The 72,089-nt window shown below is 38.4% G+C and overlaps 1 protein-coding gene across 1 annotated transcript; it reads right to left on the reverse strand.

Annotated features, from left to right (window-relative positions):
* Nucleotides 1-21,736: 21,736 nt before the first annotated feature.
* Nucleotides 21,737-38,203, reverse strand: gpr26 (G protein-coupled receptor 26). Its single transcript, XM_055171349.2, has 3 exons — nt 37,266-38,203; nt 35,389-35,502; nt 21,737-25,442 (listed from the first exon to the last, which is right to left on the reverse strand). The coding sequence occupies exons 1-3, from the start codon at nt 37,934-37,936 to the stop codon at nt 25,151-25,153; spliced, it is 1,077 nt and encodes a 358-aa protein (XP_055027324.1). The 5' UTR covers nt 37,937-38,203; the 3' UTR covers nt 21,737-25,150.
* Nucleotides 38,204-72,089: the final 33,886 nt, after the last annotated feature.

Here is a 72,089-nt window from a genome sequence, read left to right on the forward strand (position 1 = left end):
AATGTCCCGGTGCATTTCTCCATTCATCCTGCCTTCAATAATACACTCAAAAAAAAATTCATTGGATGAACATGATTTTATCATGCCACCTATATTCCATCTAAACAAACCAAGTCAAGTCAACGAACCTTCATGATGTTATTTGAACACAGTATACATGTGTTGGTTAAACATAATATTGGTATTTGCATTCAACGCATTTACATCTTGTTTAATTTATATGATTTTTCTTAGTCGGTTTAGTTAAATCAATTTGAGTTTATTCTACATTGGTCAAATACTTCAGTAGAACAAAATTCCACCTTGACATATCAACTCGTATAGATTTTGTCAGTTATAGTAATGTCAGTGTTGTTGGATGAACTTGTGTCAATCTTGCTGGTTTTATTAGTGTTGTTTTCATTCCTAGGACAAGAATGTAAAAAAAAAACGTGCAAATCCATTTTACATTTTTATTTATGCAACAGTGCTTTTTATAAAACATTTTGTCTGAAGTACACATGCAGCCAATTGTAGCATTGTGCTACTAAACTGGGAACAATTTACCATACAAGATTGCAATACTGGTCACATCAATACAGGCAGTACAGCTGTTAAAACAATGAAATGTAAAAAAATTTAAAAACACTGGTATGAGATCGGTATTAGCAGATTCAAAGGTGCATTTGAGGTCTGCTGGGTAAGTTAGGTTCAGACAGTACATTAGTCCAAATAACAAAGCACAGGCGTCCATAATATTTCCTAACTCACGGAGGACCTCCACACCTTCGATCAGGACACCAATGTCCTCTGGCTTATCTTCAGGCTCCGCACCCTCCTTCTGTATGACATACACCCCCATCACAGGTTGCTCCATGGAAGCACTGGCCTCGAGGTTTGTGTTCTGCGGGATGTAATGGATAAAATGTTTTATGTGTGCTTGAAGCTATTACATCATTTCAGCTATGCACATAATAGATTAAAATGGTCAGTCCAAACTTGCATACGTAAGCAACAAGGTACGAGAGGCTGTGCTGTATCGTGAATAAGTAACGGCCGAAGGCGACGCAACCCCTTCAGCCGTTACTTATTCACGATACAGGACTTGCCTCAAGTAACTTATTGCTTTTATCAAACGGTTACCACACAATAAAGTAAAACAAAATATTAGTGCAACTTACATGAAGTTAAATCAATAAAAAGCATTCCTTCTGCTAGAAAAAATAGTCTCTGACCTTGAACAAAAATGTGTTCCAATCACTGATCTATATAAATGACTGGATTGCGCATAGAACACTTGACGTTACTGCGTGAGGTGAAGCCAGCGCAGAGTTCGAGCCGCCATCTTGGTATACCCAACCGGCAAAGAGCGTCATTGACTTCCATTCAAAATCATGATCAAAATTTACCCCCTTTACAGCGTATCAGTTACACAAGGTTAATTTTTACGATATGTGTACGTTAATTATTTGTTCATTCTGGTGTTATTTGCAATGTTTATGTTTTAATCGGGCAGGATAATGGATTTACAAAAAAACGTTAAGGTGAGTGTGTCTGTTGCATTTGTTAATGACACGGGTATAAATAAAGTTTTTTTTGACATTCAGCTACACGGTCAGCGTTATTTCTCTAAATAAGTTTAGGTAACTTGTAAGTTTAGATAACATAATTACAAAACTAGCAAATTATTGCATGCACATACGGTACAAAGCATGATTATTTATTTAGATTTCAGAATGAGCATGTTTATTGTCATTTATACTAAATATGCTGCGGTCTGTCTGCTGATCTGATACTGTAATGAAGATGAATGTATAATAACTGTTTAAAACGCAAAATGTACAACTTTCAGTAAATAACTATTTACATGCTTTGAACGTTTGTGTTGTAATAATGTACAGGGTAACTTCACATATAAAAACGAAGACGAGTAAAGTGATGTTTTATCATTAAAATCTGACAATGTCCATTGATTTAATAGAACGTTTGGATATACCAACATGGCGGCGCGGTGGCTTCACAAGTGTGACGTCATGCGCAATCCAGTCATTTATATAGATCAGTGGTTCCAATGTGTAATATGCATGGAAGCTCAAATAAAAACAACAAATCGATATGTGTGGTTGCTAAGGGTGTTGTTAAGGGTGCAGTGATAAACAGAACCGTTGGGGGAAGCGGTCATAGCAGTGTTTTATCGTGAATAAAGCACACCTATTGACCAATCAGAATCAAGGATTGGAACTAACCGTTTTATAAACACTAATAAAACACACCTACGAATATTATAATTTATACTATATCTGTTCTGAAAAAAAAGCACCTTAAGTCAGTGGTTTTCAAACCCTGGGTCGCGACACTCTGGTGGGTCGCGGAAATTAAAAACTGGGTCGCCAGAAAGATTTCAGAAAAATTTTACTAAAATAATTTATTCAATTTTATTATAAAAACAATAATAATAACAACATACTTGAATAAAAGCACAGTAAAAAATATCTTTTAAATACACGAAACAAAAAAGTACTCCACCACTGTGTCACATGACCCATGTGCTTGCGCAGCTTACTGTATTAAATTGCGTGCGGGGTCACAGCCATTTTCCCCCTTGAAATGATGCAAGGGGAAATAAAAACTCCTAAATAAAAATAAAAATGTGTTTGGTCTGATTTTAACAAATATATATTTTAAATGTATTTGATTGGTTTGTCGATAGTGAGTGCGCCACTGCTTGGTTGAGTTTTGACGTGAGACTTACACGTTGTGGTTCTGCTGTAATCTTTGAACTCTTTTCGCTGCTAAAACAACAAAAACAGTCAACATTTCGTCTAAAATGTAAGTGACTAAATATGAATTACTTGTTTAGTGAACTGTCATATGAAATCTGTAAATTTTCAATCGTGATGTGATGCTGCTTAACTGTATCATGTTATTAAAAAATCCACATTTTTACCGCAGTATGTTAAACCCGCTTTGTTAACACAGTGTAAACTCACTTTGTGTTTGCTGTGCTTATTTGCTTAACTTAACGTTATTACATTATGCACTTTCGGTCGCTATTGACACTAAAGGATGCAGAATCATTATCGTGTTATTGGCGTTTTAATATTACTTGTCCATGATAAGCGGACAAGTGTTGATGTAGAGCCCTGCGACGTGTTTTTAGACTGCTTTGGTAGGTACAGGCTAGGTCCAATCTTTACGACCCCTCCGTTGTATTGCGTGTGTCAGTTCCTCTTCGTTTTTTTGTCCATTATCATAATTAATGATATTATGCATTGCAGTGAGGTTGATCTCATTTGTGCCCCTCTGAAAAAATGAAAAGCCCCTCCGTGAATTTGTGTCTGGCGTCGGGTCTGCTCATTAGGTAAGTTATATGTACATACAGACGCGCGCGTGCACGTTTCACCGGTATCACTCCATTCTGACGGCGGTCGGCCCCGCCCTGCTTTATGCTACTGCAAGAGTGTGTGTGGGGGGGTAGAGTGTGGGTCGCATAATCTTTATTTTTTTAAATTAGGGTCGCTCCTAAAAAAGTTTGAAAACCACTGCCTTAAGTGATGTTTTATTAACATAGTTCAGGAGGTGCATGTCAAATAAACCACTTAAGTACCACCAGCTGTCCACAATCAGTAATCTGAAACAATTTTATATTAATAAAAAAAAGAAAGAGGCTTGTTTATCAACAAGGGCATATGGTTACATTTAAATGATTTCAAATTGACTTAATTTTTCACCACTCATTTGCTGTTTTGAGAAACGGAAGAAACGGTATTTTATAATACTGAACGCAAGCTTACCAAGCAGGACCCAAATGCAACACTAAGTACGGTGTGCCAAATATCTTCTCTGTCTCTTTAGCCGCAGACTATTCTATGTCTCCGTGTTGGAATCCTTTCCATTAAAATAAAGCCACACGAAAGACCATTTAGAGGCTGTTTACACTTGGCATTAACATACGTTTTCGTTGATCGAATCACAAGTGGACGATGTTAATGCCAGGTGTAAACGGTGTTCAAACGTTTTGAGCTCGTCCATTTTCAACCACATTCAGAGGTTGTCAAAACCTTTCGATTGGATTGCTTTTGTAGTGCAAACTAATATGTGGTTGGATGTGTTCGAACAGCCACCTGAGACCGCCTTCTCTCCGCCCATTTATCTAATCTGAGGTACTGAACACATTGTTTTTTGTCTTCTCTGACACATGGTGTACGGCGCTATTTTTATCCTTTCATTGATAAAACTAAAGCATCTGATCTCAGCAGTTTCATCTTATTTCATCAATTGCGCTGAAAATTCAGAGAAAGCCTTAACATATACATGTACAAAACATTGTGCAGCATGTTTACTTACAACACAAGCAGCAGACTCCGACATATTAGTTTGTGTCCATATAAACTCATCATTACTCCCGCTTGCGTTTAAATGACAATAGAGAGACTTGCCCACACCCTCACAGTATTCAGGACAGAAGCGGTCGAAAGTTAAATACCAGGTGTAAACGTAATGTGTCTCTTTTGTCCACTTCTGATCCAATCGATGAAAACACATCTGAAAACAATGATGAGTTTATATGGACGTGAACTAATATTATGTCAGAGTCCGCTGCTTGTGTTGTTAGTAAACATGCTGCACAGTGTTTTGTACATGTATATGTTAGAGCTTTCTCTGAATTTTCAGCGCAATTGACGAAATAAGATCGCGCATCTTTCACACGCTTTCAAAACTACGGAGATCAGTCGCTTTACTTTTATTAATGAAAGGCTAAAAATAGCGCTGGTCACTGTGTGTTCACGCCAGAAGTCAGAAAAGACGTAAAACATTGTGCTCAGTACCTCAGATTAGATAAATGGGCGGAGAGAAGGCGTTCAACCATATGTGCGTTTACACTACAAAAGCAATCCGATCGAAAGAGGTTTCGACTACCTCTGAATGTGGTCGAAAGTGGACAAGCAAAAAACTTTTTGAACACTGTTTACACCCGGCATTAACGTCGTCCACTTGTGATCCGATCAATGAAAACGCATGTTAATGCCAAGTGTAAACAGCCTCAAAGAGTGACAAATTAAAGGGGTCTGAATACTTTCCGTACCCACTAGGGGTGGCACGCCCTCGGTTCGTATCACGGTTTTATGGTCAGGGTTCTCGGTTCAGTGCGGTTCTTTTTGTTATTTTTTCATTTAATTTTTTAACACTTCAGAAATGTATTATCTTATTAATGTCTTAATTATCCATATTTTAGTATAACAGTATTAAAAAGTTATATTATGTAATCATGCACAAACTGAATTTGACTTTAAGCACATTATTGGGACCATCTCTGAGGAAAGCCAGATGAGATTGTGATACAGCAAGAGGGAAGACATTGATGATTTCAACATGCTTTTTATTTATTTAGCAAAACAATAGACTGTGTATTGCCATCTACATGAACTTATGTGCCTTTTTAGCACACAAAGATAACACTGAGAGGCTGCTTAAATATATGTGGACGAGAGAGAAACATAACGTTTACACCTGTAGTATTTAAATCCGTCTCTTTTGTCCACTTTTGACAACTTCTGTCCTGATTAATTTGAGGGGCAATTTATGAAATAAGGTCGCGCAACTTTCACACGCTAGCAAATGAAACTATGCGGAAATCAGCCGCTTTCGTTTTATCAATGAAAGGCTAAAAATAGCACTGTTCACCGTATGTTCCCGGCAGAAGTCAGAAAAGACGTAAAACAATTGTGTTCAGTACCTCAGATTAGATAATGGGCGGAGAGAAGGCTGTCGCGTGTGGCTGTTCAAACACATTCAACCCATAGACTGGAGTTCTATCTATTGTTTTATTTCCGCTGTTATCATAGGTAACATGTTTCCACACACCAAACTTATACGACGCTGGCGCATGCAGACTTCCTTCCCACTTGCCATTTCTACACGTAACATGACCTGCAGCACTCACTATCCACACCAGTCACCTCTTCTTTCCCGCGATTCGCCAAAAGGGAAACACGCTATCTGAGGTCACACACAGGGCACGAGGCTACATACATTGCACATGTCATGAACCGTCGAACCGGTTCGAACACACGCTCCGAACTGAGACAAACCGGGTCGAACACACGCTCCGAACTGAGACAAGCGAACCGAACGGTTCGGATTTTTTTCATGAACCGTGCCACCCCTAGTATACACTGTAACCGTGTTTAAGCAAACTAAGATTACCTGCTGTATGTTAACTGACATTAAGAGTCAGACCCTAGGCTGTTGCATCAAAATCTCAACCGAACTCCTATACACATTTAAATTGATTTTTTTAACTGATTCACAATCCATATTTACATTCCTACAAGCAAGTAAATGTCCTCTTTCCAACTTCTTTGCCAAACATACATAACTCACCTTATAATCCTTCACAAGTTTCTCGTTGTCTTCTTTCAAGTAGATGCCCAAGGACTTGAGGACACATGCTCATCTCGTTTGAATTGTGTCGTCCTGAGGGGGGAAAGGAAACTCTTTTAGGCAATATACTTTAATTTTCAGAGTATTCTTAAAAGGCAACATATGGTGCTTTGCGATTTCTACCCAAAAAGGTTTACGATGTGATATTATTATTTACATTAAGATCTCAGCTGACGTAATATAATAGCTGCACACTAGAGGTAGAAAGTACTACTGCAGGTAACACTTTTAGTAGGCATAACAGGTACAGTATCTCCCCCACTTTAATTATTTTTAAACTTTAAAAAGGAATATGAATTAAATTATAAAATTGTACCTCCCTCAATATTTTAGATGTGGGTCCATGTTTTATTTTTTTAATGCAATTTATTTTATAAGATGGGTAATTTTATTTAGGTAAAATTTGTATGGTACCTTTAATTGAGTAGAATATTTTAGTATTCTTTCCAGCTGTGCTGTACCCTCTGTTGTAAAGAACACTGTATAATTATATATAAAAAAAGAGTATATAAGCATAAATCAACACATTTTCCGACAAACCTTGGAAGTCTCCGCCATGACATTTCTTATTTTTCTTCCAGCTGCTCCACCTTTGCATTCAAATATCTCCATCAGACATGGAGAGTACTGGTCAAAAGCAGCACAGAATGTAGAAAGTAGAGGTAAAGTTGATATGCGATGGAACTCCCTATCGATCTGGAAAACATTAATGCACGTCACTAACCCTGTCAGAACATAACAGATTAAAAAACCTAAGCACACACAGAACAATCACCTCTTTCGCAGTGACCAGAGCTGGCCATCTGCTTTTGAAGTCTGCAATCAAAGGCTCTCCTTTAAGGATTTCTTGCTTCCTGTATGAGAAAGTCTTCTCCATTTTCAACTTCACGATATGCTCATTGTTCCTCTTCTTGATTTCTGTCTTATGTTGGAAATAGGTGCATGCATATTATATAAATGACACGAACATGTAGTGAATCAGAAGTTAAACAGTGTTGTATAGTGTTGCATGACTCGTACTCCTCCTCAATTTTTTCGTACGTTATCAGAAAGAATCGGTAAAGCTAATCTTTCTTTTATAAATCTGATTAAACTAAATACTCTTCGGAGATATAAAGGATGTAATACTACTCTATATGTACTTCAGATTAACATCAGAAATAGCGAGTGTTATGTGAGCTTTAATGTTGTTTTAATGTTATAAAAGCAGTTACGGATGTTTTACAAAATGCATAATGTTTGCACAAATTAAATGTGGAACACTTTCTGTTTTACTACCAAAATATGTAAAATCCATTTATTAATACAGTTAAACGTTTCCACGACATCTCACGAGGTCTGGGTAAACGTTTCAACATATATATTCAGAACATGATGCATACCGTGATAGCTTAGCCTTGAAAACCGCTTCGAATCGGTATGGTAGTGTGGGTTAATTGTGCATTGAGGGCACTGCATTTTGCCAGTGTTAAGACATGGGACAGTCTTGTGCACTTACTTCATGTCACGTGCACGCGCTCTCCAGTTACCAAGACCGCAAGTGTGGGTATTTGGACGCAACCTTACTCGAGTCGTTGATATGCGCATTAAAAAATGAAACCGTGTATTTGCGCCTGCACGGCAGATTAACAACACTGGACCGTATACGGCACGGCCGTAGAACACTCGCGGCGAACTCAAAGAAGTAAACACAATTGTTTCATCTTTGTGTCGGTGCTTTCCCTAGGGTCTACATTACAGTTCAAGATTTTTAAACTTGCAAATAATTAAGCAAATAACGATCTTTTTACCGCAAGCGCGTATCTACAATTCACATCTCAAAACAAAACCTCCGCACTTGTCAATCACCTCTCTCGAACAACCACTCAAATTCCAGCAAAACCCAGTGAGGGCGGTACTTAACTCACACGAACCAATAGAATAATAAAACACCTAACTTGTTGGTTATATGCCACGTTTTCCACCTGTACATTTCAATCAAACTTGTAATATGCACGAACTAAATAAAACCGTATAAATTCAGATAAACAATGATTAAAAAGATATATTAACAATACATTAACTTACCATGTATTTCATGAGGTACATCTCTCAAAGCATAGGGACAGAACTTGTTCGAAATGGACTTAAGTTACCTGTAGAAATAAAGAAATAAAAGAATTGAAACAAATACATTTCGGATTAATTTTTGGTTACAAAAAGATAAACACTTTTAAAATGTTAAAACATAAGCAATATTTATGTTGCAAATAAGCATTATATACTCGTAGTTACACATAAGAGACGTTACTCAACTTTGTGCAGAAAATCTTTATTTTATGAAAAAACAACCCAATATTATATCAACCCAAATAGAGATAATGAATTCCACAACTTACCAGTGAAAATGTAATATCAAGGAAATTAAAAAACACAGATTATATTGTAACGTTAGGTCTAGAGAAAACAATTGCACTGAGAAACGTTTCACAAGGGCCAATGACTATTATCACTGACCAAGTTAAATTAAATTAACGATATTTAAATATATGTATTACTTACACGTGGATGGAGGATGGGAAACATGCAGCTTGATAGTCATCCGTGTCTGCTGTATCTGACTCCTGAATCACGTTAGTTCAAAGTCAGCCTCACGTCCACGCTTCAAGGGAGCAGCTGTGCAATGCATTCTGGTAGTTTCACGAGAAGCGGAGCATCGATTCGCCCGCTCATTCTCATGTTAGTTGAATTAGTTGAATCAAACTACCTGTATTCAAATGAGTAGCGGCCGTCTCGTTTCCCGCCTTTCAAAATCTGACGAAAATCTTTCAAACTGACCTTTGTGGATCTGAAATGATGACAGATTCAGCAACTGCATAGCCTATTTCTCGCTTAAAATGTCTTCAAAAAAACGTTTCGATGAACCATTTTCGTAAAATACGAGATTGTACACTCCGAACGAGCCGCCATTATGCTTTTGAAATTCAGGAGAGTACCTAGACCCACGTGACGCGTTCGTCCAATCAGCTGCCGGTCAATGACGTAGTACAGACGGTCGTTGTTTTGATTAATCCACTTCTCATTGCATTGATCTGTATGTTAATAATTCATCTGAATTTACTTTTAATCACGTTTTACAGACAAGAATGAATCATTTAAAGAAGATAAACCCCATTCATTCATGTAATTTAAGCAAACTCCTAATTAGCTAATCCAACACATGCCCAAGTTTATTTTTTGAGTGTATGTCTGCCAGTACCCCTTGCTGAAAAGCAGCCTCAAACCATGATGCTTTAACCCCCAAACTTAATTGTTGGTATGGTGTCCGTGGGGTTGTGGGCAGTGCCATTTCTTCTCCAAACATGGTGTGTAGAATGACTGCCAAAAAGTTCAATTCCCCCTATATCTATTCCCATCAAAATGCTTTTCAACGATAAGATTATGAAGATCCTGAGAGAGTTCTTTGCTTTTACCCATCATGAAGTTTTTCCTGTGTGCCTCCTGGGTAATGAGAAGCCTTTAAAGGCCATCAGTTAGGAATAAAGTAGCTGATTTCAATTAGTACTGATAGGGGGCAGGGTTTCTCTCTCAATGCTGACAGATTTTAGGTGATCTCCTGGCTTTCTATGCCGTTATGCACCTTGTTCTCTTCATGTGTTTAATACTTATTCCCTGTGTCATTTCACTTTATTTATTATGACTCAACTTGTATTCTTAAATGTTCTGATTTCTTTGTATGAATTCAATATTTGGCTTGATGGCTACATCTGGTGGAAATTTTGTGTCAATAGCCCACTTAGAAATCCCCTTACTGATAAAAATGCTGATGTGTCAAATACTTATTTTCCCCGCTGTAACTGTGGTATGCAACATTACGTGTAAATAAGAGCAACCTCACAAGCACATTATAAATATAAAGTTAGTGATTAGGACTTGCAAGCCATGATTTAGATTCTGATACGTGCTTACTGTGTTGTATACAGTATTTTAGTCACGTCGGGTTTGAAGTTTTGTTGCTACTTTACCATGCGGATTGTCATTTATGTGTATCATCTTTAGCACTAGAACCTTTTGTGGCTCGAACATAAATGTGTTTGACTGCTATTTTTACACATAAAGGTTTTCAAAACAATTCCCCACATGTAATGATGGGGAATGAAGCTATCCAATCATAGCATTGGACATTTACGACCAGGTCTTCAGTGCGGCCCGCCCATCAAAACGATCGCCTATGGCAGATTCAGAGCGACTCTGGGCAGATCCAATAGTTTTAAACTTCAACAGAGGACCCTCCTTAATGGAAGTAACGCTTTGCAATGGAGCGTGGCCAGACTCTCTGTACAAATAAAATGAATGTACGAGAGTCTGGTTGGACCAGGCTAAGGAAACAGTACAAAACAATAAAAACAGCAGCTCACTCAACTGTGAGTCTTTTTGGTATCTTATGCCTAAAAAATGTCAAGGGGGTTGTGTGATTCTTTGGTTCGTAACTTCTTATTCTGAAAGTTTGGGCACTACATTCTGTTAATCTGGGCCTGGTGCAGGGCTGAGCCTGGTCAGTACTTGGATGGGAGGCCACCTGGGAAAACCAGGTTGCTGCTGGTAGAGGTGTTAGTGAGACCAGCAGGGGGTGCTCACCCTGTGGTCTGTGTGGGTCCTAACACCCCAGTATAGTGACGGGGACACTATACTGTCAAAAAAAGCACCTTCCTTCTGATGAGACGTTAAACCGAAGTCCTGACTCTCTGTGGTCATTAAAAATCCCAGGATGTCCTTTGAAAAAGAGTAGGGGTGTGCCCCGGCATCCTGGCCAAACTTGCCCATTGGCCTACCAATCATCCCTCATACTAATTGGCTATATCACTCTGTCTCCTCTCCACTAATAAGCTGGTGTGTGGTGGGCGTTCTGGCGCAATATGGCTGCCGTGCCGTCGCATCATCCAGGTGGATGCTGCACATTGGTGGTGGTTGAGGAGATTCCCACATTCATATGTAAAGCGCTGGGAGCACTGAGAAAAGCGCTATATAAATGTAATGAATTATTATTATTAATTGTAATAAAACAAAATGTTACTGATGTCTTACCCCTTCAAACCTGAATTTTCAGGTTTTTAATCAGTGCACCTTATTTTGATTGGTTGATAAGCATTTTTATTGGTTTGAACCACAAAACATGTGATGTCCACATGTGCAGGGTATGCAGGGGTTAAACTTAATTTTTATTGGGTGAGCAAGAGTAAAGTTTGGGTTGGCCCAGCCTATGCCCATGCCCATGTCCATGCCTATGCCTAGATCTGGCCCTGGTTCATTCTCTAATAAACCCTTCTGAAGGCACAAAACATGAACCGTGAACTTTGTATAACAGGATTGCAGATGATCTGCAGGAGGCAGTGTCTTTCACATCATGCTTTGTAAAAATGTGAAAAATGCAATCCACAGACCTGCAAGTGCAAATTAGTACGGGAATGTTCAGGAAAAAAAGGGAAAACACATTATGGTCCAAGTTTTGGCTCCTTTCCACTGGTCTTTTGGGTTGCTATGGAAACAATGAGCACTAATTGCTTAGATGCTGGGGATATCTTTTGAACAACCTATCAAGTGTCTGTGTGGGGAGGGTGCGTTCCCGTGCATTCCAGTGTCATAATGACAATATTACCCTGCTATTTTAAGTAAAAATAAGTAATAACAGAAGGAGGTAAATTTTGTGACAAAGTAAGTGATGCAGAGAAACTAGTTAATTGTTTTCCTGTGTAATGTACATTGTGGTAAATACTGTTATTAAAAAACAAGTTCAAAAACCCGCTATTCAAGCAGGTGAGTTCTGTTGTTAAGTGTATTGCTAAATATAGACTTTTGCTATGAAAACTTTGCTAGCTGAAGAGGATCATTTTTCAAATCATTAAATGATATACTGGTCACAGACTAAGTGGGAGGGAAACCTAATAAAACAACAAAATTGGAAAGTGTGTTATATGATGCGCATGAACAGACGACACAGTTTCTCTATCTGTATTTTGCAGAGCATCAATAGAATTTTACATCTTTTCTTCATGTGAGGATTTAGTATTCTGTCTCTTTCTGTTTCGAGCTCGAGTCTGCGCTGCATTTGGGTTAAAAAAGTAGTTACTAAAAAAGGCCTTTTGGATGGATTGTGCATTCATCAACATTCATCTAATCTACAGCAGGGCATGCACAGCTACCAGAAAATAAGCATGGGAGTACTAATGGACGTTTGATTATCCATTCAAATGTGTGATGAAGCACAGAAAAATACCCAAATAAATAAATAATTTAAGCTGTATCAGCCTTGCTTAGTCACTCTGCCAATTATAGTTTTATAGTCTTCATGACAATGCTGTAAATCAGTGGTTTTCAGTTGATTGGTTGTTAACCAAATTTGGTTGGAGGTCCGCTTGAATGTAGCAGAAAATAAAAATGAAAATGAATGCAACTAACCATTAAGCAGGAGAAAACCAAGATATTTACCACATTTTTATTGATGAAATCACATGTTAATAAAATATTAAAGCTTTAATGACACACACTGTTTCTGATGATCTCATGTTAATTTTGAATACCTATAGAGAGTTTTTGCATCCTTTATGTCATGAAAGAGTCTTTAGTTTTATCAGATTTATAAAGACAGATCAGCTCTACCGAAAAACACAACTACTGCTGGAGGAGAAAGTCACGAGCAAGCAAAACATAACACAAAACACAGACATTTGATGCAATTTTACTTACCGCCTGCGAAACATAAGTCCCCCGGTTGGGACCACCCCATTTCAATGTAATGCAGCGTTACACAAAGACACATGCACAACTTCACTCCTACCCCGAATAAACAAACCATATCCATTGTTACCATAATGCTGGGTTGTTTGGGAAGCTAAACAAGCTTATATTTCACTCACAAACAACATAACACTCCTTCTATGATGTTGATTTCGTGTCAGCTCTTGGTTTGTGTGTGCGGGCACTATTCCGGTTAAAGTGTCCATATAAGAACTTCCACTTTACCGGGGGGCTCTGTTATCATAGATATGTATAAAGGCTAGATGTGTTATGGCGGAGTCTCTAACATCATCACCTAGCGGCCATCTTACCAAAGGGCATCATTCATTTGTAGCATTGTGTTTTAATGATGCATGTACTTTTAAATGACCATAACTTGCTCAATTTTCTACCAATTTCAAACGGTTTGGTTTTTCACAAACGTTATTAATGTGGCTATAATCCTGGATGCTTTAACATGTTTCATTATTTTTTTTTTTGTATAAGTATGCAGTGTCATATGTACATCTTTGACGTTTATAACAAACCAAACCAGTTGAAAATCTGTAGAAAATTAAGCAAGTTATGGTCATTTAAAAGTACCCGCACCATTAAAACTCAATGCTACGAGTGAGCGAGCTGCCTGTGGTAAAGATGGCCGCCAAATAGGGACGTTCCACTCAATTGGCCAGCAGCGCGTGCGAGACATCTAGCCTTTATACATGTCTGTTATGCAACAGATTCAGAAGTCGAAAAAAAAACTTTAGGAAACCTGTAGGAAAGAGAAGTTTGTTTGACTCAGAAATACTCTGTCACACGTCAAACTGCTTTTTTGAAACTTTGCCAATGTTTAATATGAGCAAAACTCTTTAACTGTGTTAAGAAGTCATGAAATACCATTAGACCTGCTCTTTAATGGCACTTTTCCATTGCATAGTACCCCACGGTTTAGTTTAGTTTAGTTTGGGTCGGGTCAGCTCACCTCACTTTGGAGTGGTTAGCTTTTCCATCGAGTTTAGTATCACTTCGCAGTGGGAGGTATTATAGGCGTGTCGATTTGCGTTGCCTACTGCTGTGACATCAAACAAGTGAGAGCGTTGTTGTTCATTCCCATACATTTATTTATTTCTAAGTCTGCCACAAAATTAAAATTGACTAGGCCACAACAAATAGATGTTTGCACATCGCGTTTATAACTACCTCTGTCTCACATGACAGTTTCTGTTCAAACACCCGACCTGTGGCGTCAGTCGACAGCGCTCCGCTGAGCCTCATTGAAGTAGCATATATAATGTGGACGTGCACGTCGCGAATGTGCCGCCACAAACTGCAAGTCTGGAAAAAACTGTTATGGTGTCCCGAATTCTCAACCTGTGGATGTTTTTCATTGCTAAAACGGTGTTTGGAAACTTATAGCAGAGCAAAGATATCGACATGTTTGCTCGAGACAGCGCAAGCTAGCTGTAAGCTAAAGCTAATATGACGCTGATGACGATTCTCTCAGACCAATCAGTGATCTACAGTGTTTTTGCGTCACATTTGGTATCAGCTCCGGTCGCTTGGAACTCCAACCGAGGTGATACGAAAAAAGTATTGGGTACTGCATCCAATGGAAAAGCTCCCAAAAGTAATCTGACCCAAACTAAACCAAACCGTGGGGTACTATGCAATGGAAAAGCGCCATAAGGGTGTTCCTTGTAATATATTGTAGTTTTGTACATTTAATTTGTACTGGGTTTGGTGCCCATTGATATCCAATGTCAAATTTAGATGCTAAAGCAAGAGAAGCATTGGTCTAAATAATTTTCACAATTTTGGGTTATACATTAAAACCTTAATACAGGTTTTGAAGCCCATGCACAGGTATCTTTGTCATGGTGTCTTTCCTCGTGTCTGTCACAGCCTCCTCACATTGATTATATCCATGGATTTACCTCCATTAGCCCAAATAGACGTTTGACTGTTTTTATTAAGAAGAAGCTTACAAGTACTACTCCATCAGTGCATGCGCAGGTGTTTGTTTGTCTTTGCATTGATCTTAATGTTTTTTTTTCAGGCAGAGACATTGTTTTGAAGCCACGCAGGAGCTATCTAAAGTGCTTGTCTTTGTCAGTTATGTTTCTCATTTTCAAGGTCCAATTAAATTTGGCAAATAACAATAGAGGAGACTGACAGTCCGGGAACAAAGAATAAAAACATTATCTTCTGAAAGCTTCAGTAAGGGATATGTAAAAGCAATGAGTAAAAGTAGAACTCCTTACATGTCACGTATGATTTAAAAAACAGCTTAACCCCAGAAAAAGCAATCTTGTCTCTGGTAAGACGGTTGATTATGGCATCAGAATGGATGCACGTCATTTCAGCTTGACCCAAAACAGCACTGAATAATCTCAGACGCCCCCGAGGGGCTGCTCTCTCATGTGAAAACATGTGTTGTAGTGCGTAGGACCACTATGAGGATGTGTAGCTTATGATTGGAAAGCAGAGAAGAAATCGACAGCATTGTGTGAAGTTCTGTCTTCTTTTTCTAGGTTTAATCTCTCCTTTCTCTCATCTTCTCTCTTTCTCTCTATCTGGTAGCTCAGTTTTTTTAATTGGGCTCACTGCGTGTGTCCCCAGAGAGGTCTGTGCTGTGTGGGTGTGTTAGAGTGTTGAATAATAGTAATTTAGCAAATTGGGCTTGTGTATGTGAAAGCTTTAAAGTGTTTGTACTTGTATGTGCTTAAGTGACAGTTTATATAGGTTTTTAAGTACAGGGCAACTGATTTTACGATAACAACGATGGGAAAACATACAAAATTAGGAGTTAACCAAGATTTAAGTTACAAGTGAAAAAAGTGATTTAGTGATAATTGCCAGTTGATTAATATCAATTAGAGCCCGACCGATATGCGTTTTTTCGGGCCGATGCCAATACAGACATTAGGGAGTAAAAAAAGACAGATAACGATATATCGGCCGATATTATATTACAATACACAAATACTACAGTACTGTACATAGAATGCACTATATACATTACCAGAATATACTGTATATAAATAAATACAATGCAATGCAATGATCACTCACAAATGTGGTGATCAAACACTTATATTGACGTGACAAAGATATGTACTATAGGCAAGAAGTTAACAATAAACTTTATTATCCAAAATGAGTCTGATAGCAGTGCACTAAACAGTAAACTTGACTTATTAAATAATTTTAAAACACAAACAGAACAAAATACATAAAACTTTCATCATTTGCAGTTTTGACAAGAATAACGTTATATTGCACTTGTATTGAAAAGGGAAACTTATGAAGTCATTGTTTATTAGCTTTACAGTAAGTTTTGTACTTCACAAATAGTTAGCAACTCACGGTATGCTTGACTGACAACATATTGATGTAGGCTAATGTTTAATGTAGTGCACAATGTTTTTATAACACAAACCCACAGTGTTTGGCGCAAACTTTAGACTTTTATAAAACTGAAGCGTCTTCTCTCCACCTCTTTAATTTAGCGAGGGTGTAAAGTTGCGCGATCTTATTAAATCAATTGCTCTGAAATGAGCATGTTCAGTAACAACACAAGCAGCTGTAATCTCATATAACGTTACCATTATATAAGTGCACAGCTGCGCGTAGTTTAAATGTGTCATTTCTCCGTCTTGTGTCATTTCTCCCGCTTGTGTTTTAATAACTCGCAAGTCGACAAAAGAGACTGCATGAATCGCGAAAACTTAACGGAAGACCTGGTGCGATTTTCACAGCCCACGATGTAAGTAGGCATTTTTGACGATACCGAATAATACGCAACTCAATCTGCTCTAATGACTTTTCTGACCCCGACATGCGCAGTGCGAACAGCCTGTGACGTGAACCGTGAAGGGGTCTATAGGGCGCACTCTGCTGGACAAACAAGTACTTACATCTTTCAAAAGAATTTAATGTGTTCTGTAAGAAACGTTCATATCGGCTGCATATGCGGCTTATTCGCTGATACAGATATATCTGCGACATACTCATATCGGCCGATAAAATCGGCAAAATGATAAATCGGTCGGGCTCTAATATCAATACAGGGCTTGCAAAATTTCAAGGTCAAGGGTTACTGACCATATTGTTTGCTTTGTTATTCTTGTTGTTGTTTTGGTGCTGAAAAAATCTGGATTTCCATACAAGCCAACTGTCCCTGCTGTTCTCCACACTGGGTCTACTTACCATTTAATAGTGGTTTCAATGGGTCACAAAACTCACAATTTGGATCATATCATGTTTTTCCAATCAGAGACTGGATAATTTTTAGATCAGAAAAATAGGGGCTACTGTCACATGCCCTAATGTCACAAATCAGATATTTTTTACTGATTATGTTCACTTAAAGATAATAAATAATTGTTTTTTAATTGAATACAAGATTGTTTTGTGTTTATCTGTAAGGTAAAGACATGAGATGTGTGTATTGCAACGTATGATGCAATGTGCGCATTGTTGGAAATGCAACTATCCGTGTTTCTAAATATGTGCTTCTGTACATGACATAGCTTGCGAGTAACTGTTATGCAATCTTTATCACATTTAAGCAGGCTGTGGTAGATTTCACTTCCTATGTGAGGATATAATGACCAACAAGACAAAAGAGAAATGTTCGCAACAGATCCGGAGCATTAATGACAAATCAGTACAGCCCGCTCCCTGTACAGTTTGAGCGATCACAAATGGAAAGTGAAACTAAAAAGTAAGCATGCATTTAAATCATAGACTGTAAAGATGGACGTAGTGTCCGTGATATCACCTATAGGTTTCTGAAGATCGTTTTTGAAGCCTATAGTAGGTGGTGCCTGCCTCCATCTTGGCCGTGCGTCACCACGCATCACCCCCGGATATCCGAAAATGGGTAAAAAGGCAGGACATGGGTGAAGCAGAGGTGGCTGGTTGCTAAAACCACTCCTGCCTAGCTAACGTCACTCAAGTGGACACGCCCTTAATTATGCAGAACTTTAAGGCTCAATATAATTGAAACAGACGAGTTACAAAAAACATCCCCCCAAAGTTGTCATGAAGGGCAAAATTAGCTATACAGACCAAAAAAATAAATAAATATAATTTGTACCAGGCTGTAAACATATTTTGTTTCTGCTCTAATGTCGGGCATTTTATAGCCTGACGTTGTCATACTCAATTCTAGTCAGAATTTCAGTCTGATACCGCTCCATTGAGCTATAATTATGAGGCGTGTCTCAACCGAAAAATGCCTCTGCACTCAATTGGATAGACCTATGACCAATCAGAGCAACGTATGTTGAAATTACGTCTTTGCAGCTTTACCGAACTGCTAGTTATTTCGGTACAAGGACACACACTACAAGTCTAGAGTTAGCGAACGTACATCAACACCTACTATGTTTACAACATTTCATTTATATCACATTAAGTCATACAGTAAGACTATCTCTTACCATTTGTACATTAGTTGAACTTCATCCACAACGATACCCATTACGTTTGCTTGAAAAATATCGGAGCCTAGCATGTCCCTCCACGATTCCGGGCTTTCAACAAGAAGCTGGCATGACCGCTAATTATATCCATCTCGTCGTGCACACCGATTTGCATCGCCGTGATACCCATTTCAGTTGCTTCTTTAACTTGATCCTTCATAAGTGCGACAACTTTTGCAGAATCCCGTAGGAAGGATGGCAAAAACATCAACAAATGCCTTGCTCGCGTTTCTCTGTTCCTCTTTTAAAATCAATGCTCTGTCGATATCTTTTAGAACAGACTCAATGTCAGAATCCACACATCTGAATTCTACCGCGGCAGCCATTTCGTTGTAAACAGATTCAACACACGCGCTCTTTGGTGACATGGTTGATTTACGTTACTGATCATCTGTCCATCATCGTATAAAGCCTGCCCTGACAATTTGATTGGTCGACCAGCTTTGGGTCGAGCATAGTAGCTCCTCAACGGTGAATCTCCAGACCGATCTTCCTGTTTCTCAAAATGTTGTGGGCGGGGCTAAGATCGGCTGGCACCCAGGCTAGGCATTTTAACATGGGGGTCCATGGGAATTGACTCCCTTTTGGAGCTCTAGCGGCCGGTCGATGAATTGCAATTTAAGTGACTTCCGTTTTGGCTTCATCAGAGAGATCAGAAGGTTGCCCCTTGATTCAAACGCAACTTCGATGCATAGAAAATAATTACCCAAACAAATCTGTAAGGGAATGCAAAAGCATTAAAATATATTTTTCCTATACCTAGACAGCCCAGCGAGCAGGACAGAGATATAATTTGGTAGCTCGACTAAGTACAATAGCACCGGGATGTCAGGCTAGCGATTTTGCGAGCCCTGCAAGATCATATTTCCTTTTGTGACACCATGTAATTTTTCAACCTTCATAATAAATTTTCAAGACCCTTGTGGTAGTACATCGACTTTAAATAGGTTGAATGACATGTCTACCATAGCATGACGGGGTCTGTATCACTTTTACTCGTATTTTAAAACTTAGGGTTTCTGGTAGTAACCAGAGCACCAAAAAAACTACAAAATTCGACTGCTTTAAGGCATACGTCACTTCCTCCACACAATTTGTTTTTAACGTGAATTTTGCTGGAGGCTACTTAAGGAGTGTAGAGAGCAACTTATAGTATGTGACTCCGTGGCACAGTTTTAGTGTCACGGACCTATAACACGGGCGACCCAGGTTCGATTACCCTTTTAAGGCAATTTTTTTATATAAACTCTTGATTCATACATCAATGCGATCTTCTTTATAAATGACAGCGATTATCTTGCTTATAGTTCGCTGTATTCAGATGCTGTGTCCACGTATTTACCTTTCTTTTACTGTGTCTATGGTATTTACATTACAATCCAGGATGCTACAGCAGTCAAACTTGCTCACAGTGTAAAACCAAACCCTATTCATTCACCAATCAGATCCGAGCGTTTCTCTCTTCTCTCTTCCTCATTTGCTGAATTTCGCTGACACTCGCGTGACGTATTACAAAGCGGCAGACCTAAACACGGTTTACTTGGATTTGGAGCTACAATTTTCACACAAAAGAGGAAAAACGAGTGCCATTGCGGAAAATCCTGGTGGCGAGGGAGAGAGAGAGACGATGCAAAAATATTTCTTTCGAAAAAGGCAAGGAAATATTTCTGGTCGTTTCTCAATTGGAAGGCTGCAGCCTCCGGAGGTCAAATATGCAGGCTGCATACGTCATGAAACCTGGTTTATTAAGGTAAACTGAGCATTACATTCGCAAGTCATAAGCATACTGCAACAATTTACGATTAACTAAGTATAATAGTCAACTTTATAATTGTTAATATTGTGAAATAAGAGAGTCTTGATGACGTATGCAGCTTAGAAATATGACATCCGGAGGCTGCAACCTTCAGATTGAGAAATGGCTTCTGCCACGACGAGTTCTTCATCAGAAAGTTGTAACATGACTGCGTTTCTCCCTATTGTCTCAAAATGTTGATCGTTTAGCGTTTTAAATGTTTAGTTTTTAGTTTAGTTTTAAGGTTGGCCAGTTCCTTTCCTTTGCGGCAGTGCTGCGGCGCTTGTGGCCTCTAGGGGTGCTAGGCGTGAAAAATACATGTCTAGCAACCCCTAGTGGCCAAAAAGTTCCATGGTGTGCCTTTAAATACAGGCAGAAATACCATTTTTATTTTACCTACACGTTTTTGTTGGCAGCATAGCAAGCAAGACGTCTAACTAAGTTGAGTGGACACCAATAGAAATATGTATTATGGATGAGAACATATGAGACTTGCTTGTTGAATAAGCTATTTTTAATATACTTTTTAAATAGGTTTTATGGAAAGTATAATGCAGTTTGTTATGTCCTTTTGTTCTGGTGATGGTATCAGGTCTTTTTGTTTAGTGTTGGTAATGCACTGAGAAATTGGTATGACAATCTCAGCAGTAAAAACTTACATTAACAATAAAATTGAATAATGCAATACTGTAGATAAGAAGGGGAATTCCTGAGTTAAAACTTTTTATCTGTGTGGGGGCTGTTGTGACTGAATTCTGATGAAATGTTCTTCTCCTCCTGTTTGCTTTGGGTGAGGGGGTGGTGATGAGGGAGGCTGCAATAATTACCCAGAATTCTTTAGTTGTCTCATTTTTTGCGGTTCTGAAGCTTTGTAATATCTGCCTTCACGCTTTCTACTCTTCTTGTTATCTTCCTTTTTCTTTTCTTCTGAACCTGCAATTACAGCTTTCTCTATGGTGTGCTCTCTGAGCTGGAGCACAAGAGCAAAGTGCAAAACTGTGTTCACTTTAGTTAATCAGAGGAGAGATGAAATCTGTCTTAAACCATTTTAGCCATCCATTATTTCTGTCGTTCTCTCTTTTTTCCTTCTTTTATCTCTGTATAGGGAATGTAACACGCAAAAGAAATTTCTACCCATTTCACAGAGGAAAATTTGGAAGGCAAGAACTTTAAAATACACATTATTTACAGTGTAAAATGTCATTCTGTAGAGTTAGTTTTTTTGTCTTTATAACCTCACAGATTTATTACAAGTGAGAGTACTCAACAAAAGTGCTATTTTCTAACCCACTGCATTTATTGTCAATAGTCACAAATATATTTACGTAGCAAAATTTGAAACTGCATTTTTCTGTTTAACAAAAATAGACATGTTATTTCCTAAGGCTTTACATTTGCACACACACAACATTAGATGAAACTGGTATTTTTACACACGTAAAGTGTAATAATGGTCCCAATCCCAAGTTTGCAAAGAAAACAATGCGCACACATACTCAAATACAAACTTCATAAATATAAACAATACATAATACTATACAGTGACATTCAGTTATAAATTACCCTGTATAAATTATTAACTGTTTAAAAATACAAAAATGTTTATGCATATATACTTGGACAAACAACAGCATTATGAAATAGTAATGTAACTCAACTAAACAATTGTGACCCTGGACCACAAAACCAGTTGCAAGTCACATGGGTCAAAATAAAAAAAAATAAAAATCATTATTATATTATGTAAAGATCATGTTCCACGAAGATATTTTGTAAATTTCCTACGGTAAATATATAAAACCATTTTATTTCTGTGAGTGGATGCAGCAAAAACGCAAATAAAATTGGCCAGAAACTTGCCAAACTCGTTGGTCTTTGGAGATTTTCCATTAAATTTTCCCATTCAATCCACAAATGTCAGTACAGAGGTAAGCCAATAGACTTAAACAAAATTTTAATTAATATGCGTTGCTAAGGACTTAATTTGGACTTTGAACTGCAATCTTCTCAATATAACCCACAGATTACAGATTTTCAAATCAATGTATATCTGCCAAATATTGTCCTATCCTAACAAACATCAATGAAAAGCTTATTTGTTTAGCTTACAGATGTATAAATCTTCATTTTAAAAATATTGATGACTGGCTTTGTGGTCCAGAGTCACAATTAGGAAAAGAAAATGGTCACTTTTTTTACTTTCCTGGGGGGTCACGAACAGGGGACCAATAATTCAGGAAACCTGTATGACGGCACTTAGGGACTCGCACATTGTTTTTTTTAACATAATTTTCTGGGGTAAGAAATAAATGAAGCTTTTTACTCCCAATAAAAACTTATATTAATTGTTTACAGTTGTAGTTTAAAACCTTCCCTATTGGTTTATACAACACAATTCCTTGACAATTCCCAGCTGAAACATGCTTCCAGATGTGTTTGTGATAGAAAACAGCCTATAAAATGTAATCTAACGAGGTTTTGTTTTACAATAAAACAAATTAAAGGCACTGTAAGAACAGATCTGCCCATTTGCTTTTGGGCTTAACAACTAAACCCTGAAGATACAATACATGCTACAGAAATCAAAGCTACATGCCGTTGAGCTCCACAAAACATCATCTAAAACATCTGTAGTTCTCTGAAACACGTACAATAGAGGCAAACTGATATTTTCTCACATATTACGATGTGATATCATTTAAAGTAAAGCATATATTGTTGTCAGTCATTTCTCCATATATTAATACCACAGTACTCACCTACTTGTATTTCTAAACAGCACTTATAACTTTACACCATAACATAAGTTACAAGTCAGCATACAATAAAAATAGGCCTTACTAAATCTCTTTAAATGATGCTACAGTAACTAGCAGCTCTAACATTGCAGCTTTACAGTAGTTTGACTTGAATGAAAACAGAGTGAAAAAGAATAAAAGGAGAGAAAGAAAAGAAATGAAAGACTGACAGACTGAAAAAGAATGAAAGAAGGACATGCCGAAAAAGAATAAAAGATGGACATAGCGAAAAAGAAAGAAAGACAGACGGAGCGAAGAAGAATGAAAGACGGACAGAGCGAAAAAGAATGAAAGAAGGACATAGTGAAAAAGAACGAAAGACGGATAGAGCGAAGAAGAATAAAAGACGGACAGAGCAAAAAAGAATAAAAGAATGAAAGATGGACAGAGAGAAAAGCATGAAAGATGGACAGAGAGAAAAGCATGAAAGAAGGACAGATCGAAAAAGAATGAAAGTAGGACAGAGAGAAAGAAATGAAAGACTGACAGACTGAAAAAGAATGAAAGACGGACAGAGCAAAAAAAGAATAAAAGAATGAAAGATGGACAGAGACAGAGAGAAAAGGATGAAAGAAGGACAAAGCAAAAAAGAATGAAAGAAGGACAGATTGAAAAAGAATGAAAGAAGGACAGATCAAAAAAGAATGAAAGAAGGACAGATCGAAAAAGAATAAAAGAAGGACAGGTCGAAAAAGAATGAAAGAAGGACAGATAAAAAAAGAATGAAAGATGGACAGATCGAAAAAGAATAAAAGATGGGCATAGTGAAAAAGAATGAAAGAAGGACAGAGTGAAAAAGAATAAAAGAATGAAAGATGGACAGAGAGAAAAGCATGAAAGATGGACAGAGAGAAAAGCATGAAAGAAGGACAGATCAAAAAGAATGAAAGAAGGACAGAGAGAAAAGAAATGAAAGACTGACAGACTGAAAAAGAATGAAAGAAGGACAGACTGAAAAAGAATAAAAGATGGACATAGCGAAAAAGAAAGAAAGAAGGACAGAAAGAAAAGCATGAAAGGACAAAGCAAAAAAGAATGAAAGAAGGACATAGTGAAATAAAATGAAAGACGGACAGAGCAAAAAAGAATAAAAGAATGAAAGATGGACAGAGACAGAGAGAAAAGGATGAAAGAAGGACAAAGCAAAAAAGAATGAAAGAAGGACAGATTGAAAAAGAATGAAAGAAGGACAGATCAAAAAAGAATGAAAGAAGGACAGATCGAAAAAGAATAAAAGAAGGACAGGTCGAAAAAGAATGAAAGAAGGACAGATAAAAAAAGAATGAAAGATGGACAGATCGAAAAAGAATAAAAGATGGGCATAGTGAAAAAGAATGAAAGAAGGACAGAGTGAAAAAGGATTAAAGACGGACAGAGTGAAAAAGAATGAAAGATGGTTAGAGCGAAGAAGAATGAAAGACAAACAGACTGAAAAAGAATGAAAGAAGGACAGAGAGAAAAGAAATGAAAGACGGACAGAGCGAAAAAGAATGAAAGACAGACCGATAAAAATGAAAGACGGACAAAGCGAAAAAGAATAAAAGACAGAGCAAAAAAGAATGAAAGAAGAATAGAGCGAAAAAGAATAAAAGATGAACAGAGCGAAAAGAATGAAGGACAGAGCGACAAATAATGAAAGACGGACAAAGCGAAAAAGAAAAAATGACAGACAGAGCAAAAATGAATGAAAAGGGACAAATCGAAGAAGAAAGAAATAGAATTGTTTTGCTACTAAAATCTCCTTTGCTACAGTTAAAATCTTGATTTATTTTTAAGTTTAGAAATGCAGAGCCTGGCACCCCGCTGGCTCAATTGCTCTCATTGTTCTCTCTCTTTACACAGTAAAAGCTCTACCTTTGTGATTGTTCATCTCTATAGCAACAAGCAGGTCTTCAGTCAGTAGGTCTGGTTTCACCTTCCTCATCTTTTATAATTTCCTTGGACCATCTAATTTTCCTGATCTCGTCAGTCTTTCCAATCTTTCCATTTTCGTGCTGATGCCCAGATGCGTTCAGGGAACTGCGCTGCATCAGCCGATTGACGATGTCACTGCAGGTTTTGCGGTACTGGTGTCGTAGAAGAGAGTAGACGAAAGGGTCGCATGCAGCTTTGCTGTATGCCAGACTCTTACTCAGCACACCCCAATATGGATTAAATGGCTCAGTCACAAATAGCTCCACAATCCTAAGGGCAACACAGACACAAAATATCATGAGCAAGACATGACAGTTAGACCCGATGATTTATCAAATTTAGGCTTTGCATATACTTCGTTTATACATAAATACATTATGTATAGATAGATAATATATTGTTGATACATTAATGGTTTTAACTTTTGCAGTTGTACACTAAGGGGCCAATCATACCAAACGGGTTTTAAACGCGTGGAAATGCAAGGCGCGTCGCACTGCCTTTTTGGTCACTTTTTAAAAAAAGAGCAGTGCGATTCGCCTTTTTATTTGCTAGGCAACCACCGACGCAGCTGTCCGCGTCTGATCGCGTCTTTGCATTGACTTTGTATGTAATCTACTCGCGCAATTCGTTGAACTCACATCTGGTGTGAACCCACAGTAAGAATGTTGTTTTTTAGCCCATATAAAATATGGATAAATCCGACTGCTGATTTAAATAACCATGAACATGTCCATATTTGACACAACCAAGACATGAAACAACTCAGCATAGGTTAATTTAAAGGGTCGTGCCTGTCCATATTTTGGGTTGAAACCTCCAGCATGTTTAGATGATATTTAAAATTCTAAGATCATTGCAATTGCATTCAATAAAAATGCAGCACGCTCTTTTATAAATATAATAGGCTGTTTAAGATCTAGGAACGGCTATGTAATGTAGTCCAATGCAGTTTTAGCAATGCATTAACAGGCGTCATATCGAACGCGTTTCTTATGTATTTGGTATTTCATTATTTAAAGCATGTCCGCGATGTCTGAATTCAAGCAAACCTTATCATCACTTGCTGCTTTTAGTAGATTGCGTTGGCCATTACAGAAATCAACTGTTGCGCCTGTGTTATTTAATTTGCGCTTTTTTAGTAAATAACCCGCAGATATTATCACTCCCATTGGCGCTTTTTTGGAATTGTGCTCTCATGCTAATTTGCCCGTTTTAGTAAATCTGGCCCTAAGTGCAAATAGCATAGATGCTATTTACACGAAGGAAAAAAATATAGAGATATTTTTTGTTTACACAAAGTGTTAATATCAGCATTTTCTTAATGATTTGCTATTTACAGTAAGTGAAAAAGTTTTATTTTAAGATTATAAAATTTGTAATAAGTGTAAGTATTAATTAGATGCTCATGCTAACTTTATTGGCAGATATGATTTGCACCTGCAGTATTTTTGTAGATTAATAGGATGCAATAATAACATAGACTGTAATTTATTAAATTTATTAAAATCACTAAATGAATTCTGCATTATTGGGAAAATAAAAACCCTCCCTACACCGACCTCTAACCATAGCGAATAAATACTTTTATTCTTAAAGGATTAGTCCATTTTCTTAAAAGAAAAAATCCAGATAATTTACTCACCACCATGTCATCCAAAATGTTGATGTCTTTCTTTGTTCAGTCGAGAAGAAATTAGGTTTTTTGAGGAAAACCTTGCAGGATTTTTTTTTCATTTTAATGCACTTTAATGGACGCCAACACTTAACAGTTTTTTTCAACGGAGTTTCAAAGGACTATAAACGATCCCAAATGAGGCAAAAGGGTCTTATCTAGCGAAACGATTGTCATTTTTGAAAAGAAAAATAAAAAATATGCACTTTTAAACCACAACTTTTTGACTAGGTCCGGTCCAGCGCGACCTAACGTAAATGCGTAGTGACGTAGGGAGGTCACGTGTTACATATATAAAACGCACATTTGCGGACCATTGTAAACAATAAACAATGACACAAAGACATTAATTAGTATCATTCCACATACAACAACGTCGGAACGGTCCTCTTTCAACACACTTGTAAACACTGGGGCGGAGTTTCGCGTTCATCCTCTGTGACCTCTTGACGTCATGACGTTTCGTGAGGTCACGCTGACGCTTTCAGGACCGGAGGAATATGAGAAGTTGTAGTTTAAAAGTGCATATATTTTTATAGTCAAAAATGACAATCGTTTCGCTGGATCCTTGTGCCTCGTTTGGGAGCGTTTGTAGTCCTTTGATACTCCGTTGAAAAAAAACTGTTACGTGTTGTGTTAAGTGTTGGGGTCCATTAAAGTCCATTAAAATGAGAAAAATCAAATGCAATGTTTTCCTCAAAAAACATAATTTCTTCTGGACTGAACAAAGACAGACATCAACATTTTGGATGACATGGTGGTGAGTAAATTATCTGGATTTTTCTTTTAAGAAAATGGACTATTCCTTTAATAAACACTCGTTAGGCACTTTATTTCCACTTTTTAAACATTTTCTTCAGAGATGCAGCAACTTGCAATTTTCTTGACCGATTCCAATTTTTCTGTAGGTGTGACCTGCCGATAACGATTCCCATTTTCTTTCCAAGAATTGACATATAAAGAGCATATATGCTACAAAAAATAAATATTTTCATCATAAAAAATTATGAAACATTGCACCCAAACTGCATTAAATTACAGAATCTTCTTTTCATCTGAAATAGGGTGACCCCCCCAAACAAACTAAACGTGGGACGTTACACTGAAAGATTACCTAAAACTGTGATATAAGGTATAATAATATAATGGAATAAAAACGTGCCTTTTGCCTTTTAGCTCATTACAAAACATACTGCACAGATAGATTTTGAGGACCGAGACTGCAGGTAACTGACTGCACACTGCAGAAAAAAAAACTAAAACTGATAAAAATGCGGGACATTTTCCTAATATGCGACGTGTGGGACAAAGGTTCAAAAGGTTCAAAATGCTGTGCAGTACAAAACAGTTTGAACAGATCTCAAAATAAAGTGATCTTAAACTCAGTCAGGCTCACTGACATCATGTCATCAGTTGTAAAAATTGCTTCGAGATCAGCTTGTAACTGGCTGAGTGTGGATATTACACAAAAAAATCCTAATCGCTATTGTGTATTTGGGCTGAGGAATATCAATGTGCCATTTGCATTGAAGACATGTTGGACATGTCCCCCCTCTTTGAAATAAAGATTATTCTGTCCCCCGCACTTTTCTACTCTGGCTCTGGCTAGAGGGGATACAGCTATGCTAAATCTTGCAAAATGTTGAGTTTAGGGTTGAGGTTTGAGGGAAGTATTAGAATAACAGAAGAGTGGTTCTGGCTAGATAGGATACAGGTATGGCCTAAATCCTGTGAAATGTTGGGTCTGGGGTTAGGATTAGGATGATCCGGCGAATAGTGTTCATCCAGCGAGACTTCAGATTTTGTCTGTAGTTGTATCCCTTCTAGCCTTTTACTCACGGCCACCATTCCTGCCCATGTTTTTTGTTTGTTACTTAGATTTGAGTATAGTAACATATAACCAATCATAAGTGAGCGTTATAAGGCAAATCATCGTTTGCGCGTCTGGTTGAATTTCAAAGTTCAAAGGACGGGTGCGGGAACAGTGTAGACTTGTCTGTCCCTGTGTCGTCTCAAATTAGGGATGACAAAATATGCAATTTCCCATATTCGATGATCATTTAAATTAACAATCAATCAATCGAATAATCGTTAACAGTAATAGTGCAATAAGCCATTACAGCAGTGACATATAGCCAATGACATAAAAGTGTGCGTAAAAATGCCAGCTTCCTCACGCGAATAAATTTTTTTTATTTTGTCTAAATAACATGCTAGTGAGATTGTAAAATGAGTCAATGTAGTTGGTGTTTTGATAAAAATCATCAATTGAATCTCGTAATGAAATATAATGACTAATAGACACAGTAAACTCCGCCTCATAACGGGCACTCCGCACAGTCGGGTGAAAGTCCGTGCGTCCATGACAAAATAAGTTTTCATTATCATCAAGTGTTATTTTTCTAGTTGTTCACCTTGCTTTCTGAGTCGTTGATACATCACTTGTTGTAATTATATCCAAGAAGCACACAAAGGGCACTTTTCCCGTCGTCACCTCAGCTTTGGACCTGCGGCGTACTTTCAGCAAAGATGCTTATTATGAAGACTTCAACCTTCCATTAGAAAATCCGTTTAGCGTGTAGCGCCTCAGCCAGTAATGATGATGATGATCAATGATATATGTTGTGGGCGTTCAGAGTGTAACGACAGTCAGTTACAGTTTACATTTAACAGTTTCTTGCCAGAATGTAAGTTTTACATTTTAATCTGTTTATTAAAAACGGCTTCTGGTCTCCTTCCCTGTGTAAAGCAGCGTTAGCAGCGTTGCTATGCTAATCTTGCAGGCTTCCCTGAAGATGGTCTTTGCTTTCAGTATCCTAACTGTGTTTAGATTTTCGGCATCGGAACCTCTCAGATCCACTGCGGATGCCATTTCGTTGCGTTAGCAGCCAGCCTCGTCTCGAATGAGGATATAAAGCCCAAGTGAGTGTTTGGCATCAAGCATCGTTGTGATCATGGCTGGTTTAACTTCTTCGCGCTTGTTTAATTTTTTCACCAGCTGTGTATGTGCTTTGCGCAGGCGCCGGACACACGTGCTTGCTTTGTCGACAATCATTAATTTTTATCGATTTAAGATCGATTAATCGATTTAAGATCGATTAATTTTTATCGATTTAAGATCGATTAATTGTTAACATCCCTATCTCAAATGCAGTGCATGTGTTGGCACAAATGATAATTTTACATGTTTTTAGGTATTGTCAACTAATTTATTCACACGCTGTTTGAAAATTATATGTGCGGCCATCTGACGCGTGTTGCCGTAATGCTGCATCTCAAGCCTTCAGAGGTGTTAGCACGCTAAATGCACTTAAACTGACATACTTACTCAAACCTACAAATTAGAGATCGACTGATATTGATTTTTTTTTACCGATATGGATACCAAATATTTGGCTGCTTATGTGCCAGCCGATATGCTGCACCGACTTTTATTTACTGTTATACTACTGTTTTTGACACAATTACTACAACACTACTGAACTGAACAAACCCTTATAATAATAACAATCACTCCCTCTTTGCATACAATGTAATAAATAGGGGGATCTGGAAGAGTGAAGAATAATATTAATTTAATGAATAATATCAGTGGAATAATACATTGTCAGGAAAGTAACAAACAAAACAGGCTGTTGACAAAGCCCTGTTTATCTATGCATTTACTCATGCATTAACTGTATCAAACTGAGATAGCTCGCGGAGCTAATTAATATCCACAGACATTTATTCAGATGTTTTTAGCAAAATATTGTTTATCTAGTAAATGTTAATATAACTTAGTGTAAATCTTGTTAAAAGTTAGCTATAACGTGGGGCTGTGCTTCAGCCTTCAACCCAGTAAGTGAACAGCAATATGAGCGTGATTTTAACGAGGCTACTAATAAGCATAAATTAAAAAAATTATAATAATAATTCAGCATTCTTAATTCCACCAAGCATTCATTCATGACAGTTTTATTCATGTAAAGTTACGTCGTTATTGGGACAGGATTTGATAGATCAGTTTAGTGACTCTGTGAGTTTGTCTCCGTTTCTTAGACAAGCTGCATACATGGCATATTAGGCATTTTATAACACATCTCATTTGTGCATTAATGTCTGTTATATTTAATAAGTTAATTACTTAAAGGACAAGTTCGGTATTTTACACTTAAAGCCCTGCTTTCGGATGAAATAGAACGGTTTTGACTGAAATTTGGACATATGATTCCGGCCCGAGAATTTTCGGGTGTTTGTTGTATCAGCCCTCACCTCTACAACGGCTGCATAGGTGCACTGGAACAATCCTTCCTAAAATGCATTAAACTTTCGTTTACAAAGACGTGAAACTCACCGAGTGGTCAGGGGTGTTCACTGATATGCTCACACAAAAATGGCTGCAAAAGATGCTTTCCAACAGGTTTTATTGTAGTTTTTGTCCAACTCCATTGACTTGTATTAGATGTTCTGTAAGGTACGGTATTACTCCGCTGCCGGGAACGTTGTTTGTATTCTTGCAATTTGCAAAGGTGGATTATCGCCACCAACTGGGCTGGAGTGTCTATTATTCAACCTCTCAACGGAAGAATGTACGGGTGTGAGGCGTTTGGAAAAATAGGTCCACAAGTTTACAACGAATGCTAAAACACCTGTTGTCCAAATTTCAGTCAAAACCGTTCTATTTCATCATAAACAATCTGAAAACAGGTCTTTAAGTGTAAAATACCAAACTTGTCCTTTAAAACAAAGTAAGTATACTCAAAGTGCTTTTGATGAAGTTGCGTCACTCTGCCGTCATATTTGTTGTGCATGCTGTTGTTGTTGTTGTTAGCTCCTCAGATGCTGTGATGCTGTGCAATTCAATATCACAAAACCGATATCCGATAATTGGCAAATGCTTAAATATCGGGAAATAGATATATTGGTCGATCTCTACTAAAAATGCTGTTATTTTCCTCGTAAACATACTCCGTTTTAAGTAAATGTATGCAATAAGAAAATTCTACTGATCTACTGAACCCACTGATCTGTATAAATGACTGGATTGCGCATATGCATCCCTGCCCTTCCCTCACTTTTAAAATTCCGGCTACGCCTCCGTTAGGGTTGTGCCGATAGACCAGGGCTATTCAAATCTTACCCTGGAGGGCCAGAGCACTGCATAGTTTAGCTCCAACCCTAATCAAATTTACCCACCTGTGATTGTCTAGTGATCATGAAGACCTTGATTAGCTTGCTCAGATGTGTTTGATCAGGGTTGGAGCTAAACTATGCAGTACTCTGGCCCTCCAGGGTAAGATTTGAATAGCCCTGCGATAGACCATACTATCGTGTATCGACGATCTTCAGACATATCGCCAATGGCAGCTTTCATGGCGATAGTCATGACGATAGTTGGTGAATGGTTATTATTATCATCACAGTTTTACATTAACATCCATATTGCATGCTTTTCCTCGCATGAGGGTTTGTGGGCTTCACTTTATGCGGAGAGCTTATAACAGTGCCGGCCCGAGCATCTTAGGGTCCCTAAGCAAAAGTTGTTTGGGGGCCCCCATCACCAATTTTTTTATTAAAAAATAAAGAAATGACAAACATTTATTAAAAGAAAAAGAGGTGCACAATAAGTAAGGGCTAAAATTAGCATTAGGTACAGAAATCAAATTAAATGAATCATAACATCATGTGTGTCCAGAAAGCTTCTTACTTTAGCGCCTTTTTGTGGGTTAAATGGTTTAAAATCACTTGAAGAGTTAACATTTGCAACCCCTTTAAACACGTGAAATGATCAACTTTCCCTATTTAAATTTGCATATTAATCCGCAATGTCATTTTCTTCTTTCTCTTTTCGGCACCAGAGGGATACATACTTTTCTGTGACATGGCTTATCATTTATTACAGTTACGCGCACTTGCTCCCTGGCGCGAATTGTCAATGCACGCGAGGTGTCTATATTGCGCATCAAATCTCAAACGCTAGCTAGTTGTCTGCAAATCAGATTTTTTTGTCTTGAATTATTCATTTATTCATTCGTATTCATTCATTCATATTCATTCATTTATATTACTTGTTTAAGTTATTTAATTGTAAAAAAAAAAACTATTGGGGGCCCCTTTGGTGGCCATGGGCCCCAAGCGGCTGCTAAGTTCGCTTATGCCTCAGGCCGGCCCTGGCTTATAAATAGAGAATTCCTTCTTGCACGTACCTGCACTTAATGTGCGCGCCTTGGACTCCTTCTAGCACTAAATCCAGCTGCGCTTCTCTCCATCTCAAGTGCACGCACTCTCGTATCTGTCCGAAGTCTAAACATAAACTAAAGTAGTAATTCTTATGTATTTGTTCAGTTTAATGTGTTTCATGCGAGCTGAGGCAAACTTTACTTTTTGTTTAAAATATAACCCGCTGCAAATTGGCGCCTCTCTCATTCTCGCGTACGTGCAGAGAGCTGCGCTCTGTCCGAAGTCAGATCACTAGGTGGTATTAATCCTGTTTATGATATGCATTTCAATGAGTTGTATCAACACGTCCCTCGTGTTTAAAATATTATTGTGTTTAAAATATGATCGCGTTCCGCTGGACCAATATGTTTAAAAAGGCACCTCTGAGAGCACCACTGCTTGACACATGTAGCCTTCTGCAACAGCATTAAAAAAATGCATTGAATTGCTTGTATGTGCGCACACGTGTGTGTGTGTGTGTGTGCGCGCAGATGCATGTTTTCACAGTTCTTAAGTAATCATGGTTAGGGTTTTAATGATGCACTTGCATTAATGGCATCAGTTTTAGAAAGTTGCGGTCATGACGGTGTTGCTCTTGTTCTTTTTTGCCCACCAATCAAGGGACTTGTTATAATGAGTAAAAAATTTACAAATAAAAGAATGAGTAAACTACTGCCCCGCCCCCCGATACTATCGTGTATCGCCGATCTCACAGGCTAACGATAGAACGATCTCAAAAATTGGGGCATATCGCCCAACACTAGCCTCCGTCAGTGTGGATGTCTAAAACCCAAGACCATTTCAATTCATTTCCGTACATGCTGAATGGCATGTGTATTTAAAAGTCTTATTTGGGGATGGTTTGGGTCGCTGTCAAACTGACCAGATTTTTCCAGATACGAAATTAAGTTAATGCTGCTATTGGATAACGGGTCGGGTGCTGCTTCTACTGCGAGTGTGCGTGTGGCTGTCACATTATTGCTTGCGCCACTGGCAACAAAAAAATCGCTCTGAATTGTAATCCCGTGAGGCTGACCAGCTAGTTACCAGTCCAGCCAATTATGCATAAACTCTGCCAATTCCGGCCTCTGGCCGGACGACCGGTGTATCTCAATTTTTTTTAATTTCTATTGAAAATAATGCCTTTTCGATGTGATATGTGATAGGAAAAAAGGGAGGTTGGCAGCGACATTGTGTCAAAAGCCAGATCCACTGTTTTTTTACTCAGCGGGTCTTTTTTAAACTTCAGTTTGTCAACAAGAAACACTATTTACACTCAGTGAAAGTAGACACTTTGAAATATACAGTACTGTGCAAAGTCTTAGGCCACCATGCCACCAATTAGACTTCTTGTTTTTGCAATTGTATAGTGATCATAAATAATTATTTCTCAGTCTCTTTATTAGAATACAACCAGAAAATACAGGAAATGTGTGTTTACTATTAAAAACAGTATAAAAGTATAAGCTGAAGTGTCAAGTATTAAGTTTAAACTCCCCTTCCACTTGAGCAATAGCAGGCAGCTGAAGGATCTCTAAAACCTAAATGAAATTAAATGCTAATTTCTAATTCTAATCAAATGACTTCAGGACTCCAGTCTCCTAGAAAAAAGCTCAAGATGTGTTTCGTGCCAAGAGAGGTCACACTAAATACCGACTGATGCCTGTAGAAGACATTTAGTTCTGAAATGTGTTTTGTTTTTAATTTTGTGTATATATTTCTTGTATTTCCTGTTTGTATCCTAAAAAAGAGTGAAAAATAAATATGGTTGGACATTAAAACTTTGCTAAAACTAAGACTTTTGCAAAGGTCTGTATATGTAGTAATGGTTTATATACTGTACAAACTGTATATTCTGTTCTATTCCCTTCCCCTAACCCAAACCCTAACGCATCACAGAAAACGTTCTGCTACTATTTACAAGAAATGTCACTCTTATAAGCTTGTTTCCTAATGGGGACCTCAAAATGTCCGCACAAAGTCACAAAAATAAAGTCATAAAGTCACAGTACCCATATCTTTGTGGGGACAATTGTCCCCACAGTACCCAATTACCAGGAACACACACACTTTGCTCTTGGCTTATTCAAAGGATAGTATGTGAACTAGGGTAAACTGTGTGAAGTTCTGTGAACTGAACATGAAAAGCTGCAGAATTTTTCTCTGATCTTTCTGTTAATGCCTAACTGCACATCTTTCATGTTGTATTACACGTCGACCCATAAAAAGACATTAGAGCTGCAAACTTTGTTTTAACTTGTAGTGTTTAATAAACAGTACCCATAGTCCTCCTAAATATTAAATACAACACAAGCATGTGTTATTCTCGGTTTAGCTTACCTGGTGATCACGTAAGGAGTGAAGCAGATGACGAAGGTTCCGATGAAGGTGCTGATTTTGCGAGTGGCTCTCTGTCTTCTTCTTTTTTGTTCTTCTAGACAGCGCTGGCGAACACTGGACAGAAGTCATGTAAAAGTTAATGAAACATGCTTACTGCATCTATGACAAACTTTTTTACAATATTTACATGTTTAGACATTCAAATAACAACATGTGTTTCGATGTTTGGTCAAGCTGTTCAGTGAATCATTCAATAACGATGAATTTGATTTGAAATGTCAGATTAACTGTAACATCTGTGGTGGATTATTTATCAAATGCTTGTTTGTCTTTGTGTGATCTCTCTGTCTGCATGCGTGTAGTACACTGTAAAAAGTGAAAGTTGTATCTACCTTAACAAATTGCTAAACAATTAAGTTTTGTCAACTTACATTTTTCACTTAAAGCGAGTTAAGGTGAAAAAACTTAAAGGGTTAGTTCATCCAAAAATGAAAATTATGTAATTCCAAACCCACAAGAGCTCTTTGCAGATTCACAACAGACCCAGAAGAGAAGGCAATGCTAAATAAAGTTGTAATTTTGGTTATTTTTGGGCCAAAATGTATTTCGATGCTTCAATAAATTCTTTGATGTTTTTATTACCTTTCTGGACATGGACAGTATACTGGACATACATGTTCAATGGAGGGTCAGAAAACATCTTAAACTGTGTTCCAAAGATTTTTACAGGTTTGGAACATCATGAGGGTGAGTAATTAATGACGTAATTTTTATTTTTGGATAAACTAACCCTTTAAAATGATAACACCTAAAACAAGTAAGCTTTAATTTTTCACTTAAAACATATGTTGTAGGTGTTACCAATTGAAGTAATTTTTTAGGTTAATCTAACTTTCACTTTTTACATTGTACAGCTCTGTCTGGGCAGTGGTCACCACATGTGCTTATTACATGTAATTTATAGGGCTGGCAATTTGTATTAAACTAGTTATTCTGATTGCCATTTTGCCATTGATGGTCATTCAGAGCACTTGAAAATAACAACATGTAAATAACACTGACAAGCACACATAAAAAAGCAATAGCCGGTTAACTATCGAAGAGATACTGCATAGTCCGGATATGAGTAACCCAATTATAGCCAAAATAAACTTGAATTTGGTTACATGTTTTGCCTATAACTTACATGATGGGGAATCATACATCTTGCAAGTAGTTACTGTATTTAATTAATTTGGGGCTATATGGTTAGATGTCAAATTATTATTTTATTTTTTTTTGGTAACAATTGTTTACACAGCAGAACATAATGTGCTCCATCAAACCTTATCAAACATCTGATTTTTAAGAGGAAATGTTATTAACAGTTCAGTATATATCTTAAATAAAGAGATCAACACTTAAATTAATTTCTTGACTGATGAGTTGCTTTAACAAAAAAAGTTAAATTAGCTTAAAATATTTAAATGTATAAGTTGAAATGTCTTGATAATCCAAGATGATAAGTCAACCAAAAAGTTTTATACAGTGATGTAGTAAAGTGGACCAAAATTGTGGTGCTGAAACTCAGTGACTCTAGACTAGAGCAATGTTTCTCAACCAGTGTGCCAGTGGCATCAAGATTACCTAAAATTACTTAAAATATAACAACACAAGCATTAAAACAAGCTAAAACAACAACCAATCAAGTTATTTCTTGTTCTTTAGTTATTTTATAATGAAAATATATCTCTTTAGAAAATACATCTCTTTAGCCAAGCTCTATAATATTTAATTTGGTAGAAATTGTGAACCTCCAGGGAGGGGGACTCTCAACACTTACTTAAATTAAACTGTTGATAAAGTAACGATAAGTACACATCACTTCGTATTCTTACCTAGGGTGGATGTCCACTAGTAGCACGAGGGTTTGCATGGTAATCACGTCTATCCGCTTGCAGTGAAAGCGCGCCACTTTTAGCACTTTTAGATACGTGACGCAGAGCACCACCGAAACCAGCAGGAACGTGAGAGTGTGCAGTGCCAGCGTGTAAACCGCAAACTGCGTTTTTGCGTTGATCGCACTGTTATTACAAAGTGTGCAGGACGCGTACAGCTGATGGTAACCCACCCAGGACAGGCACGCCGCTACCACGGAAAAGGACAACGAGTGGACCCACGTGTAAGCCAGACCGATCAAGGCGTCCCGGTGACGGATTCTAGAGTGATAACTCAGAGGAAACACTACGGCGACCCAGCGGTCGATGCTCAGCGCTGCCATACTCAGCATGGAGTTGGTGGTCAGGAAAGTGTCTAAAAATCCCACCACCTGACAGAACACGTGTCCACCAGGATGCGCGTTACTCAGCACCCCAAAAAGAGTCAGGGGCATGCTGGAGGCGGACAGAAGCAGGTTGCAGAAAGTCAGGTTGAGTATAAACAACCCAGGCACCTGCTTCCTGATGTCTGCATTGTATAGGAAACAAATCAGCACCACCACGTTGGACAGCAACGACACTACGATGATCGCTGCGAGCAGGATGGAAAGCGTGAGCTCCGCTATGTGCATGATGTTCCCCGCTCTAAATCCAGCAACTTTGAACTCCAGCACCGTTCATGACGGTGAACAACGTTGTATCACTACAGCTCGTACGTGGCGGAGCCCCCAGTACGTGATATTCTCCGGTGCGCGGGGGTCTGTGGTCGACGCACAACTCTCCATGACCCCAGTTTAGTGGTGGCAAATCCATTAAGTTGGACAAACTATGTGGATCTGAAAATGTGCACTAACCTAGTAAACAACGTGGGCAATTATTCCGCTTTCACTCGCAAAAGCAAAAAAGCCGCGCGCAATTGCGCAGTGCGCTCCGAACGCCACTGTTAGCGCGCGCGCGCTTCTATGCAGAATTCGCCCTTGAAACAGCTATATATGTCAACATGTCACCCCCCACCTCCCTCACGAAATGCTGACACGTGACTGGCGTCAAATGAATCGTCAGGGGACTTCTTTTGAGAGGACTAAATTTAGAAAGTGTTTATTTTTGTCGAGGGGAACACTTTAACGTCACCATGAGGTAAAAGCCCCCGTTTCGTAGTAACATTTTATGATTCACTGGCAACGATTTTGAACATCCAACAGCAGTATAACATGTTCAGACTCGAGATGTTTTGCTTTATAGAACTGTTTATAAATTTAGAAACATTCTCTGCGAAGCAATTAAATCTCATTTGGTTGTCTCCATATTTGTATTAAAAATAAAGGTTCAGAAAGGTTCTTTGGAAAGTATGAACCTTTGGCATCCAAAGAACCTTTTTTTGTATGTTATTTGTAAACGTTCTTCAGTCTATAAAAATATAAGAAATGAATGATTCTTTGTAGAATCTTTGACTTTAAATGTTCTTTCCAGAACCAAAAATTGTTATTCTTTAGGGACTCCCTTGGAATGTTTATTATTAAAAGTAAAAAATTGTAGAAATTACAGTATTACTGATGACAGCTGTTTGCCAGTAACTTCCTGTAGATTTAAATGTATTTTATTTACTGGCACCAGTTTTTTTTTTTCAAAGTTAAATGAACATTAAACATTAACAAGTCTTTATTTTTACAGAATAAAACTAAAATAACACCCTGGTGCAAAGCATTTTGGGAACCAAAATCTGAAGGAAAAACAGTAAAGGTTGATGAGGATATCTGGTTCCCAGAATGCTTTGCATGAGGCTGTTATTTTATAGTTTTATTCTGTAAGACAAAGACTGACTGAACAAACGGTTGCCAGTAAATAACATACATTTAAATCTACAGTAACTTACTGGCAAACAGATGCATAACTACAGCAAATGTTTACAGTGTACCCTGTTGCACAAAGTATAGTGCACATGGTATAGTGCAAAAGGGTAAACAAAAAAACTAGTTTTTTGCGTGTAATATCATAACTGTTTTAAGCATGTTACATATAAAGGTATATTGGTCTTTAATTTCAAACACTAATCGGGCGTTCACACCAGACATGGTAGGTGGGTGATTTACATGTTAAGTCAATGCAAAGACACGATTAGGCATACTGTGGGGCCGTATGCGTGGCTCGAATTGCCCGGAACGCCCGTTCAGTGCGAATTGAGCGTTGCCAGGGGAAACGCACGAGTTGAAAAATCAGAACTTTGTTGGATTTCTGCGCTGCATTAACCAATCAGGACCTTGCTGTAGTAGTGACGTAATTACAGGAAGTGAGTGGAGTCTCAGCTGAGTCGCAGAAGACCCTCCGAATTTCCGTGTGAATGTCTCTAACTGTGGGTTCACACCAGATGCAAGTAAACGATTTGCGCGAGTAGATTACATACAAAGTCAATGCGCTATTCGCCTCAAACTGTGCGTGAAAATATTCACCTCGAGCGGAAAATTTGCATGACATGAAGTTAAATCCCGGGAGTAATCTAGAGCGAGTAATGCGATGCCCCACGTTTGGTGTGTACGTAGCATAATGACCAGAATTTCATGCGCGGCTTTCACGCATGAATGAAGCGAGAAAACTCAAAATGTTCAAGCGTCCAACTAAGCACAATTAGCGCGTTTTTGCCGCCTCTACCGCAGCTGGTTTGAATGCACCATACGTCTGATTAGCCCTAACTAATTGCTACAACTTAAGACACAATCTTAACTTAGCGACTATGTTTATTAGGGGTGCACCGATAAATGCCGATATACACTAATAATACGTGGCCGATAACTAATCTGAATCGCACAGCTGATATTATTCACAGCAATTTCATGTACTATGACTTTTGATCAGTAAATATTTATCGATCTGAAATCACTGTTAGTTTAAGTCGTTTATAACATAAATTCAAAAAAGCAAGTTGCAACACCCGTCAAACATATCATTACACTGAAAAAAATATTCATTGAATTTAATAAATTTTTTTAAGGTAAGTGGTTACAAGCTACATTTAAACAAAAAAGATTAGTAAAGTAAAATAAAATATAAAACTTTTGTTTAAATGTAGCTTAAATAAAATGATTGCAACCACTTACCTTAAAAAAATTTCAGTGTATACATATTCTTTATTATCATGAAAATACCTGAAAAGGTTTGAAGAACAGCAATATAAATATATCCTTAAGCCATTTCCTGGAGCAGCATGTCATAGCTGCGTGTATATGGTTCTTCGTCTACAGCGCATATTGAGTTTCTGCATGAGAGCACTTTTGGATGTAGCAGCATTTCACCGTAATTCATTGAGAAGCATAGCAAGCATCATTTACTGGACAGTACTCATTTGTTTATGACAACCAGATTTTGAAACGGCTCTTTTGAAAGAGACGAGCGCCACACCGACAAAGTTGCTTATAATGTGAATGTACCCTTAAAGACGAGGGGGATGGCGGACATGGATCAGTGAAGGGAGGTTTGGTAGCCAAACTGTTAACATTGTATACATTATAAAATTGCTACCCATTCTCACCAAGATGCGTACAAATGTTGTTACTGCTGAAATCGTCTATAGCATCACTGTGAAGAACACTTCTTACACTGTAAAAAATGTCTGTAGAAATTTCAATGTTATATACGGTTTCAGCAGTAACAACATAAACAAGCGGCTGTTGCGGTCCGCAGTAACTTCCGGTAAACTCCGCTAATAATAAATAACAACAAAGTACTTTAAACGTAGTTTATTTATATAACAAGCAAAACAACAACACATAGATTACCTAGGAAACCAAAACATTTGTTATTTTTGACGAGGCATTTGTTCAAGAGATCAGTTTAGCAACTAGTTAGACCATTAAAAAAACGAAACCGGAAGTAAGGTTCAGATCCAGACGTGTATCACGTGCGTCCGATGAAACCGTCTATTGCAGCTGGGTTGCCGGTAATTTACCGTAGATTTACATTTATGTTATTTACTGGCAAGAGTTTGTTCAAAGTTAAATAAATTTTAAATATTAACAAGTCTTAATCTTTACAGAATAAAACTATATAATAACAGCCTCATGCAAAGCATTCTGGGAATCAGAAATCATCATCACCCTTTTTCTGCAGATTTTGTTTCCCAGAATGTTTTGCTTGATGCTGTTTTTCTAGTTTTACTCTGTAAAGACAAAGACTTGTAAATGTTTAATGTTCATTTAACTTTGAACAAACTCTTGCCAGTAAATAACATAAATGTAAATCTACGGTAAATTACCGGCAACCCAGCTGCAATTTCTACGGAATGTTTTTACAGTGTAGGCCAGGGGTTTTCAAACCCAGAAGGTTCTAAGGGGTCTCCAGAATATTTTAGAGACAAAACACAAAGCAAAAACTGTAAAGGTCTACAGTGTAGCCAATTATTTAAGTTATTAGTCAAAATAATATGCTGTTTAAATAATATTAGAATGACTATTTATCTAACACAGTTTAAATGTTTTTTTATGAAAAAATATTTGGGGATCCTTCCCATCATAAAGTAAAAAACTCCTCTATTAGGCCACGATATTGAGTTGAAAATTTTCAATGCACTTTGCCTCAAACAAGCCAGTGCCATGTTTGTGTGTATGTTTGTGTTATTATATGTGGTTTACGGGGACATATAGTGTACTGTATAATACAGGGGTCTCCAACCTTTTTGTGAGCAAGGGCTACCACAATGGATAAAACAATCTGAAGGGCTACTTTTTGATATAGTTTACTCAAAACTTTTTGTTTTACTTGCTGATTTTATTTTACTTGTTGATATCTTTTAGTATTGTTTAAAATGTTAACATACGTAAACCAAGACAATCTAATATAAAAATTTAATAAATAAATATTACAATTGAGACTATTAATAGAATGTGCTTTGGCGGGCACCACACAGACTCTGTGCGGGCTACCTGGTGCCCGCTACCTGGTGCCCGCATTCACCATTTTGGAGACCCCTGGTATAATGACATGTTTTAATGACATGGTTTACGGCTTAAAAATCATACCAAACCAAAATCATGTGTGTGTGTGTGTGTGTGTGTGTGTGTGTGTGTGTGTGTGTGTGTGTGTGTGTGTGTGTGTGAGATTGTGAAGATTGTAGAAAGTGCAAGCAACCCATCTTCTCCCACACAACAGCACCTACGTTTCCAACATGTGCTCTGGTTGAGAGATCGATACAGTATCAGACAGGTTGTAAAAGCACGTGTTCATGTAAGGCCTTAGTTTGGGTGAGAACATCTTGTCTTCTGTCAGACCAGTTAACACTCTGAGGATGTGCAACAAAAGTAGATTGTTGCAATTAACACCACCATATTGAGAATCAATTATGATTTGCAACTTCTATACCATGTCAATGTTTAACAAAAAATCTTTTGGGGCAGGGTAAAAGTAGGCTGATTTACTGAGGGGAGCAGTTGAATTTATACAAAAAGAAAGTGAGAGATGGGTGGATTTGAGGGACTATGTGGGTTTAAAATCAAGTATTGATTTTGGACTGCTTGGGGAGAAAAGATTATTCATTGTTCAAGCCAAATTTTCTGCACATGTCGTTCTTGTGCGTGTAATCTCTTTTACTAGGTGTATTTTAAATGCCCACAGTTTTCAATACTAATAGTTCAAATCTGTTTAACTTTATTAATTAGTTATATTTTATTACAACTGTTTACATTTTCCTCTTAGCTTTATTTGAATATGGAAATAGAGAGAGAGGGAATTTTAGAGAGGAGAGCCAGAAGGAGGCTTGATGTGTTCGGTTGCTGTTTGCCTAGCTGGGGGAAATGTCAGGATGCATTTCATGTCAGTGTGCTCAAGGAAGTTCGTATGAGAAAATGTGACTGTGCACGTGTCTGCTTGTGTGCGTTTGTATGATAATGTAGACGGAGCACTACATTTCTGACAGGCATCAGGATGGCATTTGATGTTAAATCTTTCTGTTTGTAAGAATGACTTATCTAATTATAAACCAACCCTGACATTTTCCTTCACCAAAGGATCATTTTACCTAAACACACAAATGCAAACAAACACCCACCCTCACACGCAGCATTAAGCCCAGATCCTCGCGTAAGTTCATTTCTGTTTTACCCCACTGTTTCTGAAAAGACAAACTTGTGCCCTGGTTGCACTGCAGCTTGACGAGTTGAACAGTCGTGCCCACACACACTCACCCTCATTAGTGGCTCGCTGGGGCTGCGTAAGGATCGCTGCCATCCTCCGTTACCACGGAAACGCCCACGCTGTCTGTGCCGTGGGTGTGTGGTGGTCCATCCCATGATCCTTTGTGACAGCATGAAAAATTCTGACCAATCGGTGGAGCATCTGCACACATCTCATTTTTCTTCTTGAGTGGGCGACATGGACAGCTTGTCTTGATGTGAACAGAGGGTTTAGTATGTCTCTTTATTTCAGGATAATTCAATAAATTTTAAGTCTTTCTAACGTTAACACTTGTTAGGGTTTTTAGTTTCCCTGTGGAATTTTTTCAAGAAAATGCAGACTTTAAGTGTCCTTTAATAAATTTGTCCATTATATTGTTTTATGTCGCAATTATATATCCACATACTGGAATAATGACATCTTGGGCTTATGACAAGGATATTCTGGTTGAAAATCAGATGTTGGGCTGATGGTGTCATACTCCAGCCAGCATTCCCACAGGATGTCAGCTCCTATTGGTCCACTGGATTCGTGTAACTAAAGGGCACAACAGCTGTAGTTTGGCAAGGGCTTAAGACCCTGATCATTTTCATCTCACTGGGTGGTCTTTCTGAACTCAAGCCTGAACACAGCTGTCCTGTGCATCATTAGTTTTTAATGATTAATTTGCTTATATATTTTCTCCAACATGACATTGCATGCATTATAAAAGTGAAAATTGCAGATTAACTAAGCCCCGGGCAAGGTGCATGTCAAAATTATTCATTTCCACAAACATGTTTAATTTTTCGCTGGTGATGTAGTAAATTATGATGGTAATCATATCGAATTGGATGCCTTTGATTCTATAGCCAAGAATTTATAGTGTGAGATTTGTATATTTTCCCCTAAAGCCTGAAAGTAAGTAATACTAGACATGATCTGCATGATAAATGCTGCCCGTTTTAATGTACCCTTAATGCATTGCATAGAGGCCAGTTGTGCGTGAATCATTATTGTGTTAAGGTTAATTCAGGCAAGGGTTTGCTTTTTCCTTTTAAATATATTAATGCAGGATTAAAACTATTACAAAGTAGTCGCTTTGTTTTCCCTACTTTTGTAAGTCACTTTGGACAAAACTGCTGCTAAATATGTAAAAGTAATGTGATGTGTTTCAGAGGTAGCCAATAGAAATAACCTATAGTTTTGGTAAAGATGCTGTAATGAGTCCAGGATTTATAAAGAAACAAATGGCAATGTAAACTGGTGCTACTGTATATTACAATATACAGTAGCACCAGTTTAGATTGTCAGTGTTTCTTAGGCTTTTGGTGTAACTGTGGCTCCATCTGGTGGTTAAATGGATATAGTTCGAATCAGATTTTTTGGTAAATCCAGATGTTGCTTGGCTTTGGGTGTAAATTTGATTGAAACTTGGAATACAGCTATGTATATTATACACATTTTTATTTCATTTTTTTTTCTTGACAATTTGTACATTTAGTTCTTATTTTAACAGTTAAATTATTTTCTTATTATCTTTTTTTTAGCAATTAAACTCAACAGTCAATATACAGAGCCCTGAGTGCTCCTCATTTTAGAAACAAAGAAATAATTCATGAAATCAGTTTTTTGTTTTAAGTTTAGATTATACACTCACCTAAAGGATTATTAGGAACACCATACTAATACGTTGTTTGACCCCCTTTTGCCTTCAGAACTGCCTTAATTCTACGTGGCATTGATTCAATAAGGTGCTGAAAGCATTTTTTAGAAATGTGTGCCCATATTGATAGGAAAGCATCTTGCAGTTGATGGAGATTTGTGGGATGCACATCCAGGGTACAAAGCTCCCATTCCACCACATCCCAAAGATGCTCTATTGGGTTGAGATCTGATGACTGTGGGGGCCATTTTAATACAGTGAACTCATTGTCATGTTCAAGATACCAATTTGAAATGATTCAAGATTTGTGACGTGGTGCATTATCCTGCTGGAAGTAGCCATCAGAGGATGGGTACATGGTGGTCATAAAGGGATGGACATGATCAGAAACAATGCTCAGGTAGGCCGTGGCATTTGAACAATGCCTAATTGGCACTAAGGGGCCTAAAGTGTTCTAAGAAAACATCCCCCAGCCCATTACACCACCATTACCAACCTGCATAGTGCTAACAAGGCATTATGGATCCATGTTCTCATTCTGTATACGCCAAATTCTGACTCCATCTAAATGTCTCAACAGAAATCGAGACTCATCAGACCAGGCAACATTTTTCCAGTCTTCAAATGTCCAATTTTTGTGAGCTCATGCAAATTGTAACGTCTTTTTCCTATTTGTAGATGAGTGGTACCCGGTGGGGTCTTCTGCTGTTGTAGCCCATACGCCTCAAGGTTGTGCGTGTTCTGATTTCACAAATGCTTTGCTGCATACCTCGGTTGTAACGAGTGGTTATTTCAGTCAAATATATAACCCACAGGACTGCCGCATACTGGATGTTTTTCCCTTTTCACACCATTCTTTGTGCACCCTAGAAATGGTTGTGCGGGAAAATCAGTAACTGAGCAGATTGTGAAATACTCAGACCGGCCCGTCTGAACCAACAACCATGCCATGCTCAAAATGGCTTAAATCACCTTTTTTACCATTCTGACATTCAGTTTGGAGTTCAGGAGATTGTCTTGACCAGGACCACACCCTTAAATGCATTAAAGCAACTGCTATGTGATTGGTTTGTTATTGCATTGCATTGTGCGCAAATCTTTAACACAAAATGTACAAAATGTACGGTATGTGGAAAATAATGTTTTTTGAACCATAATCCACGCAAACACATTGTATTACACTAAATGCACAAAATAACATTGTTTTTAGCAATAAAAATAGGTGCTCTTTAATAACTGCTCATCTTCCGGATCATTTTGTGTTTTCTTTACTCGCCACCAGATGGAGATCTTAACATTCACTGCAATGATTTTGTAACAGTCCTGTCATCACTTCACAAAGAATTTAATAAACACATCATCGGCATCCCATAATGTCCATGTGGGTTGTCAGGCACATGCCCAGAGGGCAGAGTATAAGTGCTGTTTGCTTTCTTTTCAGAGGTCAGGGTTAATCTTCAGTGTTTAGCAAGCTTGTGAGAGCACTCTTGTTTTCCAATGGAGTTAAAGGCGACTTAAGTCACAGCATAAATCTGACTTTTTTTTAAAAATTGCTCTATTATAAGCGTTGCATTGTGAGTCTTGTCATCATACAGTATCAATGTAGCCTGCATTGAGAGTTATTGCCAAGGCCCTTTTATTGGTGTAGGAGGCAGGGTTATGCACAGGACAACTACCAGTTAGAACACAAGTAATTTGTTTAGTAGTGTTTTGAAAAATTAGCTGTATTTAAATAAACTAATTACAGAGCAGTGCATTTAGACTATACAAAACATTAAGTGCTTTCCAAAACTTCTCTTACTTGAGCCTTTTAGTTTAACCTTTCATTTTGCAATGCCATCTTAAAATGATCTTTTTTGCAAACAGTTTTTGTTACCACAAAACCCACCTTGTTTTTTATGTTTGCATATATGTAACTACATCAATGCACTTCTGATTACAGTTTAACCTGGTTTTAAGTGGAAGAAAGGAATGCTTGCTAAGCACAATGGGATCTCTCTGATGAACTTTCAAGTGTTGCAGAGGAACGTAAGGAGATCAGGCAGGTATGTGAAACAGATCGTCCTGGTGAAAAACGGGCTTGTTAGAACTGTGGCGCTTTGAACGGAAATCCGCTCTGTAATTAAACTGAGGCGGAAAGAAGATGAAGAAAAGTTGGCTTATAACTTCATTAACCATTCCAGATTTTGGTCAGATGTCTGCACACTCATATGAATCATTTGTGTGACTTTCACTTCACCGCTGAATAGAATTCAGTGGTTTGGGTGTTTTGCATCTTTTCATGCATGGCAAATATCTGTCCCTCTCCATATCTTTTTGTCTGTGCGCAGTCAGTTTGGTGAATCTGCCACTGGGTGTAAGATGATATTTTCTCTTCTCCCTCTCCACTTAGTGTCTTTATTAGCGGGTAATGTCCTCAAAGAGGATTAGAGGAGAAAAGCAGAGACGTGGTCATGTGGATGGATGAATAGCATAGATGGATAGTTAAAGAAGGCAAGGGAGGTTTGGGTAAGGAGAAGAGGAAAGGGGAGATCGGTATGCTTCAGGATATTTGGAGGGATTATCTGTTTGTCAGACATATATGTATGAGAGCGAGAGGGCATTAGGGTCAGTAAAGTGATATAAAGTATTTAAATTAGTGAATTTTATGTATTATGGTTTTCTAAAACTTTTTGTTTATTCCTCTTTAAATTGTTATTTATATCCACCTGTTTCTTGACGTAAATGTGGGCGCCGCCATCTTTGAGCTTTCCAGTTTATGACTTCCGGTGAGCCACTAAAGCTAATGGTAGTCTATTGCGAAGGACACAAGTGTGCCGTTTTGACTGGCTGTTTAATGTTTATTATGAAATCCAAGAAGGCCGACATAATTTGTTCAGTTAGGGAATAGTTAATACAAACGCAGTAAATCTCTACAAAACATTTGTTACAACCGCATGCACAAGAACTGCATGTATATGTGGCGCACATGCAATCATGATCTGTATTACAAATCCATCCAGTAAAACCTTTCATAGAAACTGCCAGTAAACAATAAATACAATAATTGTTTAAAAACAACTAATATTATGCTGATAAAAATATGCTGATTTAGCTGATTTATATATTACTACAAAAATGCGATTATAGTAAAGAATATACGACATTATCTTCTTAGTTAATGTTTATAATAGTTCGTAATGTGTTTGTGCGTACTTTTGTTATGTTTCAAATGAAAAAGCAAATGCTTTAAGTAAGCAATAAGGTACGAGAGGCTGTGCTGTATCGTGAATAAGTAACGGCTGAATGGCTGCAACCCCTTCAGCCGTTACTTATTCACAATACAGCACTTGCCTCGAGTACCTTATTGCTTTTATAAAACGGTTACCACACAATATTAAAGTAAAAAAAATATTAGTGCAACTTTCATGAAGTTAAATCAATAAAAGTCCCTGACTGTGAACAACAACATGAAAGCTCAAATAAAAACAACAAACTGTTCTCAGACTTTGGCTGTTTCTCAATATGCGTTCTTCAGCGATATTGCGTCCTCGTGTCCTCGCTCTACGTCATCATTAACGGTCGAAGTTCATTCCAATTCTCAAGAACGCAAGGACAGAGGACGCATGAAAATACCCGGATGTGTTCTTGATATCGAGGATGCATCGAGTGCAGACTTGCTGAAATCGCTTTACGCCCCAGAAGTCATTGCGGCAAAACTTCCGAGTTCGTTCTTCCAAGGTCGCCTGGCAAGACCGATCTCCACGAGGACGCAAGTCCGTTCTTTGCGTTCTTGGAATTGAGAAACAGCCTTTGTCTCATTATATGTTTATGTGTTACTAAGGGTGTTGCTAAGGGCGCAGTGATATTAAATAGAACCGTTGGGTAAAGCGGTCATAGCAGTGTTTTATTGTGAATAAAGCACACCTGTTGACCAATCAGAATCAAGGATTGGAACTAGTCGTTTTATAAAAAGTAAGTAAATAATTTCATAAGCTAGTGCGTAAGAAGCGATGTGATAATATTTTCATAAAACGAAAACAAAACTCAATACATGTAGTAGTTTAATATGTTTATTATGGTTTGTTCAAATAACTTACAATGTGTTGAATGAGAAAGATACTGCTGACTGTGTCAGACAGCGTGAGGCTTGACGTGTCACCATAAACAAGTCCATTAAAAATTGCCGTTTTAAAAAAAACTCAAGTCTTGGTAAATCCCATGTACAACACTTGACTGACTTTCCCATTGTAAATATACTGGTATGTCTCTGTACTTTAATATTTGCACATTGAAGACCCGATACCTCCGATCAACAACATGAAATAATCGAATATATCTTCATATATCAAGCCCCCTTTCTTAATTTTATCCTCACACTGGTTCATACATGGCAGGTGTAGTAACTGTATAAATCATGTTTTATGCGTGCTCCCACTACACTGTTTTCTACCGGCTGGCTATTGAAACGGAAGTCTCGGACCGGAAAGGAAATACGTCACATCACTTACTTCAGCGTTTGAGAATCAGGTGGATAGATTATTAAAAAGCAAAGCATAAAGTACAGTAGCAGTAGGGCTGTGACGGTGGCAGTATTTTACCATTGTGATGGTAATGGTTGTTGTCTTAAATAATGCATACATGTATATTTTGAAATTTTCTTAACAAATGTGCATGTTCATAGACGCCTATTTCTTTTCAAATAGCACACTAACTCTGGGTCTGCTGGTCATTTGCGTTCACATGAACTTGAAGACATCTCGCTGGGTGAGACTGTACTTTATATTATTCATAGTTTGTGACGTCGCACTTCACCACCGTGGTGGTTTTGACAATAGTCACAGCCCTAGGTAGCAGTTATATTTATTATGGTTGCCATACAGCTTAGATGAATACAAGCTTGCTCTAAGTTTGAGAAGGTCATGGCATAATGACATAGGTGTACCTAAAGAGTTCTGGATAATCTGTGGGTTTTGAGGATATAAGGTTCAGGGCAGTGATTTTCCAGCTTCAGGGTCTTGACCGGGTTTCCACTGTTTAGATTTTACTAATAAGATCCGGGTTAAAAATTTGGTCAACATGGTAAGCGTGACTACATCACACTGTAATGTTACAAGCCGATTCAATGCGGCAAACTCCAAATGTCTCTTTCCTGAACTCTCCACCTGCGGAAGTGTCTGCAGCTTTAATGTAACCTGCCCTTCTAGAGGTTAATGTGAGGGAAATCAGATTTGGGTATAGAGGCATCTCTAAGCCTCTGGAAAGCAGAAGACGACAGAGTAAGAAAGAGCTTTTTGTGCCGCGTGAGGATTGAACTCTACGCTGCATGGCCAATTGACTTTTCCTCCTATTCATCAAATGCACTGTTTACTTAATCTGTCATAGCATTTCAAAAAGCATTAAAAGCACAGGCAGATAAGCTCGGCATTCCTTCTCGCGAGTCAAGATAGTCTTACCTTCGCCGAAAAGGCAAACCATTTCGCTCTCTTTCTCCCAGAGGATTAGCTCTTGTGTGAAATGCATACTGTAAAGTTCTACCACGTCTTGCTTGAGGACAATTCAACCCACCCCTTTTAGATAAATAAAGTATTATTGTGCAGTTAAGCAAGATTAGAAGTTAGAGCAGGGGGTAGTGGTTGTGGGTTGGGGATTGCGGATATCTAAAATTGAGTTTAATGCCACGCTTATCTGAATTCCTCTTGTCTTATATAGCACGCACTGTTGTGTGTGGCTGAAGGGGAGGAAGCGAGGAGATGGGGTCGTATCCTCTACAGTAGGGAACGGGAGGAAATTGTGAATTGAGTTGCATTAAAGCCTCTTTTTGTAAAACAAGACCGACAGCAAAGTGAATTGGCACGGCAGAACGCGGAGGAAAGGGCCAGATGTAAGGTGTCGGTTGCAGATTGAACTTGGACTGCTTGTGAGAGGCCCATTGGGTGTTAGCAGACAAACTGCTTAACACATCGTTCATTTTAGTTTAGGCCATTGTTAAGATGACTAAGGATGCGCTTTTGCAACATATTTCTCTGATGATATATCTCATATTTTCTAAAAAAAGTATGTGACAATCTTTTAAAGGCATCAAAGCAGTAGATAAGGCAAAAAAGTGGTTAAAAAGCAGTAACTCAGCTCTATTCAAATGCAAATACATACAGTGAGGAAAATAAGTATTTGAACACCCTGCTATTTTGCAAGTTCTCCCACTTAGAAATCATTGAGGGGTCTGAAATTCTCATCGTAGGTGCATGTCCACTGTGAGAGACATAATCTAAAAAAAATCCAGAAATCACAATGTATGATTTTTTTTAACAATTTATTTGTATGATACAGCTGCAAATAAGTATTTGAACACCTGAGAAAGTCAATGTTAATATTTGGAACAATAGCCTTTGTTTGCAATTACAGAGGTCAAACGTTTCCTGTAGTTTTTCACCAGGTTTGCACACACTGCAGAAGGGATTTTGGCCTACTCCTCCACCTATCTTCTCTAGATCAGTCAGGTTTCTTGCCTGTCGCTGAGAAACACAAAGTTTGAGCTCCCTCCAAAGATTCTATATTGGGTTTAGATCTGGAGACTGGCTAGGCCATGCCAGAATCTTAATATGCTTCTTACAGAGCCACTCCTTGGTTATCCTTGGTTATACATGGCCCCAGTCATTCTCTCCTTAATACAGTGCAGTCGCCCTGTCCCATGTGCAGAAAAACACCCTCAAAGCATGATGCTACCACCCCCATGCTTTACAGTAGGGATGGTGTTCTTGGGATGGTACTCGTCATTCTTCTTCCTCCAAATAAATTTAGTGGAATTATGACCAAAAAGTTATATTTTTGTCTCATCTGACCACATGACTTTCTCCCATGACTCCTCTGTACCTTGTCGTTAAATTGCGCTTGTTTAACGTCATTCCGGTTAACGACTAACTTGTTGTTATGACGACGTATGTCACGTGATGTATCAACATGGGGGATGTAATACGTCCGAATTCATTCATACTATACATATTCATCCTATATAGTACCTACTGTTTTAACGGTCGATGATTTAATTTAGTACCTCAGTCACATTATACGATTTCGGGTGCATACAAATTCCATTAATGAAGTCTTTAAAGTCAAAGGCCCACTCAAAAAAATAAGTGGCTAGAGGTCTACGGTATTATTCAGAAAGTGATCCGTTTTGTTTTCAATGGCTTTCAACTTTGAACTTTTAATCAGATAATCTTAATTTCCTTCTGCTCTTACTTTGGCAAACTCGTTGCCATGGAAACAGAGGGCCAATGTGGCCAAGAAGGGCTTATAACATGTGCCTGAGCTGTTTGGCCCACTTTCACAGAACACACACACACACACACACGCACGTTTCCAGGTACTGTTGATTGATTGGGTGATGATGAGAGGTAAGGATAATCTGAATATTTAGTTAAGGCCATCCGGATGCTATTACCTATCCCTGCAGGCGTTTCTTCTGGAGGGGGGTTAAAGCGTGCTCCTCTGAGGTTCATTTCAGCAGGCACTTATTTGGCTGTACAACACTGCTTTCTGCACTCTCACATTGTATAACTGAGTGCAACATGAAAGAGAGGAAATTACAGATTTTCTCTGCACTAAATAGTCTAGCCGTATTTTAGTGGTCGGACTATATAGCCTACAAATGAATTCATTTAAAATGAAGACTCAATAAGAGTTCTTGCCTGTAATTGTTTTTACATGGTCTGTGTGTGTAGGCCTACAGTATTTGAGTGTACTTTAAGTAAATATTTGTCATTCTTCAGGCTGACAAGAGCAGGAAGATCTGATAGAAGTACAAAAGGCTTACAGTGGCCCTTCGCAACAAACAGACTGACGAGGGATATAATTAGGGAATGTTCATAAAATACCCATTTACGGTCTCGGACATGCAGAGACAGAATCAAAGCTGGAGTCAGATCAAAGGGGACAGCGGAGCTTTTCTGGCATGATATAGCAGCAGATCATATTAAAAATGATGATACTGAACCATAGCCAGAGCATTTTAGAGCATTTCGCTGTGTTTTTTCGAATGCTTTTTGGGGGCTTTGAGCAAACAGAGGCTCGTTCTGTTTAGAAGCCGAAAGAAAAATATACAACTTTGAAACAATTAGTAATCTGAGCGAAGTTATCACAAAAAAATTCAGTCCGCCAACCGCTGCAACCTGGCAACCAGAATAATCTGATCATACTGTCAACCAAGTTTATTAGAGGAATGTCCATGGACTGAAAGACTGACAGGACCTCTCTTCCCCTGGCTGGGCTGAAACAGAAGTTAATTGACAAAGAAACCGTATGTGTGTGGGTCACTGTGTGCATGTTGGGTGGATATGGGTGTGTGTCTGACAGGGTAATTGCCTTGTTAAAAGAGAAACGGAGGCAATATTTTGAAAGAACCACATCCCCATATAATCCGCCTTTGAGAATGCTGAAAGAGTGAGAGATGCCGCTCGGATCAGTTGTACAGTCATTTCAGCTATTTAGAATCAGCGAAATGCTGTTAGAAAAGATCATTTTGGCCAAGGCACAAAACTTCCCTTGTTTCTTTCAACCTCAAATCTGCCTTTCCTTACGAACACATACAGTATTATGGTGGGGCTGTGGTACAATCATGTTGTTAAATATGCCTTTAAAGGCACACTACTGTATGTAAGATTTTACATTTATGCTTTAATCTAGCAACTTATAAGGTATACATTTTTTATCGGCATGTATGTTCCCTGGGTTTGAACCCATGCCCTTTTGTGCTGCTAACGTGATGCTCTACCACTGAGCTAGAAGCACCAAAACTATCTGGTTGTCAGTTTTGTATAATATCCAAAACCATTTCAACAGCGTGATATATTTCATGAGTTGTGTTCTTACCAAGACAAGAGGGTGTTGAGACCAAGACAAGACCAAGATTTTGAGGGTCCAAAACTAATACAAGACTGAGACCAAAGACAGTGGAGACCATGACAGGACATCAAAAAAGACCAATATTCATTGTTTTTGATCACGTCAGATTTTATAATATAAATAAATGAGATTTCATACACTGTAAAAATGCTGTTTGAAGTTAAAACAACTTGGATTTGCAAGTCCATTCAACCTACTATTTTAAGTTTTGACCTTTCTTAAGTTGACATAACTTTTGACATTTGTTTAACTTAATTTGTTAAGTTAAAGTAACATAAAAATATATGTTGATTTGACAAAAGTGCTGCATTTTTTTGTGTACAAGTACTTTTTTTGCAATCACATCTTGGATATTGTGGGCCTTTGTATTCATTTTGTTGACATATTTCTCTTTGGACAATCCCCTATTCGTCTTTTACTGGCACAACAGTAACAAAAGAAATTAAAAAATAAGTCAGTGATTGCTTTTAAAGCCAGAAGTTTTTTATCCAATTACATTAATAATGAAAACCCATAACTGTGGGTTCACACCAGATGCGAGTTCAACGATTTGCGCGAGTAGATTACATAGAAAGTCAATGCAGACACGATCAGACACGTTCTCGCGTGAGGCGATGCAAATGACGCGATATGGGCGGCGCAATTGCCGCAAAAAATACGCGCTATTCGCCTCAAATGCTACTTCGCCCAAGTTGAAAATATTCAACTAAAGCGAAAAATTTGCATGACATGAAGTTAAATCCCGCGAGTAATCTAGAGCAAGTAACGCGATGACCTGCATTTGGTGTGAACATAGCATAAGACATCAGACAATGCACCAGCAAGACAAGACCAAGACAGGGTCCGACCTGAAACCCGAGCGGATTTGGGTCTAAACGTTTCATCTGTGCCACGGACACTTTCTGGTACAATATTAGCCTCATCAGGCCTCGAGGAATTTAAAATTAATGTGTTTTTTGCAGAACGGACTGTAGAAGTATCTTGTGTGTGTGCATCGAGTCTTTTTTCCAACCTTTTTTTGAATTTGCCAAGAGAGCTTGCGACGTCATGAGGCGTACATTTTTGTTGAGACAGTTTTGAATGCACATTTTAGCGGTTACCTTGGTGTCATCGTCAGATAACAAAAGATAAGAAATGGAGCAACGGGCCCAATTGTATGCGAGGCCACCGGGGTTTCTTTCGGGTCTGGTTAAAAAAATAAATTGCCACTCATGCCAGACTCAGGTCTTTCTTTTAAAAATTATGCACATCAGGTTCGGTTAAAATGTGATTCAGGTCATTTTGGGTCAGGTACATTTCTTTGGACCCGAGAAAATCTCTAGTCTTGAGTACAGGGTTCCTACAGTACAGGTCCTTGAAATCCTTGAAAGTTTGTGAATCTGGGGGAAATAATTCAAGGCCTTGGAACATTTTTGAAAACATCTTCTGTATGCGAATATTGATTCATACTAAAATGCTTTTTTGCATAGTTGTGGCAAAACTTTGGCAAACTGCGTCTCCCTTGCCATACTTTCTGCGTCCCTGTAACGCTGTCTTTGGCAATATTTCAAATAGCGATATACTTCCTGGCTCCCGCGTCACCATGTCTTTGTCGTTAAGCATCACCATTGGTTGAATTTGATATACACATTCAGACGCACTTACCCCTGGAAGCGTCCCCAAAGTGTCACCACCGTGATGCAGTGCGAGTTCCCTCGAAAGGGAACTGTAACAATGCATCTTAAAAGGTAAAACCTTGCTCTAACTTAAAATGTGTCCCCACATTTATGCTGCGTTCCAGGCAGGCTTTTAAACCCGCGAGTTACGACCTCAAAACCACGACTCACGACCCTATGCGTTCCAGGCAGCCTGTAACTCGTGTTTTTACAACCTTCTACCGGTGAAAGTGCACTGGAACGGCAGTCAAACCCGTGACTTCCCACCCGTGAACTCGTACTAGATCGATGTACTCCCAGTTCAGAGTCGTGAGTCGTGGTTTTGAACTCTTGAGTTACGGGTTACCGGTTGCCTGGAACGCAGCATTAGTCCTTGAATTTGAGGGTATTGGACCTGGAAAGTCCTTGAAAGGTCCTTGAATTTGAAGTTAACTAAGGTGTGGGAACCCTGTGAGTACTTCATCACTAGTACTTACGTTATCCCAAAAGTTCTCAAGGATTTGTAAATCCAGAGAAATTAAATATATATATATTTTTTTGCCTATCATTGACGTATTATCTATGCTATTCTCAGTTCTAAAACTATGGCAACATGTGGAAAAATGCGAAAGTGATGGTTAAATCAGTCATCAAGGATCAGGATTATCCATTAGTGAGTACAGAAAACCCCCCAATCATTCGTGAACATGATTTGTGAATTCCGTACATCTTTGAATGGTAAAAATCTCCCATCGTTCTACTTTCCTTCATAGCGTCATCAAGCTTCACTTTCATTATTGTATTAAAAAGCGACCCCTGGCAGCGAAAACTTACATGTTGTGTTGTGCACAGCAAAATCAGCAGTGTTAAGTCAACACTGGTGTTTATATGAGTAACACCAGACCTGGTGGTCCCCATATATACACCAGCAGTGTTGATTTAACACTGATGATTTTGCTGTGTGTCCCTGAATTACGAATGATGGTATTTATGTGGTTTGATTGATACTTTATTAATCCTTCACAGGAAATGATGCAGGTTCTGCATGTTACTTTGAAACTTCTGTGATAATGTACTGATACAGTAATGTCCAAAAAAACATGGTAATACCATTCTCCAGTAGGCCTACACTGTCACAAAAAGGGTACAAATGCTGTCACTACAATGATATGGTATCCTTTTTTAAAGCACACCTTTGTAAACAAGGGTGCATATTTGTACATCAATGGTACATAATGTATTGGTACATCAAAGGTATATCTGTACCTACATTAGGACATTATTAAGGACACTTACCATCGGCAGCTTTTGAACCTTTTGTGACAGTCTAACTGTCTGCTGTCAGCTTTTTGAAGTGGTACAAATATTTGCATTCGGAAATTTATACAAATTGCAGCACATTCGCTTTCAATTCAAATTTTAATGCGCTGAAAATAGATATAGGAAAATAGATTCCCAGCAGTTGTACCTTTAAATGTTGTGTTATTCAACACATGACGTCTAGGTGGCAGTGTAGTTAAACATTTTTTATTTCGTGCCTAACTTTAGACTACTTAACAAGGCAACAAACTAGCAAAGAAAGACATTTAAAGGCAACGGTCACAGTTTATTTGTACCTGTAATGTAATGTCATTCAAGAAAGATGTTTCTGAATGTCAAAAACTGCTCTGCACATAAATATCAGTATATTCTTTGTATAATTCACAGGCTGTAGAGACATGGATGTGCTGTTGCTTTGGATCTGGGTTTGGACTGGTTCTGTCTCTCTATATCACAGATTTCGCTAAAATATTGCTAATAGCTTTGATGCAAATAACTTTAAATGGATGACAGTAAAATGTATTATCCCCACGCAATCCACTGCTGTAAAGTACCTATACATTCCCCTGGTATTCTATTTCCTTGAAAGTCAGTTCATTATCAGTCATTGAGATCTTTATGTGCAGCATAGGTAAATTTATCAATCGATCTATTCATTCCTCTTGACACATTCATGCTATTCAAATGATCTGAATTGCGGAAGAGAGCCATGGCTTAAATGGGTAAAGAGGGGAAAATTAAAAAAAAATTGATGAAATGTAAATGTCCAGGAATCAGATGGTGTGCCGGTCACAGGGATATCACTTTCTTTAAGCTGGGGACAGCATAAGAGAGTTAGAGGATAACAGTTAAGTCCTGGATTATCGAGCGCAGCAGCATCAACTCTGTCACAAACATGGCATAACAGTGTACGCTATTGGTTGTGTAAATAAGCGAGGCTATTGTAACATCGCTTCACCTTGTAATTACCATTTATTTGCATCTTACTGAGGAACCTTAACTGGATATGCAAACAAACGCTGAATAAAGACATTGAATATGTAATAATACCTGCATTCAAATCCAACCCTTCCTCAGAAAACCACAAAACACTGTATCTCGAAATGGACCGTGTTTATGACTTTTAATAAGTAATGACTTGATAATCCTATCTTGGAGTTGATTTTCTTCTTATTTGTAAAGGACCTCTGACCTAAGCACTTAATCCTTGACCCCAGGGAGCTGCATGACAGAAAATGAGATTAGCTCCCATTAGTCGCCTGCTCAGTGAGCCTTTACACTGCAAGCTGCCGTTCTCCAAAATATAATGTTTTTTATGGTCGAGGCAGTCAGTTACAATAAATATGTGTCGGAAGACACGCATACAGACACAGACTGTTTGCTGTCGTCTTACTTTATTCGCTACAGGGAGTATATCCAGAATGTTAGTTAAAATAAAATTCCGATTGTAAGGATGAATTTGCAATCGGAACGATCTTAATCTGGGATGCTAAACTGTCCGTTTGGCTTCTGTGATGTGTCTTTGTGCTGACTGCATGTGATCAGTTGACAGTCAGATAGTGGCCGGTCAGAGGTGAGGTCAATGCGTTCCCAGCCCTGGTAAAACAGGTGTACACACAGCCCAAGTTACATACGTAGGAGTGTGAGTGTGTGTGTCCCACAGGACCATGTTGTATGGGGGGCTGTGTGTTTCCTGTACTCAAAAATGTCTTTGAGATTCAACCTAGTGAAACATGGCCCTCGCTCCTGAAACCCTAACTGCTCTTGACACACACACATATACTTACACACACACACACACATTTACACAAATCATCACTTTATTTGAGCTGTTTTTTAATCATTTTTAAATTTAGTTGCGTCAGTAAGTGTGCATGAACAAGTAGGAATGTGTAAACAAGTATTTGGTAAAAAGTTTGTATTTAAGTGAAGACTATGATTTTATGGCACTAGAGATGCGAATGGGAACAAGCTCTCTTCTCTTTCTCTCTCCGTGGTGCAGAGAGCAGCACGGTTTCGCTCTGTGAATCCAAACAAGACCGTTATTCATTCCCATGTTCCCCCCGGCGATCCATCCCCCATTCCCTCCCCAAACCTCTCCGAGCCCAGCCTGGGCCGTAACCATTGCCTCCATTCTCTCCGAATGCAGCCGCACCTGAACTGCTTCATCACAAGGGCTTGTTCAGAGCGGCATAACGGGTAGCAAGGCCTGAAACCAATCCCTGTGCGGAATACCGCCACTTCCTCCCAATTGTTCCTAACAAAGCCGGACAAGCACAAATGGGCTGCTATCTGTGTCACAGGACAGCGGAGAGCAATTTGTTTCCTATTAAACAGGACTGTCAGTCTAGTTTCTCGTTTTGTTTTTCTCACTTTCTGTCTACTTTCTGTTCTTTTTTGTCAGGCCAAAATGTCATTCTCAAGGTTTTCCCTGACAGCCAAGAAGCTCGGACCCCTCTTAAACCTGAGAGAAAAGAAGCGCACCTGTTTGGCTGCCCAGGTAATTGTAAGATGTAGTAGGGAGACCTTGAGGGTAATGCATTCAGAATAGACGAAGAAACCAACACAAACAAGCGCACACAGTGTTATGAATACGGTAGTGAAGAGGGCTGTCTGCTGTTCTCTGGGCTGCACCTGCTGAGTGGGTGATCTGTCTCCCCCAGTTCATGTGAGGGTCACAACAGCTTAATGTGACCCCCATCTTCTCTCTTTCTCTAACACAGACACACACACGGTCTCGGCATAGGCCACATCTGCCGTTATACTGCCTGAGGTAAGCAGTTTAGCCCACACTGAGATGACCCCAGCAGTTCATAACAGTTTAAATGGAAAACTGTCTTTACATCTGTCTTTACAGCACTGACGTACATGGTCACTACATATAAGCTCATTCCAGTCTAGCACAGTGGAAGGCTTGTGATGTCATTGCTTCCATTTGTATGCATGGTGCTTTATTTCATTGCTAATGGCAGGCACATTATGCTTATTGGGCAAAATGCTTTGACAATGACATTGAGATATGGGGAAATGTATGGAATTCCCCATCACTTCACATAACTGTATGATTGTATGGAGGGGATACCCAGGTAATACAAGAGCACAGTGTATTTAGTGTTGTTGATGTGTTGTGTATTTGCATAGTGATATGATCAAATATGTGATGGATTGATAATCAAAATGAAACAAAACCAATACTTTTTATAAGCTTATTCATGCATGCTAATGAAAAAAAAGTATGGTTAGAAAGGAGAGATGCTCTGATATTGCATTTTCCACCGATACTGATAGTGCCATTTTATTCAGACTGATATCTGCTGTAATACTGATAGTTTGATGGTTATATAACTAAATTCTGAATTCTATTCATTCATATACACTCGTAATGCTGCTGGGTTATTTTTAACCAAATGCTGGACAAGCTATAAATACAGGGTTCCCATGGATCCTTGAAATCCTTGAAAGTTTGTGAATCTGGGGGAAAAAATTCAAGGCCCTGGGAACGAGACGCTGCGTCTCCCTTGCCTTACTTCTTGCATCCCTGTAACACCGCCTTTGGCAATATTTCAGATAGCGATATACTTCCTGGCTCCTGCGTCACCCTGTCTTTGTCGTTTAGCCTCACCATTGTTTGAATTTGATATACACGTTCAGACGCACTTGGAGGCACCCCAAAGTGTCACCGCAGTGACGCAGCATAAGTTCCCTTGAAAGGGAACTGTAACAATGTATCTTAAAAGGTAACACGATGTAACCTTGCTCTCACTTCAAATGTGTTCCCCGATTTAGTCCTTGAATTTGAGGATATTGGACCTGGAAAGTCCTTGAAAGGTCTTTGAATTTGGAGTTAACTAAGGTGTGGAACCCTGCAAATAAACCTATGGGTTGTTGTTAACTCAAACAGTTGAAAGAACCCAGCATTGTATAAAACAACCCAGCATAGGTTTATTTATGAACTCAATATGTGTTCTGAATATTTACCCAGCATTGGGTTAAAAATAACCCAGCAAAACATTTTTTGTGTTATTTTCACAAGTTTCACAAAATGCCTTCCAGGAAAATCTTATTCTATAAACATACAAATATATCAAATGAAAGAACACACCAAAAATGGCTTGTTTATTTTTGACCCATGTTGGGTAAATATTGGACAGAACACATCGCTGGGTTAAAATTGACCCAATGCTAGGTTGTGTTCTGTCCAATATTTACCCATTATGGGTCAAAAATATCCCAGCCATTTTTAGAGTGCAGACCCTCTGCTTTTAAACATACAAAAAAACGGGGAAAAAAGTTTCATCCTCATTTGTTCTCTTTTTATAACCTCTTAAATATGAGTAAGTTTTTTCAAAATTACAAAATGTTGAGCAAAAAGCTCAAATAATTGCATTTTTGTTAGGGTATTTTGTTAGAGATCAGATTCAGAACGAAGATCTAAACATACACAGAAATTAGAATTGATTAAATTTGTTTTTGCATCATTTTTTTTTATAAATTTCCTATTGGAATTACAGATTACCATAAAAACTCATCAGGAAAGGGTCATTGGCAGGGAAATGTTTTCTCTTAATTGACGAGATAATTTGTCAATGGCGGGAAAAGAGTTAATATTGAACATTAACTGCTGATCTCACATTACATTTTCTATGCACAGAGCTCAAATTAATCTCATTTTCTTGCTCTCTTTTGATGGACAGGATATATCGGCCTTGACAATCGACTGTTTTTTAATAAATCAACCGATAATTGCTATTATCGGCTGGATGTTGACTGATATAATGGCATCACTATTAGAAAGCTTCGAATTTATGAATAATTTATATTACAATCTGTTTTATTTTGTTGTTTTACACAAAAAAGTTTGGGCCCTTTATTGAAATGCATATGATTGTGTGAGATTTTTTTTACATCACTTAATACCTGTACTCACCATGCTGGGTTGTTTTAGTGCGCACTCATGTCATACTTAACCCAACCAAACTGTGCCCGAGCCTAATCCACCCCCTCCCTTCTCAGCCAGAAGCTCGCACTGTATTTTGACCGATCCGAGCCCCTGCATGCTTTCATCATTAGGATGCGATTGTTTTGAAAGATAAAACAGGAAGTAAAGCGCTCTATTAACACTGGAATTTATCGTGATGTTAAGTCTGTATTTTATTTTGAGTCGTTTGGTGAAAAAAATACAGTTTTTCATTCCAATGTCCTTGTGACTTTAACCGATGCTTGAGTAAAATATGAACAAACCCAACCATTGGGTTGTAAATAAACCTATTCTGGGTTGATTCAACAAAATGCTTTTTGCGATTAACAATGCAGAGCTTCCTGTACTAAAAATACATCTATGTAATGGAAACCCATGTGGCATACAGTTCACCGAAGAGCAATGCATTAACTGCTGAACACATATGGTTCAGTTAATTTGGCAATCAGCACCCTTAAAGAGGTACGATGAAAAATGAAGGATTTAAAAAAGGTTGAAAAGACAGAATGAATGAAAAAACGACCCTCTCTCCATTCTCCTTTTGTGTGCGCAGTCTGGAACCCCATCTGCGAGAGACGAGAGGCGTGAAATGTTCTGTAATTACTGGTAATGATGTCCTGAGATCAGAGACACAGCCCAAACAAGGTAATTACATGATAAATGTGTGTACGCGCACGCTGACCTGCAGTCAGCAGGGCCTTTGAGACAGCCACACGATGGACAGCTAACAGAGATATCTGCTCAAAAGGCCCACTGGGACCCACGTAGATCACTATTGTCTGAAACATTGTCTATTGGTAACAACACAGGTCAGGGTTCAGCTAAGGGCATGTGTGTAGAAGCTACATATAAGTGTGTGTGTGCATTTTAAATGGTGCAGGGTTTACAAACAAAGTGGAATTTTTATTTAGAGAAATAATTGGTCGGAATGTAAAATAGGATGTATGTCGTTTTTAAAGGAAGGTGCTTGCTTTCCAAGAAAGATGGTGACGGGGTGAGGGGAGTCTGCTGGGCGAGTGTCAAGGGTTAAGTGTTTCACTAAAGGACACAACATTAGTGGTCAGGGAAGGAAAGATCCATGGGGATTTGAACTTGGATCTTCTCACTTTTTTACCTTTCAGGCTGGTATATCACTTGGGTGACTTTCAATCTACTCTTAAATACATGCTTAGGCCAATTTGTTATTGGGTATTTGTCTCCATATAGATTGGTGTCACTGTGCAACACACAGTTATTTTTATAATGCGACTTTGTGCACTTAAACAAATAAAAGTGGCCTTGTTTCCTATATCCAGTTTAAATTTAGTTTAATGTGCTTTCTGATTATTTGTTATGTTGTCCAACAATGTTTCCAGGTCTAACTTTGTGTCTGTAAATATTCTTGTGTTGAATGGATGTGAGAGACAGTTAAGTCCACAATAACAGAGGCCATGGCAAATAACTGATCCTCTAGTGCTTCACTTTTTAAATGCAAATAAGCCCCCGCAGAGCAAACAAGTCACATGTTTTCTTTGTCCTCTAGATTTAGTTGTTTGTGATTATATTATTCATCTGTTCTTCAGAACTGTTTCAATGACTTCACAAAATGCATGGTAATAAGGTCATTTAAATTCTAACACCAGGTTAATCAAAAATCTGATAGCCATGCAAAAATAAGACTATTGCACTTACTTCCAATGAGGAATCATAGTCAAGAAAAACAGCCAAGATTTGCCTGAGATTTGCCTAACCTCCAAAAAAACAAAAAACAATGACGGCTTCATCGATGACTATTTTATGCTTTAACTTTGACTACCGTTATACAAATGACAGATGTGTTGCACTCTGGTCATTTTGAAAGAGGATATTACACATTAGCAAATTTTATTATCTGTTTATTTATTACCCCCAAGTCAATACCTGTATAATTCTGCAATGTTAGATAGTGGCTGGCCTTATATCCTATGAATTTTAACTAAAATCTACTTTAGTTAATTAGAAAAATGTATTTACTTTAGTTATTAAACATTGTAATACATATATTTAAAGGTAAATATTTAAGTGTATACAATACTAAACAAAAACCAAAAATATGACATTTTGGGGGTGACCTGACAACATCCCATGTCACCTATAGGTGGCGACAGTGCCTAACTTTCTAGAAAATGTCTCCATTGGAAGGTTTAGTTAGAAAACCCCTACCTGTTACCTAACAGACAGAAGTGTGTTTATTTATAATTTATTTATGGTTGGTTTTACTTGGAATTTTACAAAAAATTCTACTTACTCTTACTATTAAAAATAAATGAGAGCAAAGAGAAATTATAAAGCAAGATATGAATATGTAAATGCCAGATTTACATAAGTGGTACAATAACTGTCCAAAATCTAAATTTATCTACAAAATGTACAAACTCGCAGACTTTTATATCTGAGATTAAGAGTAAACAACCAAGTTAACAACAGACCTGACATAAGGATAAAACATCTTGTTTTGCATTTGTGTGCATATAAAGGCTGAGCTGAAACTAAAGAACTAAAGAAAAGTGTATGGATGAAAAGGCTGAGGCTGAAAATGAGAGAGAAAAGGAAAAGGGTACACAATTTGTCACAAAGTCACACACATAAAGGCAAAGAAATTTGTGAAATGTGGTAATTGAGAGGTTGTCAGTGTGTGTTGAATGGTAACGCTTCTGCTTCCGGGACGCACGCGATCGGTGGCATGTTCAAGAGCGTGTTTGTGAATATGTCACTCACTCATTAAAAAGCTGGAGAATGCAAAGCGATTGTTCTCTAGTGCTGGAGGAAGACAGTGCTGTCCTCTTCATTAGCGATGAAGAGATATCAGCGAACGAGTGTAATGAATAGTAGGATCACTCTGTAATGTTTACCCGTCGACGGAGGTGAAGTTGACGGCATTGCTCGGGTGGTTACCCGGCAACAACCTCTTGTGAGACTCGGCCATTATTAATATACAGGCTTTTGTTTGTGTAATGAACAGCATGGACAGTGACATAATGACCCCAGATGCTAAAGGCCTCCTGCAAAATTTGACTCTGAACACACTGATCATTACTGATAACTAAAGTGCCTTTAAATGTATAAGCATCTTCTAGCTCTCAAAACAATTCTAGTTGGTTTTCTACGTAGTGTATATGGTAATCACTGTGAAAATGCAAAACTCGTCATGTGTGTGGATCGTCATGCCAAAATATGTGTTCCGTGCGTAATGTCAAGGTATGTGCATTGCGCATCATGTCAAAATACGTGCCTGCTATAGGGATTATGATAAAAGAGATGCTCGTGTTTGCTATCGTTTAATCATGTGTAATCAGAGTTAAGTGATAAGTAAGTGTCTTGCGAGATGTGTGTGTCTCTTTATCATAAATTCTTTTGACGCGTATGCAGCAGGCACGTTTTTGACGTGACAGGCAATGCACATAGTAATAGTCCAATTTATTTGTATGGTTGTTACAGTGATTTCGTATGGGTAATGGGACTGCAATTTGACTGTAAAGGCTGATCATTAATCTTCAATGGATAGTTCAACCAAAAATGAAACATCTTTCATTATTTACTCGCAGTGTCCTTCCAAACCTATATGCTTTTCTTTCTTCTGCAAACCATAAAAAGAAGATATTTTGAATAATGTTAACTAAACAACACTGGACCCCATTAGGGTTAGGGAATGAAAATCATTTCCAGTAAGGCCTACTTAAATTTGGATCATTAAGGTCAGGTATCAGATCCTTTCTGAATAGTAATAATAATATTTGTAAATCCCCGTATATTGGTTTCTGCTTGCACATTTAAGATGCGTCGTCCATCATGTGTCTTGTCAAAATACGTGCCTGCTGCATGCATCAAAAGGATTTATGATAAAAGTGACGCTCACGTTCACGAAATACTCGCAAGACACTTATGCTGGGTACACACCAAAAGATAATCGGGCTGATTTGGGGCCGACTTCCCCCCTTCTGACAATCCCAGCTATGATTATCTTAATGCTTCTACAGATTATCTTATAAGATTTTCCCTTGGTGTGAGGTGTGTTAACCTGATAAGGAACACTGTGCCGCACACGGCACACCCCCTCCCTTGCACGTGAGGCTGCATAAACGTCATTGTAACTTAGAAGCATTAAATCTTCAAAATATACGGTCATGCGGCACATAGTTTGAAAGCTTAGACTTTCGGGATTCAATTAAGCGCACACACAAAGCATCATATGATTTATAGCAGTCATAAAACTGTAATCTAGTTGTTAGTTATACTAAACCGGGCGGCGCCAATTTAGAATATTTATTTACCTTCAAAATCTTCCCTTTATCCGCTTCGGTGAAATTGTCCAAAACAAATTGTTCATAAATCCCCAAAAGTCCAAGGAAATGGAATATCCAAGCCTTTTAATCCAAAACGATTTGTTCATCTCACAATCTTGACGTTTCTTACCAAATTACGATATAAATACTGTATACAATTAGTTCACTAACGGACATTCGTTCGAATCTCACTTTTCATTCACAATTTATAATGAATATATTCGGATGTCACGTTTATTGTGCAACGTCTGAGGAACAAATACGCCTCCTTGTGGAATTTCAGCAGTTCCATAAGAGGTTAAGAGTGTCCGAACCTGATCGGAAGAACGTCAGAGCCACCCCGATCGCGAATCGTAAATATTAAACATGTTTAATATTTACGATCAGAAATCCTGATGTGTGGGGGGACCCCAAGGACAAACGCGTGCACGCTCTTGAGATTATCACGTGAAATGAAACAATATCCAATCAGAAAACGAGATGATGGAAGATTGAAGCAGTCATGACGCAGCACAAAGTGAAGTTGATGCAAAGTGAACTTGTACAGACTATGTTCCCGCTGTCTCCAAGACTTCAGCCAAACCCTTTTCTTAATTCCCTTGAAAATCATTCCAAACACTATCATTGAAATTTCTCCTGCATATCGTCCGCCATGCTTATTCTGAAGTCTTGCAAGATTTTGCGAGATTTCCTGTGTTCACAGTCGAGAATCTGGTTGAAAATCTGTTTGTGTATGGCAGGGGTAGGCAACGTCGGTCCTGGAGTGCCGATGTCCTGCAGATTTTAGCTCCAACCCTGATAAAACCTTGGCTAAATAGGTTTCAGGTGACTTTTTAGACCTTGATTAGCTTGTTCAGGTGTGCTTGATTAGAGCTGGAGCTAAACTCTGCAGGACATCGGCACTCCAGGACCGACATTGCCTACCCCTGGTGTATGGTGTGCTGTCTTTGACACATCATGGCACAACACACACTATAGGTGCAAAACGGTTAAATCTAGGATTTTTCATCCTCATGTTTGTGGTATATCACATTTTGAAAATCTTATAAGATGTAAAAAATCGTTTGGTGTGTACCCAGCATCTTAACACTAAACTTTGATTACACATGAGATTAAAGGAGCATCTGGGAAACGCGAGCGTCTCTTTTATCATAAACCCCTTCAAAGCATCTGCAACAGGCTCGTATTTTGATATGATGTGATGCACATAAGTTTACATTATGGTCCGAACACATATTTTAAAATGAAGAGCCACACACATGAGGGGCCACATACATGTTGTGACAAGATTTGCATCGTGTTCCCTCGAAAAAGATGTCACCGGCCGCCACTGGTACTGCCCCATGGGGTATATATACTCTAAAAATGACTGGGTTATTTTTGACCCATAATGGGTAAATATTGGACAAAACACAGCACTGGGTTAAAATTGACCCAATGCTGGGTTGTTTTAAACCCAACTGCAGGGTTATTATACCCAATGATTGCATAACAACAACCCAACATTGGGTTATTTTTAACCCAACATGTGTTCTGTCCAATATTTACCCATTATAAGTCAAAAATAACCCAGCCATTTTTAGAGTCTACTTTGACCTTTTTTTCTAACAGTGTATGAAGACCTGACTGGTGACAGTTTACTCAAAGATCTTTATATCTTTGTTTCACATTATTTTTTATTTCATTGAGCCTGAAGGTGACACCAGCTGATGAAATCTCTTTTTTGTGCAACATTAACCTTTAAAGATGGTACTGTATGTGTATGAAAACTAAAGGAATCACAAATTTACAATTGTTGATTGTAGTAACCAAAGTGTAACCATGATATTAATAATGAAACTGTTATAAAAAAAAATATTTTTTCAGATTTTTTTCTACACTAAAAAAAAAGGCTATAGTACCTGTTACTTTATTTTAGAAACGGCGCTCATAAATAAATTTTTTTGACAATGTGGTTTTGTATTGAAATACTGACTTCTTTTTTTATCTTTTTCGAAAGAATAAGAATCAATAAACTGAATTTGAATCAGAATTGATAAAATAAAGGTTACCCAACCCTAGTCCCCATTGACCTCATTGTAATGGCACAAAATATCATATTTGTGTTTCACAAAAGAAAGAGTCGTATACTGTACAGGTTTTGAACCACATGAAGGTGAATGAAAAGCTGATAAATGTAGTAAATTGTTTACCATAGTTGAATAGATCCACATACTTTAACACTGTCATCAATGAACTAAGGGGCTGTTTACACTTGGTATTAAGATGTGTTTTCGTCGATCGGATCACAAGTGGACGAGAGAGACACATTACGTTTACACCTGGTATTTAAATCCGTCTCTTTTGTCCACCTTCGACCGCTTCTGTCCTGAATACTATAAGGGCGTGGTCTGTCGAGACGGTGGGCGAGTCTCTCCGCTGTCATTCATACGCGAGCGGGAGTAATTATGAGTTTATATGGACCCAAACTAATATTATATCGACTGCTAGCAAATAAACATGCTGCACAGTGTTTTCTACATGTATGTTACAGCTTTCTCTAAATTTTTAGCGCAATAGATGAAAAAGGATTGCGCAACTTTCACACGCTTGCAAAATGAAACTGCGGAGATCAGTCGCTTTAGTTTTATCAATGAAAGACTAAAAATAGCGCTGTTCACCGTGTGTTCGCCCCAGAAGTCAGAAAAGACATAAAACATTGTGTTCAGTATCTCAGATCAGATAAATGGCCGGAGAGAAGGCGTTCGCGTGTGGCTGTTTGAACACATTCAACCACATGTGCGTTTACACTACAAAAGCAATCCGATCGAAAGGGGTGTCGACTACCTCTGAATGTGGTCGAAAGTGGTCGAAAGTGGACGTGTTCAAAACGTTTTGAACACTTTTACACCTGGCATTAACGTCGTCCACTTGTGATCCGATCGACGAAAACGCATGTTAATGCCAAGTGTAAACAGCCTCTAAGATGGATTTCACAAGACACGATTGTAACAGTCTTGGCCTAGGCAAGAAACTTAAGGTGTCGTGATGCTGTGAAAGGGGACAGAGAGGTTTGCTTCCCATCCCATGCAAATTAAAAAAAAAGACGAAAAAGAAAAACAAGTTGTTTTTAATGGCGATTTTAAACACCGAAGCCCCCCATAGCCCTCCTAATGGTGTGTATGACAATGATAGCATGTGTCTGCGCATTGCTTTATGGCCCCAATGACTTCAATCACTCCGTGGAAAAACAAATCTGATCTGGTCTACCTGCCTCCATCACGCCATCCTCCAGAACAATGATAGATAGATAAAAGCCAGTGTCTGTGGGTTTGTGTATTAAATAAAAAAGACGGATGTCCCCGCGGCTGGCTGTTTGGCATTGCCTGATGCGAGTCATTTATCTAAATGTAGCCGTGGCAGCCGGGGCCCTGGGCTGACAGAAATGACCCATAATTTGCTGCTAACTGCAGTAGCGGGTTCTGTAATAAAAGCTTTTCATTAGGGCTGAGCAGACTGCACCAGGCACAACTTACCAAAAGGGCCCTTCCTCTAATTGCTAACCATTACAAATATGGTCCATTTGGTGGAGAGAGAGAGAGAAGAGGGGAGAGAGAGTAGAGAAGAGGGTGTGGGATAGGTCTGTGTTTCCCCTTCACAAAGCGCACCAATAATTGAACAATTAAACTTTAGCTATGTGATTACCACTCACCATAACTAAAAGCAGATGTGTGAATGACACAAGGCCACGGTGGGCGGAAATGTATAACGGCTGTCCGAGATAACGGACCTCGGATGAGGGATGGGTTGTCATCGCTGGGTGTGATTGCGTACCGCTCCAAAAACAACCAGCTGATTTGTGTGGATGAATAAAAGGTGAACATAAAACAAAACCAAACCTTAACAACATAAAAAAGAGAGAAATCCTCGGACTGAACAACAGGCCGGCTAGATATACGAGAGTTGTTTCTCTTCCTTACTGTTTATTTTTTACTCCGCAGAAAGAGAAAGAAACAACCACCGGGTCCATCGTTTGTCTTGTTGAGTGGAGCGCAGACATTATTTAGTGATCTGAGCAGGTTTATAATTTTTCCATAAATCCTAGCGTGCTCACATAGATATAGAGGAGCGCTGAAACTGAGGCTTGGAACTGCTGATGTTACAGGGCCAGCTGAGGGTGTGAATGCAGCTTTTGTTTATAGCCAACACCACTTCAATCCCAAATTAGCATCTTAACAGAAGAGACAGCGAGAGAGAAAAGGGGAAAACAGTGGGGTGGACATGCACACACGTTAGTCAGATAAAATGCTTCTGCGCGTGTTGTGGCCTGTGGTCTTCGCCAAAGATGCTCTTTTATGCAAGCGTGTCTGACCTCTCTTTTAAAGCAAATGATCCTCTCAATAATCTCCACGCTCAAAATATAAACAGAGAGCAGCGCCCTGCTGCCAGGGTTTGGTTAACGGGGTCTGATTAGAAACAGCAGGTGTTTCTCTCTGAGCCCGCTGCTACACGGAGCAATGAATGGTGGGATACAGTAAGGGCCGTGACCTCTTTATTCAGCCATACAAAGACACTGGTGCTGCCACGGATCCTGTCATTACGTCCTTCCCTCCCTGCCAATTAAAACCCACTTGTTTGATGTCCCAATTAGCCTGGCGTTCAGTGGTTTCAAATGTTGTTGTGTTTGTGTGCGTGCATACTAAAGTACACATTAAGGGACGGGGTCTGCCTTAGCCTTAGTCAAAATTAAAGGAGAAATTGACATTTATTCATGTACAAATGCAGAATTAATGTGGAATTATGGGGAACTTTGCATAAAATAGTTGGCAAAATGTTTTATTGGTGCATTACAGTACATTTTGGGGTGGTTCCCGGAGAGGGATTAGCTTAAGCCAGGACTAGGCCTTATTTTAATTAGGAAATATAACTAGTTTTAACAAACATGCCTTACTAAAGACATTACTTGTGTGCATTTTGAGGCAAAAGAAAGGGCACTGATGTATTTTAAGATATCTATCTTTGGACATCTTTTACTTTTATTGTAGTCTAGGACTAGTCTAATCCCTGTCTGGGAAACCGCCCCTTATTGTTACAATGTGAAACATTTTACTAATCACAAATAGGTTCTTATTCAATTAAAAATTTCTTCAATGGTCCTTTTAACAATTTTTGCATTCTTGCAAAGGATCTTAAGAGTTAATGCACAGTCATACAGGTGGTATATACAAGAAGCTTTTAAAATATATAAAAAAAATCGAAATATGTACCCCAGCCCTTTTAAATGTTTCTTTCAGGTACAGAAATGTATACCATGGGTCCTTGAAATCCTTGAAAATTCTGGGGGAAAAAATTCAAGGCTCTGCCTGGGAAGTTTTTGAAAATATGCATACATAGATACAGTTAATTGAAAGTGCTTGAATCTATTTTATGCAAGAAGTTTTCTGGAAAAAAACATATTATTCACTGTGTAGTGTAGGATAATATCATTAAAATTCTATTAAGCACACGTACTGAACTGTTCACTTTAAATGCTTATATTTTCTGTATGCGAATGTTGATTCATACCAAAATACTTTTTTGTATAGTTGTTTTTGAAACATTAAAACGTCTCATGTTACGTATGTAACTGTTGTTCCCTGAGAAGGGAATGAGACGCTGCGTCTCCCTTGCCATACTTCCTGCGTCCCTGTAAGCCGTCTTTGGCAATATTTAAGATAGCGATATACTTCCTGCACCCTGTCTTTGTCGTTAAGCCTCACCATTGGTTGAATTTGATCTACACATTCAGGCGCACTTACCACTGGAGGCGTCTCCAAAGTGTCACCGCAGTGACGCAGTGCGAGTTCCCTCAAAAGGGAACTGTAACAATATATCTTAAAAGGTTAC

The sequence above is a fragment of the Misgurnus anguillicaudatus genome, chromosome 7, assembly GCF_027580225.2.
Source record: "Misgurnus anguillicaudatus chromosome 7, ASM2758022v2, whole genome shotgun sequence".
Taxonomy (NCBI): domain Eukaryota; kingdom Metazoa; phylum Chordata; class Actinopteri; order Cypriniformes; family Cobitidae; genus Misgurnus; species Misgurnus anguillicaudatus.

Coding starts and splice junctions, on each gene's coding strand:
- gpr26 (XM_055171349.2), bottom strand. CDS start 37,936: ATGCACATAGCGGAGCTCACGCTTTCCATCCTGCTCGCAGCGATCATC. Junction 35,503..37,265: donor CTAGTGGACATCCACCCTAG/GTAAGAATACGA, acceptor ACTTCTGTCCAG/TGTTCGCCAGCGCTGTCTAG. Junction 25,443..35,388: donor ACTCCTTACGTGATCACCAG/GTAAGCTAAACC, acceptor TGTTGCCCTTAG/GATTGTGGAGCTATTTGTGA.